The 62319-nt window shown below is 49.9% G+C and overlaps 2 protein-coding genes and 2 long non-coding RNA genes across 4 annotated transcripts in view; 2 read left to right on the forward strand and 2 right to left on the reverse strand.

Annotated features, from left to right (window-relative positions):
* The window catches only part of LOC135978239 (butyrophilin subfamily 3 member A3-like), a 19159-nt gene extending 5313 nt beyond the window's left edge, over positions 1-13846 (reverse strand). The window contains exons 1-6 of the mRNA XM_065579243.1: positions 13672-13846; positions 12896-12897; positions 10884-11229; positions 9928-10209; positions 7965-8081; positions 6807-6839 (exon numbers count right to left, since the gene is read on the reverse strand). Of these exons, the coding sequence (XP_065435315.1) occupies positions 6807-6839; positions 7965-8081; positions 9928-10209; positions 10884-11229; positions 12896-12897; positions 13672-13771 (880 nt within the window). The 5' untranslated portion in view covers positions 13772-13846. The remainder of the gene's footprint in view (positions 1-6806; positions 6840-7964; positions 8082-9927; positions 10210-10883; positions 11230-12895; positions 12898-13671) is intronic.
* Positions 13847-21979: 8133 nt separating this feature from the next.
* LOC135978238 (uncharacterized) lies at positions 21980-25791 on the forward strand. The gene is made up of 2 exons (XR_010595676.1): positions 21980-22137; positions 23633-25791. It is a non-coding gene; the product is annotated as an uncharacterized LOC135978238 (long non-coding RNA).
* A 3414-nt stretch (positions 25792-29205) lies between these two features.
* On the reverse strand, positions 29206-60713 carry LOC135978240 (class I histocompatibility antigen, F10 alpha chain-like). The gene is made up of 9 exons (XM_065579244.1): positions 60654-60713; positions 57053-57110; positions 56657-56920; positions 46176-46451; positions 44276-44551; positions 42425-42526; positions 41998-42030; positions 31082-31123; positions 29206-30576 (listed from the first exon to the last, which is right to left on the reverse strand). Exons 1-9 carry the CDS (start codon positions 60711-60713, stop codon positions 30572-30574), a joined length of 1116 nt encoding a protein of 371 aa, XP_065435316.1. The 3' UTR covers positions 29206-30571.
* On the forward strand, positions 49265-52427 carry LOC135978241 (uncharacterized). The gene is made up of 2 exons (XR_010595677.1): positions 49265-49535; positions 51290-52427. It is a non-coding gene; the product is annotated as an uncharacterized LOC135978241 (long non-coding RNA).
* Positions 60714-62319: the final 1606 nt, after the last annotated feature.

A 62319-nucleotide genomic window follows, 5' to 3' on the forward strand; every position in this document is an offset into this window, starting at 1 on the left:
CAATCACTATTGTTTTTCAGTATCAGTATTTTTATTTTTTAATTTATTTTATTTTATCTGGAAGTACTTGGAGTTGAAGCCCTTCCCTCTGTGTTGAGTAGGAACTATAGCACCTCGGTTCAGAAGATAGCTTGTTTCCTGATGTAAAAGCTACTCATGAGAAGGGTTCCTGAGGAGGGTCGGGGGGAGGGGTAGGCAGGAGTGAGGGCGGTAAAATGGATCAAATATCCTGTGGAGATGATCTCCAAAACCCATTTGATCCCAGTTTTGATTAAAAAGAGTAAGGCCGCTGCCAAAGTAGTGGTGATGTTTGGGTTTTTGCAGCAAATTAAAATGGGGGTGGTAACTCGGGGCCTCAAATAACACATCAAAATTCATGCATAGATGCAGATGGCTGTGATGTTGATCATTGTGGAGCAGTTGATCTTCGCTTTTGTAGTCATTGTGTTTTCTGTTGGGGTTCATAATGCTCTGGGGGGGGGGGAGAAAATTGATCAGGCCGGGATCTCTGTGTCATCTGTGATTTATTATATCTTCTTTTTTGTGCAGGTGCATAAATTCTCAGTGAATGCAAAGTGGCTCTAGAGTCTTTTAGTATGTGGAGGGATTCATCCATTTTCTCTGCAAATGATTTGGATCCTTCCAATGGAAGGTCCTCCACAGTAGACTGGACTTCCCTTGGAAAGCCAGAAAGGTGAAGCCAGGAAGCCCTCTGCATGCCCACTGCTGTTGAGATGAAGCAAGCAGCTGTGTCAGCGGTATTTAGAGAGGGGCCTGCAACAATGTCCTTGCAAGAACCTGACCCTCAGTAGTGATCACCTGAAACTGCTGGGAGATGGTCAATGAAGGCGTTTAATGTAGAATAACTGATATGGTTGTATTTTGCCATAAGAGCTTGGTAATTAGCCATCTTAAATTGCAGGCTCACCTAAGAATATGATTTTCAAGTTGTTTTAAGTTCTTGTCACAGGGTGTTGATTTAGAACAGTGCTGTCTGCCACGATCATTTACAGCATAGATGACAAAGGAGTTTGGGAATGGGTGGGAAATAAAAAATCCGAGTCTTTAGAGGGAACAAAGTATTTTTATCCGCTCTCTTGCATGTGGGATGTACCGTGCCACATAGTCTTTGCTGGGTCCAGCAATGCCTCGTTAATAGTGAGTACACTACAGGCTGATGATGAAGTGTGTAGGATGTGAAGCAGCTTGTGTTGCAACACCTTGACTAGAGAATCCACTTCTCTCTTGCTGAAGTCTTGAAATGGTTTGAAGTCTTTTGCCAAAGTTGGTGGGGGAGGCATAACAGCTTCATCAGGAGAGGATGAAGAGATGTTAGTCACTGGAGTAATCCCTTTGTCTAATCTCACTGCCTGTTCCTGAAAGTTCTTCTCCCGTGGATCAGGAGATCCAGACAGAGAAGCAGTAAGAAATTGCCTTTTCCTAAGAGCAACAGTAGTGGGAGTCTTTTGCACTCTGATAAATGGCCAGTGGTGTTGTTCTGGTCTTCTGCAGAGCTGAAGTACTCGGTATCGAGGGTCTAGAGCACTCTATCGGAGATGACCTAGAGGAGCTGGTTCTCTCTCTACCACCCCTTTCCCCCCCATGGTACCGAACTCCCATAGCCTGTGCCCTTTGGGTATTTTAGGCTTACTAGTGGTACCAGTACCCGAGGAGCCAGTCGTCTCGTGGGTATCCAGTTGTAGATCAGTCAGTACCAAGGTGGTTGATCTTGTTGGGGATCATGTCTTTGGGGTAGATTCTCTACCCAATGACGTGTAGCCTGCTTTTTTGTGGCTTTTTGAGAGGAATCCAAAAGTTTCCTCTTCAAAGCTGCCATAGAGTGTTGAGCCGAGGAAGTAGATGGATTCGGCCACTTTGGGGACTGTTGTATGGAGTGGTCCCAGGGCCAGGGTCAGAGGCTGATCCAAGTGAACTTTCCATCATTAGTAGTCATAGTTTTAGTTCAAGGTTATTCCTAGCCCTTGATTTTAATGTCAGGCAGAAAGTACACTTTTACGGCATGTGTGACTCTCCAAGACAGCGAATGCAGTGGGAATGTACATCACTGCCTGGAATTGCTTCTCGGCAGTAGAAGCAACACTTAAATCTGGAAGAGCCAGGCGTACCTTGTCCAGGTTTCACTTCCCCAGAGGGAGGAGACAAGAAAGAACTAAGGACAGGGAGTTCGCTAGTCTTATAACAAAATAAAGAGGGGGGATTATTTTATTGGGGTTTTTTTGTTTTTTGTTTTTTTTAAGGAAGCAGAAGGGGAGTATTAACACTAACTGACTGAAACGCAATGAATGAACACTAATAACGCGAAACAGAAAGTAAAATACAGATGAGGCATTCTCAAATCGGAGGCTGCTGAGGCTCCGTCTCAGGTCAAGGCGGTTGAGAAGGAGCTGAGGGCAGTTTGTCCGTGCAACGCTCTATAGCCCTACTGCAGGGCACGAGACAGGGACAGCGTCTGTGGGGGCTGAACGGACATGGCTCCTAAAATCTCTGATCTGAGGCGTAGGGGACACGAATACACCTGCAGTGGAGCATGCACAGGGACACTACTCCAAGAAGAATGATACTTCCTTCCTCCCACCCTTTGTCTTATCTATTTAGCCCTTCAGGCCTTGTGCCATGTGTCTCTGCACCGTCGAGCTCAACAGGGCCTTCAGTTCTATTGTAACATCACCCATAATAATAATAATAATAATGACAGGTTTCAGAGTAGCAGCCGTGTTAGTCTGTATCCGCAAAAAGAAAAACAGGAGTACTTGTGGCACCTTAGAGACTAACAAATTTATTAGAGCATAAGCTTTCGTGGACTACAGCCCACTTCTTCGGATGCATCCGAAGAAGTGGGCTGTAGTCCACGAAAGCTTATGCTCTAATAAATTTGTTAGTCTCTAAGGTGCCAATAATAATAATGTAACTCTGCTCACCTCATGAAAGGGCAAGCCGGAGAGATTAGAAAATGAGGAGAGGTGCAGAGATCTTCCTTCCTGCTGACAGAGTCAAGGACGTGTTGAACTAGATTTGATTCTTTGCAACTAGCTGTGTAACCCACTGGCGATGTTAGTTAAAGTCCCCTGTGGGTCAATCCACAGAGAATACAAGTTGTTACAGCCCCTAGCAGTGGTGAACTGCACCTTTCAGAGGATCTGGCCTGAGCCAGTTGGAACCCGTTGTCATTACGCACAGGCTCACGTCAGGCAGTGCTGACTGTGGGGTACTGGAGACTGTGTTAAGATGACGAGCTATCGTCTTAAGTGTGAGGGGCTCCTGGTCCTGCTTGAAGGCTGGGGGGGCTCTGTAGGGAAGTGTCAGTGGGTGATCTGGGGCTTAAGAACATAGGAACAGCCAGACCAGTGGGCCAGCTAGTCCAGTGTCCTGTCTTCCAACAGGGGTCAGTGCCAGAGGCTTTAGTGGGAATGAACAGAACAGGTCAAGTATCCAGTGACCCATCCCCATCCAGTCCCAGCTTCTGGCAGTCAGAGGTTTAGGGACTCCCAGAGCACGGGGTTGAATCCCTGACTATCTTGGCCATGGATGGACCTGTCCTCCAGGAACTTATCTAGCTCTTTTTTGACCCCAGTTATATTTTTGGCCTTCACAACATCCCATGGCAACAAGTTCCACAGGTTGACTCTGTATTGGTCGAAGAAGTACTTCCTTTTGTTTGGGTTAAACCTGCTGTCTAATCATTTACCTGGTAACCCCTGGTTCTTGTGTTTTGGGAAAGGGTAAATAACACTTCCCTAATCACTGTCTCTAAACCACTTTTATAGAATTCTATCATATGCCCCCTTACTCGTCTCTTTTCTAAACTGAACAGACCCAGTTTTTTTAATCTCTCCTCATATGAAAGCTGTTCTATACCCTTAATAATTTTTGTTGACCTTTTCTGTACTTTTTCCAATCTAATATATTTTTTTGAGATGGGATGACCAGAACTGCACGCAGTATTCAAGATGTGGGCGTACCAGTGATTTATATAGTGGCATTGTAATATTTCTGTCTTATTACCTACCCTTTCCTAGTTGTTCCTAACATTCTGTTCACTTTTTTGAGTGCATCTGCACATTAATTGGATGTTTTCAGAGAACTATTCACAATGACTCCAAGACCTCTTTCTTGAGTGGTAACAGCTAATACAAACTCCACCATTTTGTATGTAGTTAGGATTATACTTTCCAATGTCATTACTTTGCATTTATCAATACTGAATTTCATCTGTGAATTTCAGCCCATTTTGTGAGATCTCTTTGTAACTCTTTGCAGGGAGCTTTGGATTTAACTCTCTTGAGTAATTTTGTATAATCTGCAAACTTTGTCACTTCACTGTTTACCACATCTCCAGCAGCCGGTGTGCAAAGAACCAGCCTAGACAAGGAGGGGAAGAGTTGTGCTCCTCTGCCTTCAACTCACAGACTTTACGGCCAGAAGGGACCATCATGATCATGTAGTCTGACCTCCTGCACAATGCAGGCCACAGAACCTCACCCACCCACTCCTGTAATAGACCCAGAACCGCTGGCTGAGTTACTGACATCCTCAAATCATGATTTTAAAGATTGCAGGTCACAGAGACTCCACCATTTACACTAGTTTAAACCTGCAAGGGATCCATGCCCCATGCTGCAGAGGAAAGCAAACAAAAAAGAAAAAAACAGGGTCTCTGCCAATCTGATAGAGGAGAAAAGTCCTCCCTGACCTCAGATATGGGGTCTCTTTGTTTTTGGTGTTGTAGTAATTGGGCCTGCAAATTTATCCTAATTATGAGCTCAACTGTGAGACAGGAGTGAAAGCTCACAAAATGTCACAATAACGTATAACAGTGAATGTGGAGGGGAAAAGGGGAGTGAGACTGAATTAATCCAAACAAAAATCCCTCCTGCTATAACTCAAAGACTGTGTTAAGATCATGCCTGGTAAACAAGAGAAATATGGGATCAGAAATCAGTGAAACAAAATTTGTCAGAAATTAGGCCTAATTGGTGGACAAAATAATGAGCGGACGGACTATTCCACCCCATACTCCATTTTGGGTTCTTCAAAAAGATTTTGGCGGGAATACGTTTGAACAGACGCAGGGTACTGCTATTCCGTCTGACTGAAAGAACGGGGAGGAGTGAGCTTTGCTGTCATGGCTGCCACTCCTCCCTCCCCTGGAACCCCAGGTCTTCTTCAGCCTAATCCTGCGAGATGCCCTGACCAGACCAGGCCAGAGAGAGGGACCCAGAAGGCAATGCCACTTCCACCAGCTCTGGCTGACTCCTGAATACCACCGGCAATGTGATGTCTGCCCCAGCCAATGTGTCTTTTTCCTTCTCTTCCCTGTTGCTCTCCTTTTTCTTTATAAGAAGAATCTGGCTTAGCTGGCTAAAAAAAACGTATTTTGCAGCACTGCTGTGATCCTGCGACCAGAGAGGCAGATAAAAGCTATGCCCCAAACAGCCCAACGCTGGTGTGATTTTTCCAGAGTGGCTAATCAAACTATGGGCTGGGTTGCATTTCTCCGCAGTGAGGCTGCCAGCGAGAGTCAGCACCAGAACAGAAGCTGCATTTTCTCTCTTTGCTACTCTTCTTTCTCTCTGTTGGGAAGAGGTGCCAGCATCAAAAGAAAGGAGCATCACACGCTGGACAGAGGCAAAGGTGGGACAACTGGGGTGACAACTCTGCAGCCAGGGAGAGAAGGAACTGACTCCCTCCCGGGGTCACACCCCATATTAATCAAAAACTTCTTTTATTGTGAATGATGATTTACAGTTTAATATTTTCCTAAGTGAGTATTTGATGTTACTGTCTAGTCTATCATCACTCCACACTTTCTAGTATAGTATTGTTCCTGCCAAATTTGGGGGGGTTTTCTTCATTAAGTTTAAAATATAAGATTAACTCCATGGTGCTGGTTTGCCTCTGCCTCTCCTCATGGTAGGCATAGCCTAGCCAAGCCATGGGTCATTGCCCAGTTCAAACTTCTACTTCTCTACTAACGTCTTCTCCTTTCTCCAAAAAGGACACTTATTCCCATCTTTAACACCGTCTAAGAGACTCTCAGCCATGGTCGGGGTCTGGGGAGGGGCAGGTTCCTTCTAAACTCTTTCACTGAAGGCAAAGGGAACAGGGGATGTCATTAAAACAAAAGTCTTGTGCAAGACTTTACATTTCAAATGCTTTACCTGTTTTTCCTTCTTTTCTGTATTTTTAATGAAAGGTTAAAAGATTTGTAATGGTGTGTTTGCCATGGTACAAAGCAGGCTGAGGTCTCTGGATACCAAACCCCCAAGGTGTCTAACTCTGTTTAATATTGGACAGTGACATGTTGTGTTGTCGTCTTTAACTGTTTGTTCCATCTAACTTACTACAACCATGTCGGGATTCTGGATTCCAGGCAATTATGTCATGTTACGTGACAAGCACACATGCACTTGCTGGAAGCGTGCAGCTAACTTCTCTGGGTATGTGCTGGGGGCGTAACACTCATCAGCAGGAACTCAGACACGGAAGTTCCCACTTCAGTCCCCAGGGTGTTGGCCAGAAGGGCAGTTATCACATTCATGGGGGCTTATCCAGTGTTCGTATTGATTGGGACAGAGAAAGTACATAATCGACTGGTGCATGGGTCACAGGTTCCCCCTGTCCCGTTCCACAGAGGAGAGGAGCTGTTACAGCCCCAGCCAGAGAGCCTGGCTCTGCGAATTGGCTCACAGGGGGGCCTGTAACACACTCACCAGTGGGTCACATCCACAAGCCTGTTTTTTAATTTGTTATTAATAATAACGATAGTAGTAACAATAGACACTCACGTATCTGTTTCTTCAGTTCAGCTTGCTGAGTGTCTAGAGGGGTCACGTTTACAGGGATCTCACTCCTGTTCATGAATGTCACTGGGCTGTAATTCCTAAGGCCCGGTGCACGGATAGCATTTGTAGCTATGGCGGTTGGGGGGGGTGATGTTTTACCCAGATAGTTATAGTGGTACAACCCCCTAGTGTGGATGCAATTACACTGGGACAAAGGTGCCTCATACCATTATAGCGTCTCCCCCTCCCCAATGGCAGTAGCTCTACTGGGGTAAGCGCCTTCATCCTGCTATAACTGCATCCACACCAGCAACCTGTGCTGCTTTCTTTCCATATCCTGGTGGGGTCACAGCGACACCGTGTTTGGATGTAGACAAGGACTAAGATTAAGGGGGTGGACGGTGCCATCCCCCATAGCCCTACATGCTGTCAGTGCCCTTTCAGTCTAACTAGCCTCACCAATCCCCAGGGAACCCCATAAGTCTTGCTGGATGTGGGAGGGACCTTGATGAATAGCTCCTGCTCCTCGTTGCCTGCAAGCAGGCCTGTTCGATACACGGACGTTAGCAGGTAGCTTGGGCAATGGATGAGCTGCGGAGCTGGGTCTCGGGAGACTTGGTCTCTATTCCCAGCTCTGCCACTGACTTGCAGGGTATCCTTGGGCAAGTCCTTTCCCTGCTTTGTGCCTCAGTTTCCCCCTGCTCTTCATGTGCCTGCCCTAATTAGATTATAAACTCATTGGGGCCAGGACTGTCTCCCCATAGGTGTGTGGGGTGCTCACAGGTGCGAGTGTGATACAAGTGACTATACAGATTCATGCCCAGTTTTCCGGGTCTCGTTCCTGCTTCAGACGGAGTGATCCCGACACTCACTGAGCACCTAGGGTCAGGTTCTTTCTATTCTACAGTGAGACCCAAAGGAGCGACTCTACATCTGGCGCTTCTCAGGTCACACCCAGAGTCGTGGCTCATCCAGGATCCCCACCCCAGGGTGAGTTCAGCTCCTCTCTGCCATTGCTCACTCCCTCTCCCGCCGGCCCTCTCACTGACGTCACCCAAATCTCTCTTCCTGGCACGGGACGGAAGCCCCCCGACAACCTTCTCTGAATTCAGGAGACCCTCGCTCCGGTTCCACAGCACCCCTTCCCCTCGGCCACCCTACCTTTCGCTCTGTGCTGCTTCCAGAAGCAGTAACTGGCCAAGAGGGTGAGAAAAACCACACCAGCCAGGGTCACCGACAGAGCCAGCTGGCAGGGAGAGGTCCTTGGGAGGAACACATCTGCAAGGCAAAGTTGCATTGATTTGAACCCAGACAGAGTGGATGTGGCAGCAACAGGAGTGAGGGGAGCCCGCAGCATCCTGCAGTGGTCTGGGAGGATCTCACAGGCATCTTTGGTCAGGCTTTTGAGAGATGAGAAGTGGCTCCTCCCATGAGGCTGACGGGAGCCCAAGCTTTGGCCTGGTCACTGAACTTGGCTAGGCCCTGGCTACACTGCAGATAGGCCGTCTGCTGTGAGAGCTTCTGTTCTGCTGGGGCCGAGCACGCTGGCCGTGCTGGGCTTGGACCTGCTCACGTCTGGCCTTAGGGGTGGGCCGCCTGGGAGACTGCCCAGGGCACTGTCAGAGGAGCTCGCTGCCAGCCAGCACGAGAGCGCAGCAAACTCCCAGAGGCACCGTGTGAGGGGCACCAGATTTCTCCTGCTTCCTCCTGGCAGAGGAAGGTGGTGGAGCCGCGATGCACAGATACTGCTTGTGCCCCCTACATTCTTCCATGCCCCCCTAGGGGGCTGTGTGGGAGGGGGCAGAGCAAGGAACAGTGCCAGGGCCCCCTGCATCCAGGTCACTTTCCCCATCTGGGCTGTGCTGTGGGGCATCAGGAGCTGCTGCTCTTTGCCCTCCCCATACCCAGCCCAGGGGAGGAAAGTGACTTGGATGCAGAGAGCCCTGACATTACTCCTCGCTCCCCCCTCACAGCCCCCCAGGGGGCACGAGGGGCAATGCGAGCGAGGAGTTGGAGGGGGGAGAGAGCAGCAATGCCAGCTGCCCCTTGCATCCAGGTCACTTTCCCCACCTGCGTGCAGGAAGGGAGTGCAGGGGCTAAGAAAGAAGGGATGCAAAAGGGGGCTGGGGAGAAGGGGGTGCAGGGGTTGGAGCACAGGTGTGTTGCTGAGGTTAGGGGTGAAGGGGTACAGTGCAGGGGTTGGGGTGCAGGATGGGAGTGCAGGGCTTAGCTGCAGAGGGGGTTCAGAAAGGTTTAGCAGGGAATGTGGAATAGGAGAAGAGAAGGGGTTCAGAAGGTGGTTGGGGACAAGGGGCGCAAGAGAGTTAGGGGAGAAGGTGGCACAGTGCAGGGATTGGGGTGCAGGAGGGGAGTACAGGGAGATAGGGAAGAAGGGGTGCAGTAGGGAGTTGGGCAGAAGGGCTGCAGGGGTTAGGGACACAGGATGGGGTTCAGAGGTTGGGGAAAGGGGGGGAAGGGCAGGGATTATAAGAGAAGGGTTCAGAAGGGTTTAGGGGAGAAGGGGCACAGGGGGATGGGGAGAAGGGGGAGCAGGAGGGGTTGGGGAGACGGGGTTTTTCATTAGTATTGTTATTGTGTATTTTACAAATAGTTTCACACACACACACACGTCTCAGATTAGAAGTGTGAAATCCCACTCAGTTTGATCAGTGAGCACCACCTCTCAGCTACTCAGCACTAGCACAAGATGGGTCCATCTCCCCCGTCTGCCTGGTTCCCTCCTTCCCTTACTCTAGTCTTGGAGCATGCAGAAACCAAAGTAAGGGCAGCAACACACCCTCTGCCATGCCTCCCTTATTACTGCGCTGCTGCTGTCGGGGGCACTGCCGTCAGAACTGGTGCCCCAGCCAGCACCCGCTGCTCTCTGGCTGGCCAGCCAGGGCTACATTCTGAGCCCCAGAACCTCGTTCAATACAAATTAAGCACTGGGAAGAGGTAGTGGGATCCTGGGGCTGTGGGGAGCCAGGAGAGCCCGTGAAGGCCAGGGGCAATGGGAGGGCAGCCACAGGGGTCGGGGCAATAGGGGTCACTGCATCCATAGGGGCCAGGGTGCCAAAATACAAGGTCACCCAGGGTGCCATTTTCCCAAAGGCTGGCCCTGGACCTGCTATGTGCATCGTTGCTGTTCTCTCTTGGCCGAGACGGGGGTTGAGGACAGAGCAGGACAGGTTCTGGTTCGAAGCGTCTCTTATAACAGCAGCAGTGTGAGTATCAAACAGCCGGTCAGCCTGCTGGGATATTTTCTCCATCACTGGTGCTAGTCGCTGCCCGCTGAGGTCTCTCCACAGCACTTGGGGCTTTGGATACCATCCGGCCGATTCACACACCATGTGGATCCCTCCATCCTGATATCCATCGACAGAAAGGTGAGGGGTGGAGCCCAGGCCTGGAGGGGAATGGAGTGAACCTGTGTCATTGCTACACCCTGGGCCCACCAGAGAACTGCTCTGGTGCAGACTGGAGTGTGGGCCTGTGGCAGTGGGAGTCCCAGCGGTGTAGCAGTGTCCTCCCTCACCATGAGGTTACACATACAGATCTACCACATGATGAGTAGATCACACACAAAGCGCCCGTCACCCCCTGTGGCCGCACGGACCTCAGGGTATCCATCCCACAGTTCATAGACACGGTGCTACCTAGAGTTTTTCTATCAGCTCCTGGAAGCAGAGGCCTCAGGGAGATTTCCACAAACTTTCTCAGTGCCCAAGGAAATTGTGGGAGAAGGGGTCACACCCCCTGGGATGAGCAGCCGCATCTGGGGCATGTCTCCTGGAGTTCAGGGGAAACAGGTGGGGCCTGATCCTTGCTCAGACAAATGCCCCAGCAGCTGAGGGGTGGAGAAGCTGGACATGGAGCTGGTTACTCCAGTGGGTATGAGGAGTTGGCAGGCAGGTGCATCAATCCCATTAACAGCCGGCCTCGTTCCCTAGCGCTCCGGTGCCTTTCCTGTGAGAGGTGACTAGTCTGAGCACACCGGAACTGTGGGGGTGGGGGTGAGACACACCATTGACCAGTGCTCACTGGTGCTGGGAAGGGCAAACAACAGCCCGTGCTACTGACCAGCCACCTCCAGTTCCAACGCAGCTTCTTCGTAAAAGGTGGGTGATTGGAAGAGGCAGCCGTAAGTCCCTTCATCAGAGGGGGTGATGTTGTGTATCCTCAAGGAGACAGTCCCATTCGCAATACCGTCCTTCAGTAGCTTCGTCCTGCTTCGATACGGTGCGGTCTGCTGGCCAGCCTGATCTCTCCCATCCCGATAGAGATGGACAACTGCAGACAACGTGGATCGGAACCAGCGCACCTCCATGCTCTCGGCGCTCATGCTGGGGGAGAGGTGACAGGGTAACAGAGCATCTTCTCCCACAAGGACCCTGATGGGGCCATCGGGTCCAATCACCTTGAAACTCTTTGTAGAAGGAACCAGGAGAAAAGAAGCTGTAGCCAAAGTGGAACTAGGAATACATCATGGCGATGGAAATGGGAATTTACTGTAATATTTTTATCAGCAATGTGTGTCTCTATGTCAGCCTCTGCATTGTTGTCCCCTGAATGCACAAGGGTTCCATTGCCTCTCCAGGCAGATGGAAGGCATGGGGTGTCTGAAATATGTTGCCTCCTGGTTCCAGACCAGAATAATTAAAATGAACTGAATACAACCTGCACCTGTGAATGCAGGACCCAGCCTGGAAGAGAAAAAGGAAGAGCCGGGACTGGGACATCATCACGTAATGGCTGGGGAGCCAATGCAGGTTGGCTATATGAACTCAGCATGGTTTGGCAGCAGGAGAACAAGGGATGAGGGGTGTCAGGGAGCCTGTGTTAAGAACAGTGTTCACAGACACACAGGGCCTTTCATTCAGGACTCAGAGACCAAGGGACAGAGAGAGAGCCCAGATGGATCCACACCAGCTTGGCTTGGTAGAGCCCTGGCTTCAGTCTCTATGAGCCTTGTTTTAACCTCTGCCCCGCTGTGCTAACCTAAGGATTTCCCAACACTGTCTCCCAGTTGAGTAATAAACCCTATTCTGTAGTCACTGGGCAGAGCTCACCATGAGAAACGGGAGAGCTAGAGCCCAGAGGCCGGTCTCAGAGGCACTGAGGCCAGGTGGCCTATCCTCTTGGAAAATGTGACCCCTTGAGGGCCTGGCATGCTGAAGGGGTCACTCCCAAGAGACTTTTTAAAGGCAGGGCAGAGCACAGACATAGTGACAGTCATATCAATGGAAGCAATGTGATGCTGTGAGCCCTGAGAGGCTGGGGACTGAGCGTGGGACTAGAAGCCACGAACACCTGCATCCTGTTCCCAGCTCTGCCACTGACTCAGAGTGGCCTTGGCCCATCACAGACAGATGGATTCTGGCCTCTGGCAGAGTAAAGGGGGTTGGGCAATTCCCCCTCTGCAGGAGTGGCTCAGGGCTGGCATACTTGACCGTATCCTCAGAGCACCAAAGTGTGTCACATGGTGTGGCTGGAGCACTTGGCGTTCTGCCAATAGCAGGGCTGCAGAGCCGCTGAGGCTGCTGCAAGCTAGAGCAACCCTAGGGGTGCTCTAATGGACACTGGGGGCTGTTGCAATCCCTGGAACAGCCCAGGATCCAGGAGATGCAAAGGTGGCTAAAAGCCAGGCTCTCTCCTGGGCTGCACCTCCCGAGAGGCAGAATTTCATTTTTAGATTTGGCACAATATCGCCTTAAGGGCTAATTACATCTCATAGGTGATCTTCTTACTGAGACCATTACTACACTCATAGGGAAACATTTTAAAATGCTCCTTCTCCTAGAAATCAACTCCTTTTTTCTCGTCATTTTTTTCTGGCTTCCTATATCATATAAAGTGTTTGTCATTATTGTGCTCTACATTCCCCCTGCTTTCAGCCAGGTCTCAGAGTTAGGCGAAGCACTCAGAGGGACTGTAACTGATCATCTTATCAGAATCACTGCTGGTTGAAATTTTTTCATCAAAACATTTTTGACCAAATGTGGCTTTTTCAACAAAATGAAAAAGAATTGGTAGGAAATTTTGAAGAATAGTTTAAAATTTTTCCCCATCACCAATAATTGGCCTTTTCAAACCACTTCTAATCAAACCTGATTCCGCCAGGTTTCCTCTTTTTAAATTTTTGCCATTTGAAAATCATCTTTGTAACTTTACATAAATTCTCCCAGAGTTTGGAAGAGTGTGACCAAAGCCCTGCTGTGCCTTGGAGCTACTCCTTGTTTTCCCACCCTCCCCACCTAGCCCCCATGCTCCCCCCAAGCTAATCTGCCCTTTTCTTCTCGGCACCAGAGCTGAAATCCTGGCCCCACTGGCGCCGGTGGGAGGATTATTACCACGTGTTACCCCGTATCTCCACTACCCAGCTCTCCCCCACATGGTGAACACTCAGACTCATCCCTGGCCCCCGTAACTCTCCACTGTGTTTCTGGACAGAGGTTTCTAGTTGCTAAGGGCAGGGCCAGGATATGGGCACAGTTTCTAGTTGTTGGGGGCCATTCTACGGAACTGACTGTCCCAGCAAGCAGGACCCAGCTATACATCCCCACTGCCCCTAGGAGCAGGACACGTCCCACTGAACCAGGAATCAATCAGCCTCAGGGGGACATTTCTGGGCACAGCCACCACATGCTACCCAATGGGGACTTGCTGTGGGGGCCTCTTGTAGGCCACAAGACACATTTATTGCCCAACGCTCCCTGGCTTCTCTGCCCACCAGCTGCCACCTTTGCTGCTCTGCTCATAATCCCCGAGTTCCCTCAGACAGAGCTCAGGCTGGGGGCCTAGCCTTCCCCAGCACAGCCGCTGGCTCCTGTGGGAGAGAGACTAGGCCCTAAAGCCCCAGGAATCCTACCTGAGTCCAGCCGCTGAACGTGGAGAGAAAGGAGGGAAATGGTGAAGGCAAGCAGCGGCAGTGACCTCACGGAGCCAGGGGACATCGGGGAATCCTCCATCTCCCTGATGTCCAGACGACCACACAAGCCCTGGGCGAGCGAGTCGGTGAGCGAGACCCTGCGATCCAGGACATGAGAGTGGTAAATGGGCAGAGCTGGTGCAACCATGCTGACTCCACTGGGCGCTGGAGTGCGACAAGCCCACATTCAGGCCAGACCTTTCAGAGGGGCCCAGCACCTGCCGCTGAAGCCAAATTTTCCAACGGGCTCAGTGCGCCGGGCGCACAGAAAGTGCTGAGTTCTGCTGACAGTCTGGCCCAAACCCAGGCCAGCTCCAGCACTGGCACAGGAATAAACTCGCTCTTAAAGGAACGATTTCTAGATAGGTCCCAGAACTACTGGCTGAAAGCTCCTGACCCCCGGCCTGCAGGTGCCCTCAGCCCAGGGAACTCCGTGCTGGTTCGGAACTGCAGCCCTGAGCTACAAAGAGGGCTGGGGGTGGGGGGGGTCTTTCTTAAACCACACACAGGGCAGCCCCCTCTGCCACTCCTTATGGCAGGGGGCCCTGCTGCCACCCAGCTGCAGCTCATGGGGGAGGAGTTGTTCTCCCAGCCTCCATCCCTGCCCATCTGGGAAGGGGACTCCAGACTGCCAAAAGGGGAGTCCCCGGGTCTCCCCCATTTGCCACCACTTGCTGCTGAGGAGGAAGTGGCCGGACAGTGGATTGTCAGTCCCTGGAATGGGGAGAACCGAGTGGGGCACAGCCAGAGGTCCGTGTCCAGAAGAGGATGCCGCAGTCCTGGGGGTGACATGGGTCCTGGAGCAGAAGTGATGGTGGCGAGCCATCACCAGATAAAGGCGCACTGGCTAACCAAGCTAATTCCCAAGACAGCCAGCAGGAGGTGCCACAGTGGTGAGTCCAAACTGTGTCAGTCTCTCTTGCAGGATCTGAGGTTTTTGCAAGTGGAATCAGGATAAAAATGCAAGAAACAACGTAGGAGCGGGTGGAAGTGGGTATTGTGGGACAGGATGGGAGCGGGATTTTAAAGATAGTCCCACGCAGGGCTCTAGCTCCAGGCAGGCGAACAGGAACCACTGGATCTGTTCCCCAGTCAAGTAGCTTTCATGTTGAAGGAGTGCCTTTGAGAGGCAGTGACAAGGGCAGAGTGCACACAGAAAGGGGCATTTCTGCATGGCTAGTACTCCTGGCTGGGAGCTTTGGGGGCTGGGGCTCAGGTCCACTGCAATGAGCATTGGGCACTAACGCCATCAGGCTCCTTTAGAGATCTCAGTCCCACAGTTCAGAGGCGAGCCCCCCTTGACTCACCCCCTACTCTGAGCAACAAGAGGGCGATTCACCCTGTGCTGGTGCTGAGCCCAGGGCAGAGGCCCAAAGGAAAGAAAGCAAGGCACCTTCCTGACCCCAGGGCTGCCAGGGGCTGGTTTGGAGCAGCCTATAGTCTGTTCTGGTGCAGGATTGTCCCCATCACACCCCAGTCTGCCCCCGGCATGCCCCATGCACCCTGCACTGCTATGGGTGGTGATGCAGAGTTGGCTACACCAGCCCTATGCCCAAACACTGGGCAGCCCCAACCCTGGGCATACCTGCTTTGTTTGCTAATCAGGATACTGTGTAAAGCTAACATAATTACTGAGGGTTTATGCTTGAGGAGCAGAAGCTTATTGGGAAAGATGTGTACTGTGTAACCTTAACTACTTGTGTGATTCTTCCTCAAATAAATGACTGTGCATTAAGCATATTGGTTTCCAAATTCTCACTGGTACTGGTACCAGTCCGCCCAGCTGTGGGCCATTAAAGATCAGCTCTCAGGCAGGTAATGTCAGGGCTCAGTGTTGAAATGGATCTTTAATGGCCCACAGCTGGCAATTCTCCTGCCAATTTCAGCTCCATCAGCAGTTTGCACGGAATGTTTGCAGTTCAGAGTCAGACAGTGCCAGGTGAGCATGAGCAGGGACCCTCCGTAGAGGAGCCCCATCTCTTGGGCAGGCTAGCTGAGTCATGGGACACTGCTGGGAAGAGACAGGGGGATGAGACAGGAGTTAAAATAACTGGTGTCCCCAGGCAACTCTGACATCTCCCCTAGAGGAAAACATGCAAGCCCTGTGCTGTTATTTACTACTAGCCTTTCTTAGAGTGAAATACCAATCAAATACCCCTGTAAAATGCTCCGGGTGCCTGAACAAAAAATCAATAAATCAAAGCTGCAAAACAGCCCTGTTAGCCACCCAGAAACAACCCTCAATCTTCCCCTGTAACTCCATCAAATAAAGAAGGGCCCGCTAGGCTCTGGTGAAGGGGCTGGTCCCTTCTCACATACCCTGGAGACCAGCAGGACCTTTCTGATTAGAAGCCAGGGCAGGGAACTCTGGAATTACGAGGATATTGGTTGGGCTATAGCACATGCAGTGGGAGCATGCCAGCTGCTGCACCCCTTCGTAGGGCGGCCCTGCCCTAGTCCTGCTGGCACAGGACAACAAATTTAAAAGCAAAGTAAAGGATGAAAACTTCCTGCCACTATCTGATGAACCCAGGAGAAACTTCTCAGCTGTAACAGAAGTGTCGTCATCCAGCTTCTTCACAGTCAGTTAAATGGAGCCCTAGTCCAGGAGGTGCCTTACAATTAATGAATTATGGTTATGGTATGAAGCAAAATCATTTAGGAAAAGAGAATCAGTTGGGTATCAGTCTGGCCTAGTGTAATTTTCTGTGAATGCTTGTTCAATGACAGCAGAATTTGTTCTTTTCTCCTGCACGTAGCAAGGCTGAAGAAGAAAGTGAAAGAGTAAAGCAGAACAAGGGGGTTTGCCAGAGGTCAAAAAATCATTTTTGCTGCTTTTTAGCAAAACTGAGAACCAAAATCATCACTTTTCCCACAGCTCCTGGTCCCCAGCACCTCACAGCCTGGATAGTAGATCCAGGGCCTCCCTCACTTACGCAAGCTAATCCCACTGTAAGGATTGAGCGACTCCCAGGGTTAGGCCAAGCTGTTCCTAAATTCCATAGGTACCAGCATCGGCAAAATAACCCTAACCCACATAGTAACCCTGAACCTTCGAGTGGACATGCCCCTCCACAGGGTTATGTGTTTAGATTCCATTTAGGGGCCCGTGACCGTGTTCCTTTCTTTTCAGATGCCGCACAGAACAATTCACGCCTGCAGAGACCCAAGTAAAAAATGAGGACTCAGTTGTAATGAAGTTTAACCAGAGGCTTAAGGCTCAACGATGGGATATCTGGAAACTCCAAGCCCACGGGAATGAGTTGATGATGGAAGGCGAGAGAGAGAGAGAGAGAAGGAAAATCTGTAGATTATTTGTCTGCATATTCTACAAATTACTCAGCATAACGCCAATCGGCCCCGAGTGTAGTTATCGCCCCTTTAGGCAGGAAGGCAAGAGGGAGATTCAGTGTCTGCAGCGGTAGGGGGCTGCCACAGAAATTTTATTATAGATACTGGGACAGCAATTAGCATTATCCATGTTAAGGATCTTAGATCCTCTTCTCTGTCATCGGGGTGTACAAAAACACTTGCAACTTTTGCAAGAATCAGGTTGTTACCACACTTCCTATACTCATTGAAGTTCAGATAGGTCACCTAAGAAAGGTTCAGACCTTTGTACTGATGAAATTAGCAGACCCAGGGAATTGCCTATTGGGAACTGATTTCCTATACAAATAAGGATGTATTCTTGATTTGGTTAACCAATTGTTGTGTCTTACTGTAGAACAGGCAAAGGATGACTCAACAGTGCTCATACCTGAGTGTGGCATGGTATCTCCAGTGGAGGAGACTGAACCTGAGGGGTATGATTTAACCAAAATAGTGGCTAATCATGCAGACCAACCTGAGTTACAGGTGTTACTTCGCAAACGTGCAGATGATTTTGTGAAATACAAGCATGATTGTGGATGTATGGCAGTCACTATTGTTGTAAAAGGAGGAGATATATCAACCCAAAGACAATATCTTTACCCAGAACTGGCAAACCCATATATGGAAAAGACTATCAAGTCTTTACTGACACAGGGAGTACTACGTAGATGTACTTCCACTGCCAATTCCCCTATCTGGCCTGTAAAGAAACCAAATGGTTCTTGGCATCTCACAATTGATTACAGATGCCTGAATCAGGCCACGACCACTTGTGCCCCTACAGTGGCCAAGATGCAAAATTTAATCAAGTCCTTTGATCCAGAGGCTAAGTAGTTTACTGTCCTTGACATCAGTAACCGCTTTTGGACATTATCATTGGCCCACATTGTACAGTACCATTTTGCATTTAGTTTCCAGGGAGTCCAATATTCCTGGACACATTTACCCCAGGGGTATAAATCTGGACATGACTTATGAGGAGAGGCTGAGGGAACTGGGGTTATTTAGTCTGCAGAAGAGAAGAGTGAGGGGGGATTTGATAGCAGCCTTCAACTGCCTGAAGGGGGGTTCCAAAGAGGATGGAGCTCAGCTGTTCTCAGTGGTGGTAGATGATAGAACAAGGAGCAATGGTCTCAAGTTGCAGTGGGGGAGGTCTAGGTTGGATATTAGGAAACACTATTTCACTAGGAGGGTGGTGAAGCACTGGAATGGGTTCCCTAGGGAGGTGGTGGAATCTCCATCCTTAGAGGTTTTTAAGGCCCAGCTTGACAAAGCCCTGGCTGGAATGATTTAGTTGGTGTTGGTCTTGCTTTGAGCAGGGGGTTGAACTAGATGACTCCTGAGGCCTCTTCCAACCCTAATCTTCTATGATTGCTCTACAGTACTTGTATGATGTGAACTGAAAAATACTATTTTTTTTGTTTATCATTTTTACGGTGCAAATATTTATAATCAAAAATAACATACTTTCTGATTTCACTTACAACACAGAATACAATATATATGAAAATGTAGAAAAACATCCAAAATATTTAATACATTTCAATTGGTATTCTATTGTTTAACAGTATCAGAGGGGTAGCTGTGTTAGTCTGGATCTGTAGAAGCAACAAAGGGTCCTGTGGCACCTTATAGACTAACAGAGGTATTGGGTTTTTTTGTTTTTTGTTTTTTTTCCCCACTGCTTGCATCCGAAGAAGTGGGTATTCACCCACGAAAGCTTATGCTCCAATACCTCTGTTAGTCTATAAGGTGCCACAGGACCCTTTGTCGCTTCTATTGTTTAACAGTGCAATTAAAAATGCGATTCATTGTGATTAATATTTTTAAGTTAATCACGTGAGTTACCTGCGATTAATCAACAGCCCTAGTCTATAGCTTTTAGTCTCAGTTTCTAGTCAGTGCTATTGGCCTTCTCCATATGGAAACCTTTTCAAAGTGTCTAAAATGCTTGGGAATCTTTCCTTTCCCCAATATTTGTCAGGCCCTGCTGCACCTCCGGCTTCGAGCCCGCAAATGGGCCCCAATACCTTAGGACAGGATGTCCTGCCAGCATTTCCAGCCCCACCAGAAGCAAGAAGCCACCCAGACTCTGAGAATAAAGCCAAGCAAAAAGAGTTTCAATAACTCACCCAAGGATAGCACAGTGAAGAGCTAGAAAGAAAGAACTGAAGACTCTCTTCTGCATTCTCTTGCTAAAATCTTCCCAGTTTCTCTTGGATGCGGTGTCATGTTTTACTTTTTGAGTAATTAAACAGCTGTTATATTATCTCCCAAGGTGGCTGCATGTTAGTGGTTGGTAAGGGGATCTCTGCATACACTGTAAAATAATTTGACCTCTAAATACATCACAATTATCATTTGGCTGCACTGCATGGCTTCTTAACACACCATGGAGAGAGCAGAGATAGAGCTTAGATACCCCTGCTCCAAAAACTCCCACCAGATGGCCTAAAGGAAATTCGCCCTTGGCTAACAAGCAGCATGAAGCCTATGCCACGCTATCATTCTGGGGCTTCTGTTGTTTCTGATTCCACCATGCATTAATTTACATAGCAGACAGGTAGAGAGCTGTGACAGTCCCTACAGTCCATGCAGACCGGACAGCCTAATATTAACGAGTCTCCATAATTCCTTACATGGTGTTAATACAGACATTTCACAAGGATATTCATCACCAGAGTGTCGTTAGCTTTCAGAAAAGGCCTCACTCGGCGCACTCTTAGAAGACCGTAGTATTGTATGCAAGCAGTGGATTTAATTGTTTATCACTCTTGCCTCAGCCCCTGAAAGGGGGAGGGATGTTAACAGATGGGTGGTGCCCAGAGAACCTCCGAGTGTGATGATTGGCTCCCCCTGTGGTGGGAGCACCTCCAGAACTGGCAACGGATCAGTGGGGCGCAGGTGACTGTGCTGGGCTATCCCAACAGGGACTTTGGATGTAATTTGACTAATAAAGTTGTGGCCTGGTTAAAACCCAGACCATGTGTCCTTAGGATTCTTCCACGCAGTGAGTGCACCAACCCTCTTTATGAGATGCAGCCTGCTTCCCCATTGCAGGTCAGTCCCATTCTGTGGGCAGGGACCCAGGCCTTCCTCCCCTTTTGGCTGCCTTTCTAGAGGAGACCTAACTCTGCTGCTGCTGCCATGGCATGGCTGATTAGCAGCCTGACTCATCGTTAGAAAAGAGACCTTAGTCAGCCAAGTGGGACTGCAAGAGAGCTCCCCTCTCAATACCACTTCTCAGAGAACCTGCTTCCGAGCTGATCAAAGTCTGTTTGATGGATAATGGAACAAGACATGGAATAACTTATTTGATCTATTTTAACCCTCTCTCTCAAGGATGCAGTCAGCAGTGGTTATATCTCTGGCCGGAAACTTGGTGCTCACACGCGACGTGAGATGATTTCAGTTTACACCCTCTTACTCGTTCATGAATTCAACATTTCCCAGCAAGACCTCCGTTTGCTCTGAGGTCAAACCTCTCCTTATTTATTGAGGGCCAGGCACTTTCCAAACATTCTCTGCTCCAAGGAGCTCACAATCTAACCTTTAAACCCTAGGATGATTTCCCAGAGGAATATGGGCTCATTAAAGCAGGAGACTGAGTCAGAGAACCGAGTGACTTCTTGTAGCTGACCTTCCGCATGGGGTGAGGTGAGTGCCAGGAGGCTGGTCTGGCCCTCGGACCGTGGGCCAGCCAAAGCATGGCTGGAGTTATTTTCAATTGCTTATTTAATTTGGCAGGCTGCTACATTTTGGTTCTTCCAGACCTGCTGGAAGCAATGGTGGGTACTCCATAACTCCTTGTAGCACCAGTGCCGTCTTATCTTGCAGTATCCGAGTACGTACCTCATGCCTAAGGGCCAAATTCTGAAATCGGATGCTTGCATGTGGCTCCTATTATCTGCAAGAGGGAGACACATGAGCAATTCCAATAAGGTAGAATTTTGCCTTAACTGATTACATTGCTTCTAACATCTTTTTAATCATAAAGTCCCCATTGTTAGAGCGCACAGTTGTCAGTGCCTTAATGCTAAGCAGAAGAAGAATGTGGCATCCTTGTAAGTTCCCCCAAAGCAGGTATTTGTCTTTTCAGTGAATCACAGACAATTACTGTAGCAGAGTCTCCCTGGCCCCTCACCTAGGAGCCACAGGGACCTGCCAGCCGCTTCCCGGGAGCCACCTTAAGTAAGCACTGCCTGGACCCTGCACCCCCTCCCATGCCCCAACCCCGTCCCACCCTGAGCCCCTTCCCGCACCCCAAACCCCTCGGCCCCAGCCCAAACCAGAGCCTCCTGCACCCCAAACTCCTCATCCCCGGCCCCACCCCAGAGCCTGCACGTCAACCATCTGCCCCAGCCCTGAGCCCCCTCCTGCATGCAAACTCGCTCCCAGAGCCTGCACCCCTCCCGCACTCCGAACTCCTCAGCCCCACCCCAGAGCCTGCATCCCCAGCCGGAGCCCTCATCCCCGCCCCAAACCCCTGCCCCAGCCCTGAACCCCCTCCTGCACCTCAAACTCTTCACCCACGGCCCCACCCAGGAACCCGCACCCACAGCCGGAGCCCTCACGTAGTACGGCCCTACAGACTGGGTGAAGGGCTGTCAGGCTGGAAAGCCAGAAAGGCGGAAGTTGCAGGAGTCAAGGCAGAAGATAATGATGGGCCTGGATGATGGTGTTAGTGACGTGGTAGAAAGAGACGGTCAGATCTCAGAAATGACATGGAGGAAAAAAGCAGCTAGTCTCTTGTGATAAATGAAGGGGGGTGTAGCTCCCTTTGATAGACAGCCAGCCAGCTAGCTGTAAAACCCCTCTTGGTCTGTTCTCTGCTTGCTTTACCTGTAAAGGGTTAACAAGCCCACAGGTAAAAGAAAAGGAAGTGGGCTCATGACCAAAAGAGCCAATGGGAAGGCAGAACTTTTTAAAATGGGAAAGAAACTTTCCCTTTTGTCTGTTGTTCTCTGGAGAAGCAGGGAAGCACGGAGCAGCAATGCTATAAGGGGGAATGCTGTGTATGTTTTGAACCAGGTATGAAAAATGATCTTCCATACCTAGAAGGAACCATTTGGAGAGGGAACATTTAGATAAATGCGATCAGGTTTATTCTTTATTTTGGCTTGTGGAGCTCCTCTGTGCTAACCCCAGATGCTTTTGTTTGCTTGTAACCCTTAAGCTGAACCCACGAGGAAGCTAGTTTGGGTGCTTAATTTTTGGAATTGCTCTTTTAAAATCTAGCAAAAGCCTAAGTTCCTGATGTATTTTCTTCCTTTTTGTTTTTAATAAATAATAAAACTGCACTGGGAGTGACAGAGTGGGGATTCAGCCTTGACATCGCTCATCTTCATTTTTTTTAAATAGCTCATTTTCTTTTTTTATGAATTGAGCTGAGGAAAAGGTCACAACCCTGGCTGCTGTCTGGGTTTGCAGGTGTTTGGTGGTGTGCCGGGTTCAATAGGGGTGCTAGGGGTGCCAGAACGAGGGGTGCTAGGCCCGCCGCACCCCCTGGCTTGAAGTGGTTTCCATAGGGCGACTATGCCAGGTTGGGGAAGACGCTTAAGGAAATGGAGGCTCAGGTGATCTTCAGTGGGATTTTGCCTGTGCCTAGAGAAGGGCAGCAAAGGTGTGACAGGATTATGATGCTCAACAGATGACTCAGGCAGTGGTGCTATGAGGAGGGCTTTGGGATGTATGGCCACTGGGAGGCATTCATGGACAGAGGACTGTTCTCTCGGGATGGACTTCACCTGAGCAGGGAGGGAAATAGACTTCTAGGCATAGGCGGTGAGTTATATCTCCATGTGGTGCCCAGGCACCAGCAATATTCAGAGCCCAGGGGGCCCAGCTCCACCAATATTTGGGGCCGGGTGTTCTCCCCCTCCCCCCCACCCCGGCCCCACCTGCCGCCCCCTCACGCCGGCCTCTCTAGCTGCCTCCCTGGAGCAGAGCATCCCTGGCTCCTCTTCCGCCAGCTCCATGCTGCCTCCCTGCAGCAACTGCTCCCGTGGGGTCCTAGTGCCGCCCATCTCGACTGCCAGGGCAGACTGACTGAGCCTTCCCTTCCACCCTCCGACCCTTCCCTTTTCCGGCGGGACCCTCCACCAGCACAGCCCCCCCCCCCCCCCCCCGCCCGCAGTCACCACTCCTGCCCCATGCTGGGCAAGGGGCAGGAGGAACATGGGGAGGAAGGGGGGTGATGTGGGTAATTATACGCTGTCAGCCTGACATCCATCCCAGGCAAGATGATGGAATATCTGCTATGGGATTATGTAAAACAAGTGGAAAACAGACGTGTCATAAGTGCGCTGAACTGAGTGTCGTCAGAGCACCTGTTTGTTTTCTTTCCCCCTCCCTAGCCCCCAGGCACAAGGGCACAGAGTAGAATGCCCTGGGTACTGCTCATCCCGTGCAACTCCATTGGTAATCGGGCTCTCCCTCGCCCAGAGTTCAAATCAGGGTAGCTTGTCCGTGATGCAGTGGGAGGTGTGGTCAAATGTTTGGCTGCATGTCTGTGTTCTTTCTGCAGGCTGTATTGACTGTGGCCGGACACCCCAGCAGGCTCCAATCAAACCAATAAATCCCAGACTTGGTTTGTAGCAAAGGCACTTGGTCAGGTTTCTTGTCAGCGTTGAGGAGAGAGCAGCCATTGGACTATACGCTGAGTAGCTGCAGATTGACAGCTGTGTGCCAGGTGCTTTGGGGAGATCCGCGCTGATGCGTGAGTGGCGGACGGGGAGAGATTTTCTGGAATGTGTGAAACTGACAGAGAAGATGCCACAGTAAAGGAAATAGGGGCATGAAGGTGCGGTGATCCTAGCAAGGTGGAAGAGCGGGAAATGAAGGTGCTTTAAGCAAAGAAATGACTGAACTATGTTGCAGTTTTGATTTTATTAGGAATTGCTCCTGGGAATGTTACGTATTGGTGGGAATATTCTGGACTGATGTTATAGGGACAGTCCTGATAGTTGGGGCTTTGTCTAATATCGGCACCTGTTACCTCCCCCCCGCCCTGATCCGATCCGATTTTTCACACTTCCCGGCTGGTCGCCAGCTGCTGCTGGGAAGCTGCTGGGAGCCTTAGAGGCTGTTGGTGCTTCCCTGGGGTCCGAGCAGAGACTGTTGCTGCTGCCTATAAATCTGCAGTTGGATTTATCACCCTATCCCCGTGTGAGTCACTCGGGCAGCACTGAGCCCAGTCAGCCACATTCCTAACAGCTGAACAGAAGATCTCGTGGTCACAGGTCACGAAGGGCCCCTACAAAGTACATGTACCAACAAGACACTAATTTTACATTTGCTATATCAGGTCACGTGCCTGGGGAAATTCAGGTGTATTATCAGCATGGGCACCAATGACCCTGAGAATAGTGTTTTAACCAGTTACATTATATTTACCTCTTGGTTAATATAATTACTGTGTTGAATTGTGTGTGTTATTTCTTGGGAGCCTCCAAATATCTGGCAGGTAAGTGGGGGTTACACTGGTGTTAGAATTTCCCTCCTAAGCTGCCCTGATGATCCTGCCAGGAAGGGGCACAGGGGATGGAGGCACCGCCAAATAAACTCATACGGGAAGAAAATAAGGAAGTTAAACCCCACTGAGCTGAGGGCAGGATCCAGAAGAACCCAGGCCTGTCCATCAAAACCTATAAGGAGATCACCTCCTTTAGAGCTAACCAGGTGGATGGGGGGCACTGTGATGCTGTGGAATGTGGGAGGCACTTTATCATATTGTTGATACCAGTATTCTACAATTGCGATGAATTGTGCTAGATATGCCATGTGAGGTATTTGTGAAAATGTTATGATTTGCCAAGTATGATAATCTTATTTATATGTTTGTATCACCTTTGTAGTGCGAGTTATAGATACGTGGGGTATATCTGTGTTTCCAGACTTGTGCTGTGTTTCTGAGTGACACTGACACACAGACTGGCATCAGCACTGCCTGGCCTGTTCAATGGCCCATCAAGGGTCATCAGCTGTACAATGAACCCATTGAAAGGCCAGGGACTACGCCTTATGACTCAGCAGGACTTGTAGGGCCATGTCTATAGACAGGGGACTCTAAGGCTTTGTCTACACTCCCCAGCTTTTAGCAACACAACCCCGCCGCTAAAACTTTGGCAGTGTGAACTTTTTTTGTTGGCACTTTTGTCGACAAAAAATTTCCACCCCCTACGAGTGGGGTTATTGTTGTTGACAGGACCGGGCTCCTGCTGACAACGTGGCATTCATACTGCTGACTGGCAAAATGTTCGTCTTTTATAAAGGTTTTTTTTAAGCACCGGTGAACACCAAAACTTTTGTCGCTCACTTGGCAGTGTAGACAAGCCCTAAGGCTTTTCCAGGCCCATGTGTTGTTAGTTTGTAGTTGGGACACAGGAAGTACAAGCCACCTGGAAAAGGAATATAAAGGGCAGCTGCATCATCTCCATTTTGTCATTCCTGCTCCTTATCTCTGGAGTGACTTTTCTACAAGCCGAAGCTCTGAACAAAGGATTGAATGACCCATCCAAGCTGTGGATGTGATCCAGAGGGACTTTCAAGCCAGTGAATTCCCCAGTACTGTTAAGAACTTGATATATGGACCTTGAAGTCGCTGTATGTATCTGAGTGCTTTATCATTTAACACTCTTGTCTTTCTTTTTTCCTTACAATAAACCTATCATTTTACACACTAAAGAATTGCCTGGCAGCGTGGTATTTTGGGTAAGATCCAACTTAATATTGACCTGGCACTGTGGATAACCCTTTGGGGTTACCAGAATATTTTGTATAACGAGCAGAGTTTTTAAATAACTTTCACTGTACTGGACCTAGGTGCTGATTGGGAGCCAGAAAACTGAAACACAATGTGATTTCTTTTTTCAGCTTCTCGATAACCAGTATGGGGGATGAGAAGCAGAGTTTATGACGGGTTGGTGAGTTTAACCTCAGTGTTAACCACCAGTTTTGCTCTCCCTTTTGCAGCCTGCCCTAACCTTGGCAACTGCAATACAATAATCCCTAGCACTTCTAGAGCATTGTTGGCTCCATTTTATTGATGGGGATAAAGGCACAAAGAGAGGAAAATGACTGATTTTCTGTGGAAGCAGCAGAAATGGGAACAGAATCCAGGAATCCTGGCTCCCGGCCCCCTGTTCTAATCAATAACAATTCTTTCCTAAAACTTTGTGGGTTACGCTGGCAAAACCCAGCAAATGATCCCCCTGCACTGGGTAAAGTCACTGAAGGAGTGGGGAACAGGTGGGGTAAAGTTGGGGTGAGGGGTGCCGTGTTTGTAGAACAGCCTCTAGTCCCAACCTGGCTCTGGGAGGACAGGCTTGTTTCTCTGCAGCTATAGCCAGCAGGGGGAGTGCCTAGCATTGTTTTTGTGCAGATCCTACACAAACATTGGCTCATCTTGCACCTCCAAAGCACCGACTCCCACTCTCCTTTTCAGTTGGGGCAAGTGGAACCGAATCTGTTCCACTGAGCGGGGTGAGGAAGGGGAATTGGGGCAGCCCCACAGGGACCACACACACACCCAGGGGATGCTACAGGAGGGAAGGGGTTATTCTGCTTAGCCAGAGTAAAGGTACAAACTCCCCTCCTGTACTGGATACCCGGGTCAGAGACAGCAGCAGAAGGAATGGGAACCCACAGCTGCATCTATATCTCCCATAGGTTGGTCTACGTTGTTTATGGCTCAGGTCTAGATGAAATGACTGTAAAGACTCTCAGTAGTTATCAATGATTCACTCTCACGCTGGGAAAACATTGCTAGTGGGGTCCTACAAGAGTCGGTCCTGGCTCTGACAGTTTTCACCGTTTCATTCATGATTTAGATGCTCTAGTGGAGAGTGTACTTAGAAATGCTGCAGGCCCGAACAAGCTGGGAAGGGGGGCTAGCAGTTGTGAGGACAGGATTAGAATTCAAAACAATCTTGACAAATTGGAGAATTGGTCTGAAACCATCTTTGTTGAATTTATCTTGATTAGTGCAAATATTTCAGCCAGGAGGACAAAATGAAATGCATTAAACAGCCTACGTACCAATATTACAGAACAGGAGCTGGGGTTCCAGTGGACCACAAACTGAATATGTGTAAACAATGTGAGGCTATTGTGAAAAAGGCAAATATCATTCTGCAGTGTATTAACAAAGGTGTCGTATGCAAGACAGGAGGTTAAAAAAGTGGACATCTTTATTCTTGAGAAAGGAAGACTGTGAGGGGACCTGATAAGTTTTCCTATAAGTTAAGGGCGGTTAGGGAGAGGACTGAGATCAACTCTTCTCCAGCTGCACTGAAAATAGAAGAAGGGGGAAATCAGCATGCTTTGCAGTGATGGAGATTTAGGTGAGACCAGGGGTGGGAAAACTACGGCCTGCGGGACCGTCCTGCCTGGCCTCTGAGCTCCCAGCCAGGGAGGCTGCCCCTGGCCCCTCCCCTGCTCTTCCCCACAGCCATGCCACCGCCCAGGCAGTGCTCGGGGGGGGGGGGGGGGCGGGGCTGCACAGTCCAGCAGGGCAGCGCGCCTAGCTCCATCCGGGCTGCTGCCCTGAGCGGCATGGTAAAGGTGCAGGGCTGTGAGCTTCTGCGGGGCAGTGTGTCTAGCTCCAGCGGGGCTGCAAGCTCCTGCTGCTCTGAGCGGCATGGTAAGGGGGCCAGGGCGTTGGATAAGGGGCAGGAGGTCCCGGGGGGCAGTCACGGGACAGAGAGCAGGGGGCGGTTGGATGGGGTGGAGGTTCTGGGGGGGGCGGTCAGGGGACGGGGGGGTTGGATAAGCGTGGAGTCTCGGGGGGTCTGTCCGGGGGCAGGGGTGTGGATAAGGGGCGGGGCGGCCAGTGAGGGTTGGGTAGGGGGTGGGGTTCCGGGGGGGTGGTTAGGGGCAGGGAGGGTCTCTGGAGGTCAGGGGACAAGGAGCGGGGGGGGGGGGGGGGGGTTGGATGGGTTAGGGATTCTGAGGTGGGCAGTCAGGGGGTGGGAAGTGGGAGGGGGGCAGCCAGGCTGATTGGGGAGGCACAGCCCTCCCTACCCGGCCCTCCATACAATTTTGCAACCTCGATGTGGCCCTCGGGACAAAAAGGTTGCCCACCCCTGGGTTAGACATTAAGAAAAACTTTCTATGAGGATAGCTAATCTGTGGAACAGGTTGCCGCAGACCCACAGGCAAATGCGCTCTCAGCTTCCACAACCCATGGGAGGAACCGCTCTTTAATGTATTGACCATACTTGCTGCTTGGGGTTTAAGCCGTAGGCTCCTCCACCTCCCAGTACCACACCTCTGAGCCTTCAGCATGCCTTCCTCGCTGTGACCGCGCCGCAGTGAGTCTACTTGGACTGGACCCCTGGAGAAGGCTTCACACCCAAAAGAAGCAATGCAGCCCCCCCCCCCCCCCCCCCCCCCGCGTCTCTGGACTGCATCGACTCCCAGCTGGTGCAAAACAGAAGGGCTTCTTCTACGTCTGAACCTAACACAGGAAGTTCTCAGGGGCCTTGAGCAAGAAATTCTCAGCACCGTCCTGCTGGGCTTGTCCCCACCCAGGTGGGCTCAGGCGGCTCCTTGTTCCCAGCCCAGAAGTGACTCCTCCTTCCTGTGGTCCCTCCTATATCCCCTCCAAGGCCTCGCCGCCATCCTGTCTTCTTTCCCAGGCAAACAGATCTCCAGGTGACTCTCTCTCTTCAGCTCTCTGTTCTCTCTGCTGCCCATAACTGGCTGGCTCCAAGTTGGGATGGGCCTTCAGGTCATCAGTTGCTAAGTTACAAAGTGTCTAGGCTATGGTCTGGGGTCCAGGCTGCTAGACTGGGTCACACCTGGTCCTCTGCAACAATAGACACCCCTCCTCCCACCTTGGTTAGACATGTAGCACATGGGGGAAACTGAGGCACACACAGTATACATACGCAACATTAGGAAAATATCCCACTTAGTCACATAGGTTACGTAGAGAGGATGTGGAATCCCCATCATTGGAGGTTTTTAAGAACAGGCTGGACAAACATCTGTCAGGGTGTGACAGATTTATGTTACCAAGCTGCCAGAGACCTTAGGTGATCAGTCTAAGGCAGCAGGATTTTTAGGGGTGGAGATGAAGAGAGCACACCAAGTAACTAAGTTTAAAGTTTTATTAAGAAAATAACAGCGGAGAGTGCTGCGTGTTTCCCACGTCACTCTGAGGAAGGAAGGAAGGAAACGTTAGTGCCTGAGCCCTAACCCATACTCTCACACGCACAACCCAAGTCTGGGTGTAATGTAAGAAGAAGGCGGGGGGAAGGGGGGACGGGAGTTCTTCCCTGGGCACAGGTTGTCCGGGGTCCGCTGTAAATCTCCAACTTGCTTCCGCTCTCGGGAGGGTTTTTACCCTAGGTGTTCCTGAGGGCTTTTGCTCTCTGCCCCAGTCTGAACCGGTTTTCTGTGGCTTCCTCAGCTTCCCCAAAACACTCCGGCTTCAGGGGATGGGAGACGGCTGTTCTCCCATTTGCTGACCTTCACAGTCTCCCTCGTTTTCGCAGCCCCTGCAGTTTCTGTTCTGTGAGTCTCCTTTCTTATGGCAGGGCAGGGTTGGAAGCTCGGCCCCCCTCTTTCTTGGCAGGTAGCAGAGAATCTGTTGTGTGCAGTGACCTTGGGCTGGAGTCAACCTCTTATCCAGGCCTAGCTGGAGTGTCAAGTTAACCCGTTCCCTTGTCTCTCTCTCCCTCCTTTGGCCTCCTGAAACCTGCAAAGGAACCTTCCATTCCCCACTCACTCACACCTTTAACCCTTCCCAGAATACTGCACCAGCGTTAGCAACATACAATACTGATCTGCCTTCCCAGGGGACTTGAGGGAGAGGGCCATTGGGGTGTGACAAGGGATGGTCTTGGTTTACTTGGTCTTGCCAGTGACCTCTTGAGGTCCCTTCTAGCCCAGCATTTCTATGGCTCTACAAATGGTGAACAGGCCATTAGAGGCACTTATAAACTAAATGCAGACACTTATTCCTGTCCAGCAGACTTCCTCCGCTGATGATAGCAACCGTGCTACCAGCTGTGAGTAGACCAGGCCATTTACCATGTTACAATCATGAAATTCTACAGAAAAAAAATAGGTCCCCCACCATATACACACAAGCAGTTACTGCTCACATATCTAGCATACCGTACAGAGTGTGCAAACAGCACTGCGCAGCGTAGAGCATTGAGTGCACACACTAAATGCTAGCAAATACTAAACTCTTACTAAAAGAGTTTTTATCCATTCACATTTTGGAAATTATTTTGTGCAAATAAAACATTATTACAGAAAACTATTACATCTAAAAGGTAAAACGTGGTTCAGTGAGCAGATAAATGAGGCCAGAAATCCCACTTGGGACACTCCAAGTGCCAGAGAAAAGCTGGGAGAGGTTGATTGGTTCTTGTAGGGAGACAGAGCAGAGCTCATCCATCTTCCTCTCTGGGGTCCCCTCAGGTTGTGGCACAGACTCCAACAGGCTCTGTTAAGCTGCAGAAGTTAAACACAGGCAACGTCTATTAAAGGGAACCTGCCATAATGGACGGTCACCCTAGTGGCTCCATGTTTAGTGGACAAAATCTCTAACCCCGCCGACAAAGCTTTTAGCTCCAGTGTCAGAGATCTGTGTTCCTGGAGCCTCAGGTGCTGGGCTCTGTCCCTCCTGCAGGTTCACTGGAGACTGTTCTCTGAAGCAGCTGGATTTATCATTACAAATCTCACCCAATGCTCTATCAGCAACCACAAAGAAACCCCTCTCACTAGAGTCTTTCACACCTAAATTCATCGCAGAGAAAACAAGGGGGATTTGGCTGCAAACCTGTGTGAATAAAAGGGAAATAAGAGATCCAGAACTCCCCTGTTCTGCTCCGTGGGGCTGGTTTGCTAGAGGGGACGGGCCAGTGAGACTCAGGGTCCAATGACTTGGACTAGGTGTCTCTCTCCAGAGGCCTCAGTGAGAACAGTGAACCCCCAGGCTAGAGCCCCCCTCACTTACCCTTGGCAGATCTGTCAGAGCCACTAGATCCTTGGTCACTTGCTGTGCAGAGGAGAAGAGAGAGAGTATATTAGCATCTCTCACAAGGCAGGGCTTCAGCGTAGTTAGTAGATACGGGGGACTCTTATCCAAAGGGAACAGTCATCACCTTACTCTTCCCTAGCAGTGAGGTGGTTGGTGCACAGATCAGTCTACAATGCAGCTGCCCTGGATTTCCACTATTCACATGCAAAAAACGTTACCATTGTACGAGGTCAGCACTGACTTGTGCTTTTCCTGTCTCTTCAGAATGGAAGCACTGAACACTCAACAGTCAAAGGCTAGCAAACTAAGAAATGCTGGGCTATGGATACTCAGGCCAAACAACCTCAACTCTGCCCCCTTCGGTCTGTGCCCAAATGGGTCCCTCAAGCAGACCACAGACTTCACCCTCACACCCTGCCAATCGACAGCAATTCCCGCCTTAATCAATGGCGCTGCACAGAACAGTGTGGATGGTATGAAGAGGAATGCTGATTTGGGTTGGTGCTGGGCACACAGACAAGGGTGAGTTTGGTTTGGCCTGGTGCTGTTCTACTTCCTGTTCCTATTCCCAGACCCACTGGGGCAGAGTTCGAGTTGCGTGGGAAGCATCATTCTACCTCGGCATATCCTGGTTTGCCAACCTTTGACTTCTGGGAATTCAACACTCTCATTCTGAAAGGACACAGGGAGCCCAGGGCAGGGTTGAGCACCTGCAACCTTAACTCCACGTTAGCAAAGTTCTTGCATGTGAATTTCCGTTGTTCTGGAGTAACGAGGAGGAGCGAAGGAGGCACGACTCAGGGCCAACTGTAGGAGGAAGGGGGATGCTCAGAGGAGGTTGTGTTGGCACTTCTCAACCCCCCTCAGGTACCCGCTGGAGACACCCCTGAGAGGGTAAAGAGAGAGCTGGACGGCTACACCCTAGCAGGGCCCGGCAGATCTACGCATTTTATACTGACTCTTGGTGCCAGGCATTAGATGGCCTCTGAGACAGTCCATCATTTATGTAAATATTTCCCATAGTTTTAGTTCCTAAAGCTAATTGCAGGAGACAACTGAGGAGGGGATTTGAACTCGTGGTCCTCGAGGTGACAGCTTGGTGCTGACCTGACGTCAATGGAAAGACGCCCATTGGCTTCAACAGGCTTTGGATCAGGCCCAGACTTCACAAGCACCAAACCAACTTTCAGGTAAGTCAAAAGAAGTGTAACATTAAAAGCAGGTCAGACACCTTCAGGGTCACACTCAGCCACACACAGCACAGCTCTAGGGGGATAATAATTCTGCCCAACACCACCGTATACATTCCTGACCATCGCCTTCTCTGCACTAGAAAAATTGGGACCCATCCCCGCAAGCAATGCAATTCCACCAGTGATAGCAAAGGTGGAGCAATTGAGGAGATGGGGTTCAGGTGTTTTTAACCACTGCATCATCTAGACTTCCTCTGAGCAAGGTTACAGAACATGTGTCTACAGCCACTCTACACTACTGAAGACGACCTCTGCTGGGAAAATAACAAAGCAGGGCAGATTATCCAACAAGTTCTTGGAATGTATTGGAGACATTTTTTCTTTCAGAAGGTGGAGAAAGCTACTAGGGGAGAGGCTGTTCTAGATTTAACTTTGACAAATAGGGAGGAACTGGTTGAGAATTTGAAAGTGGAAGGCAGCTTGGGTGAAAGTGATCATGAAATGACAGAATTCATGATTCTAAAGAATGGTAGGAGGGAAAACAACACAATAAAATAATGGATTTCAAGAAGACAGACTTTAGCAAACTCAGGGAGTTGCTAGGTAAGATCCCATGGGAAGCAAGTCTAAGGGGAAAAACAGTTCAGAAGAGTTGGAAAGTTCTCAAAGAGACATTATCAAGCACACAGATGCAAACTATCCCACTGCACAGGAAAGCAATGAAGGATGGCAAGAGACCACACTGGCTTAAACCAGGAGATCTTCAATGATCTAAAAATCAAAAGAGAGTCCTACACAAAGTGGAAACTAGGTCAAATTACAAAGGATAACTGTAAACAAATAATGCAAGTATGTAGGGGCAAAATCAGAAAGGTCAAGGTACAAAACGAGATCAAACTAGCTAGAGACATAAAGGGTAACAACAAAACATTCTACAAATACATTAGCAGCAAGAGGAAGACCAAGGATAGGGTAGGCCCATTAGTCAATGAGGAAAGAAAGACAATAACAGAACATGGGAGGAGAGGTTGATACGCTGGAGGGTAGGGATAGGATACAGAGGGACCTAGACAAATTAGAGGATTGGGCCAAAAGAAATATGATGAGGTTCAACAAGGACAAGTGCAGAGTCCTGCACTTAGGAAGGAAGAATCCCATGCACTGCTACAGACTAGGGACCGAATGGCTGGGCAGCAGTTCTGCAGAAAAGGACCTAGGGGTTACAGTGGACGAAAAGCCGAATATGAGTCAACAGTGTGCAATATGAGTCAACAGTGTGCCCTTGTTTCCAAGAAGGCTAATGGCATCTTGGGTTGTATCAGTAGGGGCATTTCCCGCAGACCGAGGGACGTGATCATTCCCTTCTATTCGGCACTGGTGAGGCCACATTTAGAGTACTGTGTCCAGTTTTGGGCCCCACACTACAAGAAGGATGTAGATAAATTGGAAAGAGTCCAGCGGAGGGCAACAAAAATGATTAGGGGGCTGGAGCACATGACTTATGAGGAGAGGCTGAGGGAACTGGGATTGTTTAGCCTGCAGAAGAGAAGAATGAGGGGGGATTTGATAGCTGCTTTCAACTACCTGAAAGGGGGTTCCAAAGAGGATGGATCTACACGGTTCTCAGTGGTAGAAGATGACAGAACAAGGAGTAATGGTCTCAAGTTGCAGAGGGGGAGGTTTAGGTTGGATATTAGGAACAACTTTTTCACTAGGAGGGTGGTGAAGAACTGGAATGGGTTACCTAGGGAGGTGGTGGAATCTCCTTCCTTAGAGGTTTTTAAGGTCAGGCTTCACAAAGCCCTGGCTGGGATGATTTAGTTGGGGTTGGTCCTGCTTTGAGCAGGGGGTTGGACTAGATGACCTCCTGAGGTCCCTTCCAACCCTGAGATTCTATGACTCTATGTGAAAATGGGGAAAGAGCTAAATGACTTTTTTGTTTCAATTTTCACCATAAGGTTTTATAGTGATTGGACGTCGAGCATAGTGAACACCAGTGAAATTGAGGTAGAATCTGAGGCTAATGTAGGGAAAGAACAAGTTTAAAATGATTTAGACAAGTTAGATATCTTCAAGTCACCAAGGCCTGATGAAAGGCATCCTAGAATACTCAAGGAACTGACAGAGCAGATATCTGAACCAATATCTTTGAAAAGTCATGGAAGATGGCAGAGAGGACTGGAAGAGGGGAAACATAGTGCCAATCTATAAAAAGGGGATTAGGCACAACCTGAAGAATTACAGACCAGTCAGTTTAACTTCAGTACCCAAAAAGATAATGGGGCAAATAATGAAGCAATCAATTTGCAAACACCTAGAAGATAATAAGGTGACAGTAACAGTCAGCCTGGATTTGTCAAGAACAAATTGTGTAAAACCAACCTGATAGCTTTCTTTGATAGGGTAACAAGCCTTGTGTATGGGAGGAAATGGTAGATGTGGTATAACTTGATTTTAGTAAGGCTTTTGATAATGTCTCATAGGACCTTCTCATTAACAAACTAGGGAAATATAGCCTAGATGGTGCTACTATAAAGTGGGTGCAGAACTGGTTGGAAAACTGTTCCCAGAGAATAGTTATCAATAGTTCACAGTCATGTTGGAAGGGCATGACAAGTGGGGTCCCTCAGGCCTGGTCTACACTAGGAGGTTATGTTGTATTTAGCAGCGTTAACTCGAATTAACCCTGCACCCGTCCACACAACAAAGCTATTTATTTCGACATAGAGGTCTCTTTAAATCGATTTCTGTACTCCTCTCCGACGAGGGGAGTAGCGCTAAATTCGACATGGCCATGTCCAATTAGGGTAGGTGTGTATGTAATTCGACGCTAATAGCTCTGGGAGCTATCCCACAGTGCACCACTCTGTTGACGCTCTGGACAGCAGTCCGAGCTCGGATGCTCTGACCAGCCACACAGGAAAAGCCCCAGGAAAATCTGAATTCCTTTTCCTGTCTGGCCAGTTTGAATCTCATTTCCTGTTTGGACATCGTGGCGAGCTCAGCAGCACTGGCAACGATGCAGAGCTCTCCAGCAGAGGTGACCATGCAATCGCAGAATAGAAAGAAGGCCCCAGCATGGACTGATCGGGAAGTCTTGGATCTGATCGCTGTGTGGGGCGATGAGTCCATGCTTTCGGAGCTGCGATCAAAAAAAACGGAATGCCAAGATCTACGAGAAGATCTCCAAAGCCATGACGGAGAGAGGATATAGCCGGGATGCAACACAGTGCCGCGTGAAAATTAAGGAGCTGAGACAAGGGTACCAGAAGACCAAAGAGTCAAATGGACACTCTGGATCCCAGCCCCACACATGCCGTTTCTACGAGGCACTGCATTCCATTCTAGGTGTGGCCGCCACCACTACCACACCACTGTCCGTGGACTCTGACGATGGGGTATTGTCGACGGCCGCTTCCTCGGAGATGTTCGCGGACGGGGAAGATGAGGAAGGAGATGTGGAGGACGAGGCAGTCGACAGCGCTTTCAATGCTGATTTCCCCAACAGCCAGGGGAAATCACCCTCACGGAGATCCCCTACCAACCCTCCCAAGGTGGTAACCCAGACCGTGAATCAGGGGAAACATCAGTAGGTAAGTGTTTTAAACATTTATTTTGAACAGAATAGGAATGGTATCTTAACAATGGGTTTTTCATGATTAGTTTGCCCTAGGCGCTTTAGTTTCTAGTCCTTGCCAGTGCAGCTACTGGAAAATTCTGTCAATATGTCCGGGGATAGAGCAGAAATCCTCCTGGGACATCTTCACGAAGGTCTCCTGGAGGTATTGTGAAAGCCTTTGCATCAGGTTCCTGGGGAGAGCGGCCTTATTGCGTCCTCCATGGTAGGAAACTTTTCCGCGCCAGGCTAGCAGCAAGTACTCCGGGATCATTGCCTCGCAAAGCATGGTGGCATACGGCCCTGGTGCTTGCTGGCATTCACGCAGCATGCGGTCTTTCTCTGTCTCCGAAATCGTCATCAGAGTGATATCACTCATGGTGACCTGCTTTGAATTAGGGGAATGTTAGTATTGGGACTGATTGTCTGTTCCTTTACATAACTGTAACCGGCGGTTTACAGCCATGCGGTGGAGGCGTGACAGGGGCAGCATGGAGGGATCTTTCCCAGGGACAGCCGCGAGGGGGTTGGGACAGGGGCAGAGTTCATGCTGGCCGGATTGCCGGCAGCAGGAACTGGCCAATGCTAGGAGCATTGCTTGGAACGTGAAAGGAGGGCACTGCTATAAATTAAGCTTTAAGCAGCCAAAAGTCTACGGCTTACCATGTCCACCTGCTAGCCGAATTCCGTTGTCCGGCCCCGCTTGTGTGATCTGTACAGCAAGACCCCAGGCACTCAATGGGAAGGCCGAAAATTCGACCTTGTACTGAGTGCGCATGTGATAGGTGCTGTGCATGGTCTTGCTCACAGAGAAAGACTATATTCATTGTTCGCAAAATTGTATCTTTCTGATGAATTCACTCCCTTTTTCCCATCCCACAGCTGCGAGTGTCTCCCGACCTACCCCAGCATCCCCCTCCCAGAGGCTGGCGCAGATCAGGCGACGAAAGAGAAGGACACGGGACGAGATGTTCTCAGAACTTATGGGCTGCTCCCAAGCCGAGGCGGCACAGCAGACCCAATGGAGGGAGAACATGTTGCAATACCAGCGATCACACAGCGAATGGGAGGACAGGTGGCGGCAGGAAGACCAGCAGGCAACTCAAACGCTGCTTGGACTAATGAGGGAGCAAACGCTCCGGCACCTTGTAGATGTTCTGCAGGACAAGAGGACAGAGCCCCGCTGCATTCTCTCTCTAACCGCCCTCCCCCGCCACAAAGTCCCATCCCCCCCTCACCCAAAGTCCCAAGAAGGAGGGGCGGCAGGGGCCGTGAAAACAGTCACTCCACCCCTGCAGACTGCTCAAGTAACAGAAAGCTCTCATTCCCAAAGATTTTATAAGTCCTTTCCTTCGCTCCAAGCACCTCACCCAAGCCCCGTCCCAGTTTCATCCCCTAACTGTGTAGTTCTTAATAAAAAATACGTTTCTGTTAATTACTGTTTCCATCATGTTCTTTTAGAGGAGAGTATCAGAGGGGTAGCCGTGTTAGTCTGAATCTGTAAAAAGCAACAGAGGGTCCTGTGGCACCTTTAAGTCAGTATGGAGATAACTCCAAGATAAGACTTGGAGTCTTCAGGACCAGACTCCAAAGAGAAACTGCTGAGCTCCAGTTCATTTGCAAATTTGACACCATCAGATCAGGATGAAACAAAGACTGTGAATGGCTATCCAACTACAAAAGCAGTTTCTCCTCCCTTGGTGTTCACACCTCAACTGCTAGCAGAGCACCTCACCCTCCCTGATGGAACTAACCTCGTTATCTCCATACTGATTTATACCTGCCTCTGGAGATTTCCATTACTTGCATCTGAAGAAGTGAGGTTCTTACCCACGAAAGCTTATGCTCCCAATACTTCTGTTAGTCTTAAAGGTGCCACAGGACCCTCTGTTGCTTTTTAGAGGAGAGTGTGTTTGAAGGGAGGGAAGGGAGTTGGTAATTGGAGAGGACAGTCACCTTTACCAGGGTACAGACACGGGGGCAGGTTCAGCGGAAGGTCACACACACATTGCAGTCACTAGGCACCCTGGTCAGGCTGGGAGGTGGTTTTCATGTTCTGTGTGGGGGGGGGCTATGTGAGTGTGTGGCGGGGGAGGGTGGTTACAGATCTTATGCAGCGGTCCTTAGCGGTAACTCCCCCTCCCCCCCCCGCCACAAAGTCAGATAGCCCCCACACACAGAGTCCCGAAAAGGAGGGGTGGCAGGCTCCGTTGAAACAACCAGTCCACCACTGCGGACCGCTCTAGGAGCAGGAGCCTGTCATTCCTCGAGTTTAGAAGCGTCCTTTCCATCACTACACCCACTCCCCACCAATCTGCGTCCCAGTTTCAACACTTTACCACGAAATCCTTAATAAAGAAAACAGTGTTAATGAACAAAGTTTAATTTATTTTATTTTTAAAGGTGTGTTGGAAGGGGCGAGACGGGGTGAACAAGGTATGTAACTGGAGAGGATAGTCAACATTAAGTGGGTAAAGAAACGGGGGCAGGTGCAGCTTCTGTTTAAACAAACTTAATAGTCACAGGTTACCCTGCTCACTGTGGAACCTAGCTTTCAAAGCTTCCCGGATGCACAGCGCGTCCCGCTGGGCTCTTCTAATCGCCCGGCTGTCTGGCTGGGCATAATCAGCAGCCAGGCGATTTGCCTCAACCTCCCACCCCGCCATAAACGTCTCCCCCTTGCTCTCACAGAGATTGTGGAGCACACAGCAAGCTGCAATAACAATGGAGATACTGGTTTCGCTGAGATCAGAGCGAGTCAGTACGCTTCTCCATCTCCCCTTGAGACGTCCAAAAGCACACTCCACCACCATTCTGCACTTGCTCAGCCGGTAGTTGAAGAGTTCTCTTTCACTGTCCAGGGCACCTGTATAGGGCTTCATGAGCCAGGGCATTAGCGGGTAGGCTGGGTCCCCGAGGGTCACTATAGGCATCTCCACATCCCCAACAGTTATTTTGTGGTCAGGGAAGTAAATACCTTCCTGCAGCCATCTAAACAGACCAGAGTTCTTGAAAACGCGAGCATCATGAACCTTGCCCGGCCATCCGACATTGATGTTGGTAAAACGTCCCCTATGGTCCACCAGTGCTTGCAGCACCATTGAAAAGTAGCCCTTTCGGTTAATGTACTGGCTGGCCTGGTGGGCCGGTCCCAGGATAGGGATGTGAGTTCCATCTATAGCCCCACCGCAGTTTGGGAATCCCATCGCAGCGAAGCCATCAATGATGACCTGAACGTTTCCCAGGGTCACTACCTTTGAAAGCAGTAGCTCAACGATTGCGTTGGCTACTTGCATCACAGCAACCCCCACGGTAGATTTACCCACTCCAAATTGATTCGCGACTGACCGGTAGCTGTCTGGCGTTGCAAGCTTCCAGAGGGCTATGGCCACTCACTTCTGGACAGTCAGGGCTGCTCGCATCCGTGTGTCCTTACGCTTCAGGGCAGGGGACAGCAACTCACAAAGTTCCAGGAAAGTTCCCTTACGCATCCAAAAGTTTCGCAGCCACTGTGATTCATCCCAGACCTGCAGCACTATGCGGTCCCACCAGTCTGTGCTTGTTTCCCGGGCCCAGAATCGCCGTTCCACACCATCAACATGACCCATTGCCACCATGATGTCCACGGCGCGGGGTCCCATGCTTTGCGAGAGGTCTGTGCCCCTCTCAGACTTAATGTCCTCACTGCGCTGCCGTAGCCTCCTCGCCCGATTTCTCAGCATCTGCCTTTGAAAAAGGTGGATGATAAGGTGCGAGGTGTTGACAACGGCCATAACTGTAGCGATGATCGCAGCGGGCTCCATGCTCGCAGTACTGTGGCGTCCGCGCTATCAATCACCAGAAAAGTGCGCGAACTGATCGCCCGCCGGCGCTTTCAGGGAGGGAGGGCGGGAGTGAGGGTTGAATGACGACAGTTACTCAAAACCACCCTTGACACATTTTTTGCCCCAGCAGGCATTGGGGGCTCGACCCAGAATTCCAATGGGCAGCGGGGACTACAGGAACTGCGGGATAGCTGCCCACAGTGCACCGCTTCCAATGTCGACGCTTGCCCTGTTAGTGTGGACTCACAAAGTCGAATTACTGTCCTTAGTGTGGCTTTGACTTTGTAATATCGGTTCCACAAATTCGCTTTAAGTAAAATCAAACTACTCTCGTAGTGTAGACATACCCTCAGGGATCAGTTCTGGGTCTGGTTCTGTTCAATGGCTTCATCAAGGGTTTAGATAATGGCATAGAGAGTACACTTATTAAGATTGTGGCGATACTAAGCAGGAAGGGGTTGCAAATGCTTTGGAGGACAGGATTAAAATTCAAAATGATCTGAACAAACTGGATAAACAGTCTGAAGTAAATAGGATGAAATTCAATATGGACAAATGTAAATTACCCCACTTAGGAAGAAACCATCAATTGCACACATAAAAATTGGGAAATGACGCCTAGGAAGAAGTACCACAGAAAGGAATCTGGGGTCATAGTGGATCACAAGCTAAATATGAGTCAACCGTGTAACACGGTTGCAAAAAAAGGCAACATCATTCTGGGATGATTAGCCCGAGTGTTGTAAGCAAGACACAAGGAGTAATTCTTCCTCTCTACTCTGTGCTGATTAGGCCTGAACTGGAGCATTGTGCCCAGGAAGGATGTGGACACATTGGAGAAAATCCACGGGAGAGCAATACGAATGATTCAAGATCTAGAAAACATGACCTATGAGGAAAGATCGAAAGAATTGGGTTTGTTTAGTCACAGAAGAGAAGACAGAGAGGGGACATGATAACAGTTTGCAAGTACATAAAAGGTTGTTACAAGGAGGAGGGGAAAAATTGTATTCATCAACTTCTGAGGACAGGACAAGAAGCAATGGGCTTAAATTGCAACAAGGGAGGTTTAGGTTGGACATTAGGGAAAAAAATCTTGTCAGGATGGTTAAGCACTGGAATAAATTGCCTAGAGAGGTTGTGGAATCTCTCTCATTGGAGGTTTTAAGAACAGGTTCGTCAGGGATGGTCTATATCAGAGGTCTTAAAACATGCGGCCTGTGGGGTTAGTTCCTGCAGCCTGCAAAGCTCCCCGTGGCCCACTCCCCACCCCCTCCAGGCTGGGGGTGGGCAAACTATAGCCCCCGTGGCGCCGCAAGCCCTGCGCCGCTCCCTGAAGCGGCCGGCACCACGTCCCTGTGGCGGCGGGGAGTGGGGGTGGGGGCAGAGGGCTCTGTGCATTGCCCTCCCTTCCAGGCACCGCCCCTCCGCAGCGCCCATTGGCCGGGAACGGGGAACCGTGGCCAATGGGAGCTTCGGGGCAGGTATCTGGAGGAGCAGCAAGGCCAGTGCACGGAGCCCTGTGGCCCCTTCCCCAGGGGCCGCAGGCATGTGGTTCCGGCTGCTTCCCGGAGTGGCGCTGGGCCAGGGCAGGCAGGCAGGGAGCCTGTCCTGGCCCCGGAGCTGCTCTAGGTAAGTGGCGCTGGGCCGGAGCCCACACCCCAACCCTCCTGCACCCCAACTCCCTTCCCTGAGCCCCCTGCCGCACCCTGCACCCATCCTGCACCCCAACTCCCTGCCCTGAGCCCTGGCCACACCCCGCACCCCTCCTGCACCCCCTGGGAGCAGGGAGGGGGTGGAGTTAGGGTGGGGAATTCAAGGAAAGGGGTTGGAATGGGGGCAGGGAAGGGGTGGGAAAGGCAGGGAAGGGGCGGGGCCTAATAGAAGGGGCAGAGTTGGGGCAGGGCTGGGGGCAACAGGGGAGGGGTGTCAGTGATGTGGCCCTCGAGCCAATGCATTAGTCCTCATGTGGCCCTCGTGGCCATTTGAGTTTGAGATCCCTGGTCTAGATAATATCTAGTCCTGCCTTGAGTGCAGGGGACTGGACTAGATGTCCTCTCGAGGTCCCTTCCAGTTCTAGGATTCTATGGTACTAGAGCAATAGTTGGAGATTTCCCGAAAAGCCTCATTGTAGACAAGGTCTATGAGTGGGAGCGAGGATCTCCTGTCAGTGGCTCCAGGCTAAAATCCACAAGCAAATACTGATGGCTGTTCAGAGATGGTCACTTGAAAAGAGGCGATGGGTCTCTTGTCACTTACCCTGAGCTACAGCGTAGCCGTCTCCCGTCCTCCCTGCAGAGAGAAGGCAAATTTCAGTGAATGCAGCTCCCGAGATAGGAACCGACTCCGATCTGTGCCCACAGCTCAGAAACAGGGCCCCTGGCGCCAGTAATGGACTCAAGGTCCCAGGCGCTCACGATCGGCAGGAGAGAAAGACACGACACAGTTTCCAAAGATCTCAGTCCACTGGCTGCTGGGCTCGCTGGAAAACCAAGCCTCATATAAACTGTAACCCGCACCAAGGTTCTGGGTCTGGCCCTCCAGCAGCTCCCATCGGGGTCATTAGCTCAGTCCCGCAGTGGGACAGTCACACAGTACTGACACTGGCTCCTGTATTGCTGTTGGCCTTAGGTAGGTGTGCAGGGCCCGGCAAGTCCAGGAAATGCCCCCAACCCAGCCACTTTACCTGGGCATTGCTTTTTCCAGAAGAATACTCCGATTATAACACCAATCAGGACAGCTGCAGTGATAACTCCAGCCACAATGGGAATCAAACTATTATTTGGTTCTGAAATGGAATGGAGAGAATGAGCAATGGGGAAAAATCCCCCACTAAAACCCCCCTTTCATCCCAGTGCAGGGATCAGTCAGTCAGCTCCCCAGATAAGGGCTGAATCCTGCAACCATCCACCCCTTCCAATGCAGCCACCATGTACCTACCAGGCATTATACCCCACCACAGAAAGTCCTGGACACTAGACCCAGCCTCTACCACTTCAATTCATAATAAATATTTAGCACTTAAAATAGAAGACTTTTATAACATTAATCAATCTTCATAAACCTAATTATGGGAGAGAATGAATGTCAGTATCGTCCCTAAACAGGAAAGGGGGAGACTTGCTGAAGATCACACAGAGTCAGTGAAAGAGCCAGGAATAGACCCCAGGAATCCTGACTTCCAGCCCCTCCTCCCCTAACCCACCTGCCCCCACTCCCCTTCCAGGAGTCCTGGCTCCCAGCCCCTAACTCCCCCTTGACCACCCTGACTTTCATGACTAATGGAACACAGTCCCATTGTGTGATTCTGGTGACAAACTGGAAACTGACCTCAAAGCTCTGGATTTCCCTGCCATGAATATAGTTAGTTACAATGCGTGTTTTTTGAGGGGGCAGGAAGTGAAGAGGGGACGATAGAGATATTTTAATACTGTTCTTGGTTTATATGAACCTGTTAAACCCCAAGTTCTGTATACACTTTAAGTTTCATTAATCAGCTTCTCCTGTTGTCTGAAAGATCCACATAATAATACAGCAAAAAGAAAAATATTTCTAAGAGAATAAGGAAATGTGGTTTATGACACAAAAATTGGCAGGGACGTAGTAGCAGGATTATGATGTGAAACCTGTTGACTAGATTTCCAGTGCAGGCTGCCCTTTTAGAAATTGTTTGCACTTCCAAATGCTGCATTTTTCCACTTCCCAATTAACCAAGCAAAAAGATGGGTAATAAATTCTCTCTCGACTTCCTTGTGCTAGGGGCATAGGAGACTCTCCCCCGATGCAGGGTTCTAATCTGCCTCCTCGCTCCATTCCAAGGCCAGACCCTCTCTTCCAGCATCACTGCGCACAGAAACAAGCTGCTCCCAACATTAAATCTCTACCTCTGGCCACATGGGCCCATAGAGTCGTGTTTCTGAGAACCTGCTGAATCCTAGGACTAGAAGGGACCTCGAGAGCTTATCTAGTCCCGTCCCCTGCACTCATGGCAGGACCACGAGTGCATGAAGTTGAGAACGGGCTGGAAGCTGAAGCAAGACCAACTCTGTCTGGAAATAAGGGGCAGATTTGAGCTTCTCCTGGGATGTGATAAATTCTCCATCCCTTGGAGACTACATCTGGAATGGAAATCTCTTTCTGAAGGATCAGCGCTAGTTTGCCCACAGATGACCAGACTGTGATTCCCCCCTGCCCTGGACTAGGCAGGAGCTCAGATCAGATGATTAGAATGGTCCCTTCAGGCCTTAATGTCTCGTTGTTAATCTTCTCCCTTCAGAGACACTGTATTGCTGAGATGTATCCAACAGCCCCAGAGGCAGCAAACTGGAGAGCAAGACATGAGCCCCAGGCACTGTGGGTCCCAACTCTAGCACAAGAACTTGACTGCAGGGGGACAGAGCCAAAGAGGACAGGGCCTCACAGACCCTGAGAAAGTCCAGCTTCAGCCTATAAATCCAAATGAGAATTTTTCAGGGGTTGAGTTTAATGGATTCCCCCTCTCCCACTAGGAAAACAGGCAAACACACAAACTCCTTACCCCAGGAGACAGAGAGTGGCTCTAACAGGCTTTCATGCTCCACTTGACATGAATAATGGGCTTTGATCTTGGGATCAATCTCCATTGTCACCCAGGTCTGGTAGGTCCCATCCCCATTGGGTAGGATGCCTTCAGAGTAGGTCTCCTGCTGTCTGCTCTCCCCATTTTTCAGCCAGGTCATGGTGATGTCCCGGGGGTAGAATCCACTGACCTTACAGGAGAGGGTGGTGAGGCCATCACGAGATGACCTGTCGCTCACTCTAGCTGTTGGGCACACTGGGAAAAAGAAGAAACTCAAGTGAGGTGTTTTCAAGCTCTAATCCAGGCAGCATTTTCTAGAGCTTTGCAGCATGAAATTCTGAGACCCGAGCAGTGGGAGAGGATGAGAATCCATGAGACAGAATCCCTCTGATGAGAGAGAACCATCATGTTAGAGGATTTCTGTGCCGAATTCACAGTATCAGCAATGGTGAATCCTGAATCCAGGTCCCTGACCTGGCCTCTGCTCCAAACCACAGAGACACAAATACTTTGACAGGCTTCACTAAACTCCAGATACAGGTGTCAATCACACACTAGGTTTGTACCCATCTCCTCTCAGTCCCTGGATTTGAAAGAGAGGAGAATCTTGCCCTGGCCAGGGAACAAAAACTGGACTGAATAAACTGACCAATTAGAGATGGAAAGGGCCCATTAAACAAAAAGTGACACACAGTGCTAAATTGCCCCTCAAACGAGCTAATATGAATTGGCTAATTTCTTGTAGGTTGTTACCAAATCTATTTACCCCAGTATTATGGATTTCAAAAGGAATTATGCTAATGTTGAAAAATCAGTTTCCCAGCCCCCTGGCACTGAAATACACATTACAATGCTGTGTATGGATTTTTCTTGTTGGCATTTGTAAAGATGGCAAAGGACAAGATAATGTTCTGCTGAGGTTTGTGAGGGAAATAAGCAACTAGTATAATTGTTGCAAAAAACTGGGTAGAAATTTCAAGTAACCTTGAACAGCAAGTGCAAACTGTTTGGGAAGGGAGAGATCAGGGTGTGTAATGATGCTAACTAATCTGGGAAATGTGTGTATATGGTAACAGACAAGGTACATAAACGGGTAATAGTGAGTTAACATTTTGAAGCAGACTGTCCTCCTGAGTTGGAGTGTTAAAGCATTTAACCTCTTCCCTTCTATGTTTGTGATTAATCTTTAACTAAAAAGCTGGTAATAAATTTGAGTGTGATTATCTGGTGTCTTATTGATAAAAGAATCGAAAAGTAAAGTATGAAAGTGTTGCAGCAAAGGTAGGTCTTGAGGGGGAAAACTTTAAGGACAAGGGGACCCTTCTTCCAGGTTAGTATGGGGAGGGCAATTCCACATGTAGGGAATGGCATGGAAGGAAGCACATAAATGACTGTAGGAGAAGTTTGGCAACAAGGACAAAGCTACCATCATTGATGGAACACGGGCTGGGGGCAACACAAGAAATATGATGGTACAGACAGTGAATGGGGAAGAATTACATGGTGAATGAAGCTGGTGTCCATAGAAGTGGCACTTCCATAATTAAGCAGAGTGCTCTAACATGCACAAGTACAGATTGCCTTGATAACGGCTGTGTCACATCAGAGGAAGAGGTAGAATTTGTGATGTGAAGTTGCGCTCATTTGGTCAAGTGGCTCTGGAGATGCAGCTTCTCTACAGTGAACTGCTTTTAACATTTTCAATTTCTTATCTTTTTTTCCAGCAGAACTGATGGGGAAGGGGTTGTTTCCCCACCTATCCCTGGTGCAAGGTTCGCTGAATATCCCCCTACCCACCTGCTCCAGTTTGGAACTGGGGCTGGGGAATGGAGATGTAGCCAGTAGTGTCCCCCTAGGTGGGGCTTGTCCCTCACCTTACCTTTCCTCTGTAGAGTCTCCTTCCCGTACTCTAGAGCACTCCTTAGCCAGGAAATACAATTCCCCTCCACGTAGCGTTTCCACTGCTGGTTGTCATTTACTTCAGCCTCCCATCTCCTCTTGGTGATCTGAGCCCCAATATCTGCTGCTACCCAAGTCATGGTCTCCTTATCGAAGGTAAGAAAGTCTCGTCTGTCATATGAATCCTGGTAAAACCCCTGAATGCTGTTGTCTTCCCGGAGATCACAGCCGTATATCGTCTGGATGATGTGAAACCCTGAAACACAGCTGAGGGTCAGAAGCAGTCTCTCTCTGAAAATCTCACCAAGAGCCCACTGCAGGTAGCCCAGTGGTTCTTCTTCTTGCTACTGGGCCCTCCCTCCCCTGAGAAATGGGGTTCCCACTTATGCTGTTGGGTCCTACACCCTCCCAGCTCCTTTCAGGGGGGAACCCAAACCCACAGGGGGCACCCTCTCCATCTGTTGGGTCTTGTACACTAAAGAGCCCCCACTGCAGAGAGCTCACAACCTTCAAGGAATACCTCACTGCTGCTTGTTCTTGTATGTTCCCTGCAGGAGGAGCAGGGTGGCACAATCCCAAAGGGAGTACTCCGGATATTGCAGGGATCTATCCCCTCCAGCTCTCTTCTGCTCTCTGAGGATCCCCCCAGTTCTCGTAGTCAGGGTCAATCTGGAGAAGAGAGGGAGTTCAGGGTGTCTGTACCCAACTCTCTTCTGCTCTGGTTGTTAATTTTGCAGGGTCCTCAGGATCACTTGGTCCCCCACCTCCGTCATTGACAGTACCCCCATTCCCCTGTGAGGAGGAGGTACAGGTCTGTCCCCCACACTAACCTCTGCTCTGGTTTAATGACCTCACAGAATGCCCAGAGTCACTCTGTTTCCCTGCCCCATCTTCTCTGTGCCCCCAACTCAGTCTAGGAATGGCAAAGAACCAACTTCATATGCTTGGCCTCTTTTTCACATGGCCACTGTCTCAAGGTGATTCCCTGTGAAGATCAGGCCACTGACGGCCCTTAGTTCAGCTAGCCACCATTTTCCTACAGCCAGGCTAATCTTCACAACAACGGCCCCCATCTCGCACACAACCAAGAGCAGACTCAGTTAATGGAGCCACCCCTGGGCTGATAGGAGGCAGGGAGGGAGACTGGGGGGGAGGGAAGGGGGATGGGGACAGGAAGGAGAATTTAGGGGAGCGGGAGAGAGGCTGTGGTGAACAGAGAACAGTGTGGGGATCACGAGGAAGACTGAAACGTGGGGAAAGGATCAGACCCCTAGCTTGGCAAACTGGGTAGAATGTTGGGGCACAAAAATAACTCACACAGGGTCCCAAATATTTTCACCCCTCCCTCACCCTGCATTAGATACATCGAGGTAAATGCCAAGATTTTCAGCAATGACTAGTGATTTTGGGTGCCTAACTGAGACCCTTTAAAGGGGCCTGATCAGAAAGTGGGAGCACCCGGCCTCTGAACATCAGACACCCAAAAATCACTAATCACTTGTGGAAAACATTAAAAGTAACAACAGCTACAGAAAGGTTAGTAACCATTTTTTCTTCTTCAACTGTTTGCACAAGTCCCTTCCACGTTCGGGGACTCCCAAACAATACCGTAAGAGGTGGGCTCGGAGTTCATGGACACATGGATTACAATACTGCCCAACCAAAACCAGTGGCATCTCTCACTGAGTGGGTAATGGCGTAATTGGAAGAAAAAGTACGTATTGACGCCCAGGTCGCTGCTCTGCAAATGTCCTGGATCAGGCCTGGGCCATGAACGCCACTGAGGAAGCTTGTGCTCTCACAGAATGGGCCGCAAGGAAGGCAGGTGGTGGGACACCTGCCTGCCCGTAGCACATGTGAAATGCACAATGTAATCCACAATGAAATTCTCTGAGCCAAAAGGGGTAGGGTTTTCATCCTATCAGAGCGGTGTGGATTTATGGATCAGCTTAGGACACCTGCCTAACATCCAGAGGGTGGAGATGTCATTCCTCCCTATTCTTCTGCGGCTTGAGGAAGGGAATGGGCAGGAAAATACCCTGATTACTATGAAACTCCAAGATTACCTTTGGGAGGAACACGGGGTGGGGGCAACGTTGTACCTTGTCGCAGTAGCGTAGCCGGGTTGGGGGGGAGCAGGGGGAGCGGCCGCTCCCCCACTGAGCAGAAGCTGCGCCTTTTTTGTGCTCCGACGCCTTTTGCTCCTGCGCTGCTGCCGGAGTGGAGCATTTTTTTTTGCTCCCAGCGCCTTTTTTTCTCCCGACACTTTTTGCTCCCGGTGCCTTTTTTTAGCTCCGCTCCCCGTGCTCTTAACCTGGCTACGCCACTGCCTTGTCGTTAAAGAACACTGTATATGGAGGTTTTGACATAAGAGCTCTAATCTCCGAGCCCCTCCTGACTGAGGTAATTGCTACCAGAAAGGCGACCTTCTAGGAAAGGTCCAACAGAGGGCACAATGCTAGAGGCTCAAAGGGAGGCCCCGTGAGCTCTGACATGACCAGGTTTAAGTCTCTCAGGGGGATGTTGTCAAGGCTGATTCCCCACTCTGGCATTTCGAGTGCAGAAGGTGGGAGCCTGCAAGGACTCGAAAAATTAATACTGGCCACTCCAGCCTGGTAATGCTGCCACCACCCAAGTGAAAATCTGCCTTTTGCCAATCCAGAAGAACTCTCTTGGGAAGTTTTTCTGGGGCTCCTCGGCTTTTCCACCCCTTCTTCGGGAAAGCCAAGAAAGGAAACAAAAGAAAAGGAGAACCCAGCGGTTGTATTAGCTGATTAATATATGCACAACCTCTTTACCTCATAAGACACAGAAATCCAGTCATGTTCTTACAAAAAGGAAATTTTATTTAAAAAAAAAAGAAAAAACACCCTTGGAAAACTTAGGTTATTGCTAGATCTTAAAAGAGCAACTGCAAGGATTAATCACCAAGAGTAGCTTTCTTGGGATCCAGTTTAAAGGTTACAACAAAACAAAAGCACGTGGGGTTAGCACACAGGAATCCACAAGCCATAAAAAGAGATCAGCCTAATCGTGTCTACCTGAATATTTCTTGTTCTACTTCTGTCATAAATATAAAGGGACGGGGGAGAGGGTCTGATGCAGTGCTATAAAATCCTCTTACCAGTAAAGGGTTAAGAAATTCAGGTAGCCAGACTGACACCTGACCTGGCTGGCATCTGACCAATAAGGGGACAAGATACTTTCAAATCTTGGGATTGGGGAAGACTTTGTGTGTGGCTCTTTGTCTGAGTCAGAGTGATCTTGGGAGACAAGAAGTACCTGCAGAAAATCAATCTCCTCAACCAGTCATCTTCTCACCAAACCTCACTTTTCTAAAGTAAGTTTAGTCAGCATTGCGAGTAGGTTTCTGTTTGTTTTGCTTGGTGAGCTTTCCCTGTGTTAGAGGGGGGGGGGGGGGGGTTATTCCTGTTTTTTCTGTAACTTTAAGGTTTTGTCCAGAGGGGGAATCCCTCTGAGTTTGGAAATTGAGTACCCTGTAAAATAGTTACCATCCTGATTTTACAGAGATGATTTTACCTTCTTTGTTTTAATAAAATCCTTCTTTTAAGAACCTGACTGTTTTCTATGGTTTTAAAACCCCGGGAGTGGGTTTTTAGATCACTGTGTAACCAATTGGTTAGGAGATTATTCTCAAGCTTCCCAGGAAAGGGGGTGTACGGGCGTGAGAGGGTATTTTGGGGGGAAGGGGAACTTCAAGTGGTTCCTTTCCAGGATTCCTGTTTAAAACACTTGATGGTGGCAGTGAGAGAAGCATTTATCAGGGTGCAGGGAATTTTGTACCTTGGGGGTTTTAACCTAAGCTGGTAGAAAAAGCTTAGGAGCTCTTCATGCGGGTCCCCACGTCTTTACCCTAGAGTTTAGAGTGGGGAGGGAACCCTGACAACTTCCATATCGGTGGTTCCAAATGAGTAGTTTCTAGGTATGATCCTGATGATTTTTCATACCTGGCCCAGAGCTTTTTATGGCATAAGTACTGCCCTCTCCCTCTGCAGCAAAGAGAACAAAAGACCCACACACCCAGCACTTTTCCCCACTTTGAGAGGGTACAGCTTCCTTACTGGTTCCCCTGGTCAGGTGCCAACTCATTTTAAGCTTACTTCTTAACTCTTTACAGGGAAGGCAGTTAGGGTACCGCTGCTAAGGAGGATTCCATAGCTACTGAATGGTTGGGGTGCTACCCCACTCATTTATCACAGAGGGGTTCCCAGATTTGTGGGTACAGCCTTTCAAAGCCCTCGAGGAAGGGAATGGACATTTCATGTGAAAAACCTGACTGACCACCCAGCAGGGGTAGAATGCAGAGATCACTCCTAGGTGTACCTTAACGGATGAAATCGCTAGACCTGGCTGTTCCCAGACAGTTCTGGAGTATCTGCTTCATCTGAAAGATGACTCAGTGGGTGAGGAGGCAGGGGTGCCGGAACAGGGGGACCAAGGGGCCATGGCCCTGCCACTTTAGCAGCAGGTGAGAGCTGGGGGAGGGGAAGGGGAGGAGTGGGCAGAGCCTGAGAAGAAGTGAAGCGGGGGGGAGGGGAAGAGGTGGAGTCACAGTTTCAGCACCGGTAGCCCCCCACACTCATAGGGAGATTCTGGCACCCCGGTGAGAGGCCTTGCAGGGTAGACCAAATGGAGAAACGCTTCCACTTGGCAAGGTAAGTAGCTCTGGTAATTGGATTCCTACTGCCTAGCAAAACCTAGCAGACCTGCTCCGAACAGGCCAGTTCTGCAGGTTTAAACATGGACCCGTCAGGCAGATGGAGCATTTGGCCGCGATCTTGCGAGACCAGGTCCAGAAGGGGAGGGAGCGGCCTTGGAGTTGCTACTGACAGGTCTAGAAATAAGCCAAACTAGTGCTGATGTGGCCAGGTTGAGGCTATGAGAATAACCTTCGCTCTTGATCTTCAGCAAGATCTTGTGCACAAAAGGAATTGGGGGGAGAGGGGGAAGGGGAAAGGCGCAGAACAGGTGATTTCTCCAAGGGAGTAAGACGACATCTGTGAGTGAGCCCGGGTTGCAGTCACGCAGACAGCAGAACGGCTGAAATTTCCTGTTCTGTCTGGTCATGAACAGGTCTACGAGGGGAGTACCCACCACTGGAAAATGGTCCTTGCTATGTTGGGGCATAGGGACCATTCATGGTGAGAAGATCTGAGTTGCCAGCTTGTTCTGGGCTCCCGAAAGGGGAGAAGCTTTGAGGTGGATTGAGTGCTTTATGAAGAACTCCCACAAGCAAATGGCCTCCTGACACAGTGGGGAGAAGAGCGGGCTGCTCTCTGCCTGTTGATGTAAAACATGGCTGCCATATTGTCTGTAAGAACTTGCACCACCTTGCTTGCTATGGTGGGTAACAACATCTGACATGCTAGGCCAACCGCTCTGAGCTCTCTGACGTTTATCCATAGCAAGAGTTGCTGCCGGGACCACTGACCTTGTGTCGTGAGGTGCCAAAGATGGGCAGGCACTGTGAGCACCGAGTCCAAATGATGGCTGTTTGGCCGGTACACTGAGGCCAGCCAAGCCTGTAGGGGTCTGAGGTGCAACCTCGCATACCACACCTCGTATAGGCACGCGACCATGCGACCCAACAGCCTGAGTGGGCCTTGACCTGTGACAACACTAACTGGAAGTGGGCTCCTGGGAGGAAGGCCCTGGCCTGGGTAGAATTGAGCAACGCTCCGATAAACACTATCCTCTGAGCCGGGAGGAGTGTTGGCTTCTGCTCGTTTATCAGCAGGCCCAGTGCTCGAAAGGTTGTTTGGACGAGGTGGATGCTGGCTTTCACCTGGGATTGGACTGGTCATTGACCAGCCAGTCACTGAGGTACAGATACACATGCACCCCTCACCTTCTCAGGAAGGCTGCCACTATTACCAGCATTTCATAAAGACCCATTAGGCTGCTGACAGGCTGAACGGGAGGATGGTAAACTGGCAATGAGTCTGGTTCACAACGATCCCGAGAAACCTTCTGTGGCCTCGGAAAGTAGAGGTGTGGAAATAGGCATCTTTCAAATCGAGGGTGGCGTCCCAGTCCCCTACATCCAGGGAAGGAATGATGGAGACAATGCACAACTTCAGTCTTTGAGATGTTGCAGGTCTAGAATGGGTCAGAGACCCACTTTGGCACTCAGGATTAAGGATTGTGACGTTGCACTCCACATACTTTATGGAAATATGATTATGAATGTGAATATGATGTAACTGGAATATGCTTTATGCAAAACGTCTCTTGTATGATGTCATTAGAAAGCTTGTAATCTACTGAGTGTGTTCATCCTATTTGTTTTCATGTATTATTTCTATGTCTGGAATTGGGGAAATATGAAACTTGTATCACTGTTGTAGTCACACCAGGTGAGGGCCGTCAATGGGGCATTGGGAACTTGATGGCTCCCATTGATTAGGGCAATTGATGGTGAATGATTTATTTACCTGAAAGCCTTCCTGTGTACATGGGGGCCAACCAAGGAGGAATGGAGACTTGACCATGTCACCTGGTAGTGAAATCCATCTTAAATCTGGTACTTTTCCATTTAGCAAGAGAGGCAGGGACCCAGAAAGAGAAAAGATTCCCACCTTGTGCCAAGGTTATAAAAGGGGGTGCCAGTCATGAGAAAACCCCTGCTTATCAAATGAGATGTCTGCTGGATCTAACAAAGACTGTACCAGGGGAAAGGATTGGGCCCAGACTAGGAAAGAGTCCAGTCTGTGAAGTAAACTTATTGGAACATCTTTGAGGATGATATATTTCCTGTAATCAGTTTCTTAATGTATTAGGCTTAGACTTGAGTGTTTTGTTTCAATTTGCTCTGTTACTTACTTTGTTCTGTCTATTACTTGAAATCACTTAAATCCTATTTTCTATACTTAATAAAATCACTTTTGTTTATTAATAAACCCAGAGTAACTGATTAATACCTGGGGGAGCAAACAGTTGTGCATATCTCTCGATCAGTGTTATAGAGGGTGGACAATTTATGAATTTATCCTGTATAAGCTTTATACAGAGTAAAAGGGATTTATTTGGGGTTTGGGCTCCGAAAAAGGTTGAATACTGAGTGCTGGGAAAGTCCCTGTTAACTGAGAAGCCCCTGGGCTAAGTGAATCTGTTTCTGTGGCCCAACCTCTGTGTCTGTGCTGGAGGTGACTGGTGTGTCTAACTCAGCAAGACGGGAGTGGAGGGAAACCTGTTCGGGTAGGAGGGTTGTTCTCAGTGGTATCCCAGGACATGGAGTGACAGTCTCAAGGGGAGTCTCTGTGACCAAACCCGTCACAACTTCAGCCTGGCCTCCCTGTCCTTTTTCAGATGTGGACTGAACTGGTGGAAGAGCTGACAGCGATCCGCAATAGGTCTCATCCAAGCACTTTAGACAGCTGGAGTGCAGGTCGCTCAAAGGCATGGGCTTGCCACAGGAGGCACCGGGTCTGAAGCCCGGAGACCGAGACATGCCCAGTTTCAGGAGCAGAAGAAACTCTGCTAGAAGAGTCCAACTAACTATTTATATCAGTGGTGTCCAATATGTTCGCCACTAGCCACAGGTGGCTAATAGGCTATTGAATTGTGGCTAATGCATGTGGCTTTTTTGTAATGTGGCTAATAAGAAAAATTCAAAACCACAAGTGTGGCTAGCATCGAATTTCTATTGGACACTGCTGATTTATACCAATCAACTAAAGTCAAAAAGTGAGAAAACAACTGAGGTGAAAAGGGATGGAGTAACGAGAGAACCACTGAGAATCTGAAGAGATGCAGGGCGGCTGGTCACAGACACGCAGAGATCCCAAGCCAGGTGCCCGAGAGGAGTGGGGTGGGTCAGCCCTCCCCACCCACCCCTCTTCTCCTCCATGCTGCACTCCACAGGGATAAGCAGGGTGGGGCATGTGACGAACTGGGACTGTTCTTAATGTGGTCTGTGAATGCTGACAGGGGAGTGTGGCTAGGATAGTCTGCAATGGGGGGATGGGACACTGACCAAGGGAGAATACCTGAGCATGTAACATGAGAACCCAGGAAGGGGTTAGAGGCCAGGTGAGACCTTTGCCTGGGAAACTGAACAAAGGCTGTGGGAGGGGTCGCTGAAGGAGAGTCTTGGAAGCTGGCTGGTGAGGTGGCTGGGAAGCAGAGAGGGCTCTGACCTCCCAAGGGGGCTGGGGTGCCAGAGGACCCCAAGATGGACCTAACTGAGGGGTATCCTGTGGTCTGTGCCTGCAAGACCTGTCTTGGACTGTGTCCCTGTCATCTAAATAAACCTTCTGCTTTACTGGCTGACTAAGAGTCATGATGAATCGCAGGAAGCCGGGGGTGCAGGGCCCTGAGTTCCCCCACACTCCGTGACAGGGCACCGATGAGGTCTCAGAGGGACCAGACCCCGAATTCCCCCATGTGCGTGTTGGGGGCAGACACAGCTAGAGAGAACACTTGGTGGTCAAGATGCAGGACTCAGGACAGTCTCTGGCGATCTGGCAGCCCCAGGATGGGGGGGAGGAAGAGGGGTAAATGGGGGGAGGAGGGCAGGAGGGACAGTGGTTTGGGGAGGGGGCAGTGGGAACAGAACAGCAGCTCCCCAGCGCAGGCAAGCGGAGCCCCTCTCTCAGCACTGGGGAGGCTGGTGTCCGTGTGAACAGGTCAGGCTGGACAGGCTCAGCAGCAGGGGACCAATGGGTGAGATAAGTCAGGAGAGGGTTAAACTAGCTACAGAGGGGGCGGGCTGGGGGGCAGACACTTGGCAACCCTCCACGCTGTCGCTTAGTCCTGGGGCAGGGCCACCAGAAACCCAGGTGTCCAGGGCAGGACAGGAATTAGTTCTCATTGCTGCTGTCAGTGCTGGGAGCCAGGAGGGATTGGAGGTGCTACAACAAGGGGCTGGGGACACTCCTGGGTGAGCACCAATGTGACAGGCCAGTACCACTGACACGGGGAAAACAGGGATTGTCACTCGCGAGTCCCCTCTCAGGAAGGGAGGAGCAATTACGTCAGAGAGACCGTCACCTGCCAGGGACAGTTCAGCAGCGCCAGGCACTGAACGCTTATGGATCATTCCCGTGCTAAGTGAGACAGCACAATCGGGGGCCTGGCCAGGTGACTACAGCCCCCCACATCAGGGACTGAGCAGGAAGAACGGCTCTGTACACGTCTATTGATAGTGCGCAGGGGAACCTGCCTGACCCCGGGGGCTCCGTGCTGGGTTTGTGGTGCCAGGAGTAAGGCAGCCCGGGAGTCTCTGCACGTTGCAAAAAGAACAGGAGTACTTGTGGCACCTTAGAGACTAACATATTTAGCTGTAGTCCACGAAAGTTTATGCTCTAATAAATTTGTTAGTCTCTAAGGTGCCACAAGTACTCCTGTTCTTTTTGCGGATACAGACTAACACGGCTGCTACTCTGAAATCTGCACGTTGCAGGGGCTGATTCTCTCACTAACTCTCCAGCCCAAGTTGATGACACTCTGCGGAGTCTGACCTGAGATAAACTCACTCTGGAAATAAGACAAAGTGAACAATGAAGGAGGCTCACTGGTGAGCAGCTTCTCCCCAGGGCTGGGGTGAATGCACCACTGCCTGCTCTTGTGACTTTACTGTGCGTTTCATGATAGTGGGTGGTTTTAATAAATCCCCAGTTCCTGAACTCATGGGATTAGGGGAAAGTCTCAGCTCTCTTTTCTTACAGCAGTAACTTCTAGTCCTTCTAGCAGCAGGGAAAACCCCAGAAATGTGTCCCCTAATGGCTCAAACCAGAGGGCAAATAAAAATAAGCTCCAGTATTATTCCCAAAATACTTACAACGCTTAAGCCAAACTCAGGATTTTGGGGGTCTGACTCGTGATGTCTGAACACTTGGGGCTGTCGATATTGGGGCTCCCCATCACTCGATATCTGGGAATTGAGACAAGACGTCTCAGAACCCTGTTCTAGCTTTAGGGTCTGACAGAGTCACTGTTGTAGCCAGGAGGAACAAACCCCCCTGTCCAGAAATCGCTGGGTGCGATTCTCTGGCCTGCGTCACCAGGAGGTCGGACTAGCCGGGTCTGCTGGGAACTTCTGGCTTTTGCACCTCTGCCACTCTGTCTGGGAAATATATGTCTGGGAAATGGCGGGGGTGGGAGGGGGCCCCCCCGAAGGGCAGCAGAGGCAGCTGCAAGTGGGACTGGTAGCAGAAGTCTGGGCTGTTTGGGGAGGGGACAATCTGAGAGTCCCACTTTGGAGGGTGTCAAAAAATCTCTTTCGCATGGACCCTCCATCCTGCAGCCCCTCCCCCCATCCCATATCCCTTTGTCCCCCACATTCACACTGACTCCAGCGAGAAAATGCGCCTTCGGACTCTGTCCCCTCCCCCCATCCCCAACACACATCCCGGTGTCCCTTCACCCTGTTTACAACCACACTCCCAACCCCCACCCCATTTCCCTGCATCCCTAGGTCGTGTTGTGTCCTTCACTCACCCTCGGTCCGGTTGTAGAGCTGACTCAGGGTGTTCAGACTCGCATTGTACCATTTCTGGAAGCGCTGTCCCCACCAGGTCACCTCGTCCCAGAACTCCGAACCCTCGTTCTGCGCCATCCACAGTGTGTAGGGCTCCGCCCTCTTCGTCCCACTGGTGTAGACATAGGTGAGCTGATCGTCCACATACACAACACGGCTGTACCAGGGCAGCCCCGGGGCAGGCTCCGACACCACAGTGTCCAAAATGCGCCTGGAGTGCAGGCCTGAGGGGGGAGATTGGGGGAGGGGAGAGTCAGACCGAACCAGACCCTGCCAGGAGCCCCTGGCAATATGCGAGAGGCAGCGCCATCCCTCAGGAGGGCTCCTGTGGGAGGGAGATCTGGGGAAGGGCTCACAGAATGGCCTGACCGGGGAGAAAGAGACGGTGGGGTAGAAGGAGAAAGGGAGGCAGGGCTGGAGGGGGAGTGAGGAGAGGAAGGGGTAGGGAGGTACAGGGGGGCTGGAGCATGTGAGGAGTACGGGAGCATATGGGGACCGTGTACTGGGGGTACAGGGGAGTGTGAGGCAGGAGAGGGGGCCCAGGAGGAGGGGCAGGGCTGGAGTGCAGTGTGGGGAAAAGGAAGGGGGTGTTATGGGAGAGGGTGGGGCAGGAGGACTGGGGGAGGGGAGATGCAGGAGCTGAAGCTGGGGAAGGCAAGGTGGGCAGGGGAATGTGTCCAAGCTACAGGTGGGAGCCAGGACACCGGCTGTGCACAGAATTTACTGTAATTTATTCAGAACATAAGATCGGCCAGACTGGGTCAGACCAAAGGCGCATCTAGCCCAGTCTCCTGTCTTCTGACAGTGGCCAATGCCTGGTGCCCCAGAGGGAATGAACAGAACAGGGAATCATCAAGTGATCCATCCCCTGTCGCCCGTTCCCAGATTCTGGCAAACAGAGGCTAGGGACAGCATCCCTGCCCATCCTGACCAATAGCCATTGGTGGACCTATCCTCCATAAACTTAGCTAGATCTTTTTTGAATCGTGTTATAGTCTTGACCTTCACAACGTCCTCTGGAAAGGAGTTCCACTGGTTGACTGTGTTGTGTGAAGAAATACTTCCTTTTGTTTGTTTTAGACCTGCTGCCTATTAATTTATTTGGGTGACCCCTAGTTCTTGTGTTATGTGAAGGGGTAAATAACACTTCGGTATTCACTTTCTCCATACCAGTCTTGATTAAGACTATGATTTTGTCATGGATATTTGCAGTATAAGACCTGGACAGGTCCTGGGCAACGAAGAAAAGCTCACGGAAGCCCGTGACCCATCCGTGACTTTTACTAAAAATATTCATGGCAAAATGGGGAGCTCAGCTGCGTGACCCACACACCACCCACGCGCTAGGCAACTGCAGCCCACTCAGAGCTCCGGGTCCCCCTGCCACCCACAGCAACTGGGAGCGGTTGGTTCCCCCACAACCCACGGAGGCCGCCCCACCGCTCCCGGCTGCTACAGGTGGCAGGGGGACCGCACAGCTTCCGGCCGCCGTGTTCTGAAGTCATGGAGTTTGCTGGAAGTCTCAGATCCCATGACTTCCGCAACCTCTGTGGAAAAATAGACTTTCATTATATCCCCCCAGTCATCTCTTTTCCAAGCTGAAAAGTTCCAGTCTTATTAATCTCTCCTCATGTAGCAGCCATTCCATACCCCTAATCATTTTTGTTCCCCTTTTCTGTACTTTTTCCAATATTTCTTTTTTCTGATGGAATGACTATATCTGCATGCAATAGTCAAGATGTGGGCATACCATGGATTTATATAGAGGCAATATATTTTCTGTCTTACTATCAGTCACTTTCCTAATGATTCTCAACATTCTGTTAGCTTGTTTGATTGCCACTGCGCATTGAAAAAACGAGGAGTCCTGTGGTACCTTAAAGACTAAGCTTTCGTGTATGCATCTGACAAAGTGGGTTCCAGCCCACGAAAACTTATGCCCAAATAAATTTGTTAGTCTTTAAGGTGCCATGGGACTCCCCTTTGTTTTTGCAGAAACAAACTAACATGGCTATCCCTCTGAAACTCCACATTGAATGCATGTTTTCAGAGAACTATCCACAATGACTCCAAGATCTCTCGAGTGGTAACAGCTAATTTAGATCCCACCACTTTATATGTATAAACTGGGATTATGTTTTCAACTGTGCATTACTTTGCATTTATCGACACGGAATTTCACTTACCATTTTATTGCCCAGTCACCCAGTTTTGTAAGATCATAGAAGATTAGGGTTTGAGGAGACCTGGGATGTCATCTAGTCCAATGCCCTGCTCAAAGAAGGACCAACACCAACTAAATCATCCCAGCCAGGGATTTGTCAAGAAGGGCCTTAAAAACCTTCTAATGATGGAGATTCCACCAGCTCCCCAGGTAACCCATTCCAGTGCTTTACCACCCTACTAGTGAAAAAGTTTTTCCTAATATCCAAACGAGACCTCCCCCACTGCAACTTGGGACCATTACTCCTTGTTTGGTCATCTGCTACCACTGAGAACAGTCTAGATCCATCCTCTTTGGAACCCCCTTTCAGGTAGTTGAAAGCAGCTATCAAATCCCCCCCATTCTTCTCTTCTGCAGACTAAATAAGCCCAGTTCCCTTTGCCTCTCCTCATAAGTCATGTACTCCAGCCCCCTTATCATTTTTGTTGGCCTCCGTTGGACTCTGTCCAATTTTTCCACATTCTTCTTGTAATGTGGGGCCCCAAAATGGACACAGTACTCCAGATGAGGCCTCACCAATGCCGAATAGAGGGGAATGATCATGTCCCACGATCTGCTGGCAATGCTCCTACTTATACAACCCAAAAGGATGTTGCCAAAAAAAGCTAACAAGGGCACACTGTTGACTCATATCCAGTTTCTCATCCGCTGTAACCCCTAGGTCCTTTTCCCAGAACTGCTGCGTAGGAAATCGGTCCCTAGTCTGTAGCAGTGCATGGGATTCTTCCGTCCTAAGTGCAGGACTCTGCACTTGTCTTTGCTGAACCTCATCAGATTTCCTTTGGCCCAATCCTCTAATTTGTCAAGGTCCCTCTGTTTCCTATTCCTACCTCCAGCGTATCTACCACTCCTCCCAGTTTAGTGTCATCTGCAAACTTGCTGAGGGTGCAATCCATGCCATCCTCCAGATCATTAATGAAGATGTTGAACAAAACCAGCCCCAGGACCGACCCTTGGGGCACTCCGCTTGATACTGGCCGCTAACTAGACATGGAGCCATTGATCACTGTTGAGCCCGATGATCTAGCCAGCTTTCTATCCACCTTACAGTCCATTCATCCAGCCCATTCTTCTTTAACTTGCTGGCAAGAATACTGTGGGAGACTGTATGAAAAGCTTTGCTAAAGTCAAAGAATAACATGTCCACTGCTTTCCCCTCATCCACAGAGCCAGTTAACTCATCATAGAAGGCAATTAGGTTAGTCAGGCATGACTTGCCCTTGGCGAATCCATGCTACTGTTCCTGATCACTTTCCTCTCCTCCAAGTGCTTCAGAATTGACTCCTTGAGGGACCTGCTCCATGATTTTTCCAGGGACTGAGGTGAGGCTGATTGGCCTGTAGTTCCCCGGATCTTCCTTCTTCCCTTTTTTAAAGATGGGCACTACATTAGCTTTTTTCCAATCATCCGGGACCTCCCCGATTGCCATGATTTTTCAAAGATCATGGCAAATGGCTCTGCAATCACATCAGCCAACTCATTTAACATCCTCGGATGCGGTGCATCCGGCCCCATGGACTTGTGCTTGTCCAGCTTTTATAAATAGTCCTGAACCACTTCTTTCTCCACAGAGGGCTGATCACCTCCTCCCCATACCGTGCTGCCTGGTGCAGTAGTCTGGGAGCTGACCTTGTTCGTGAAAACAGAGGCAAAAAAAGCATTGAGTACATTAGCTTTTTCCACATCCTCTGTCACTAGGTTGCCTCCCCATTCAGTAAGGGGCCCACACTTACCTTGACCTTCTTCTTGTTGCTAACGTAGCTGTAAAAAACCCTTCTTGTTACTCTTAACATCTCCGCTATGTGCAACTCCAAGTGTTATTTGGCCTTCCTGATTTCACTCCTGCATGCCTGAGCAATATTTTTATACTCCTCCCTGGTCATTTGTCCAATCTTCCACTTCTTGTAAGCTTCTTTTTTGTGTTTAAGATCAGCAAGGATTTCACTGTTAAGCCAAGTTGGTCGCCTGCCATATTTGCTATTCTTTCTGCACATCGGGATGGTTTGCTCCTGCAACCTCAATAAGGATTCTTTAAAATATAGCCAGCTCTCCTGGATTCCTTTCCCCTTCATGTTAGTCTCCCAGGGTACCTTGCCGATTAGTTCCCTGAAGGAGTCAAAGTCTGCTTTTCTGAAGTTCAGGGTCTGTATTCTCCTGCTCTCCTTTCTTCCTTGTGTCAGGATCCTGAACTCGACCATCTCATAGTCACTGCTCCCAGGTTCCCAGCTACTTTTGCTTCTCCTACTCATTCTTCCCTGTTTGTGAGCAGCAGGTCAAGAAGAGCTCTGCCCCTAATCGGTTCCTCCAGCACTTGCACCAGGAAATTGTCCCCTACACTTTCCAAAGCTTCCTGGATTGTCTGTGCACTGCTGTATTGCTCTCCCAGCAGATATCGGGGTGACTTAAGTCCCACATGAGAACCAGGGCCTGTGATCTAGTACCTTCTGGTAGTTGCCTGAAGAAAGCCTCATCCGCCTCATCCCCCTGGTCTGGTGGTCTATAGCAGACTCCCACCATGACATCACCCTTGTTGCTCACACTTCTAAACTGAATCCAGAGACTCTCAGGTTTATCTGCAGTTTCATACTGGAGCTCTGAGCAGTCATACTCCTCTCTTACATACAATGCAACTCCCCCACCTTTTCTGCCCTGCCTGTCCTTCCTGAACAGTTTATATCCATCCATGACAGTGCTCCAATCATGTGAGTTATCCCACCAAGTCTCTGTTATTCCAATCACATCATAATTCCTTGATTGTGCCAGGACTTCCAGTTCTCCCTGCCTGTCTCCCAGGCTTCTTGCATTTGTGTATAGGCACTTAAGATAACTCGCTGATCGTCCTGCTTTCTCAGTGTGAGGCAGGAGTCCTCCTCTCTTGTGCTCTCCTGCTTCCTCCTGGTATCCCACTTCCCTCAGGGCTTTGGTCTCCTTACCCTCCCCCCCCCCCGCCAACAAACCTAGTTTAAAGCCCTTCTCACTAGGTTAGCCAGCCTTCTTGCAAACCCCAAGTAAGTTGGGCAGTGTCCTTTTCCCCTCTTCCAACCCTTATCTTCTATGACCCAGTAGGGCCAGGCTGCACTGGGGCCTAACCCTGTTTAGGTCAAACCACACCTGTTACTGAGGTGTCACAAGGGCACCAATGTGCCTTAAGCCATTTTAAACAAACCCCAAACCCACCCCGCAGCCTCACCCGGATCAATACGGGCTGCTGAGCTGCCCAGCGTCTGAGCTGCTGCCTCATGGAGAACAAGGGAAATTCAAGTCCATGCCAGGAAAAGCAGGCCATCTCCTCACCCCATCCTACTGGGATCCGGAAGCTCTTTATCCGGCAGCTACGGGAGATCCTAACAGTACAAACGCAGCAGCTGTTCTGTGCTCTGCAACGGGAGCTCGCACCCA

The sequence above is a fragment of the Chrysemys picta genome, unplaced genomic scaffold (genome assembly GCF_011386835.1).
Source record: "Chrysemys picta bellii isolate R12L10 unplaced genomic scaffold, ASM1138683v2 scaf178, whole genome shotgun sequence".
In the NCBI taxonomy this organism is placed as follows: Eukaryota; Metazoa; Chordata; order Testudines; family Emydidae; genus Chrysemys; species Chrysemys picta.

Excerpts from the sequence above, each read along its gene's own strand:
- LOC135978240 (XM_065579244.1), bottom strand. The coding sequence starts at position 60,713 with ATGTTAAGAGTAACAAGAAGGGTTTTTTACAGCTACGTTAGCAACAAG. Across the intron at positions 57,111-60,653 it reads GCAACAAGAAGAAGGTCAAG|CCCTGCCTCCCTTTCTCCTT; the intron begins GTAAGTGTGGGC and ends CTCCCCCTCCAG. Across the intron at positions 42,031-42,424 it reads CTGGAAAAAGCAATGCCCAG|GGAGGACGGGAGACGGCTAC; the intron begins GTAAAGTGGCTG and ends TTCTCTCTGCAG.